The sequence below is a fragment of the Mytilus trossulus genome, chromosome 5 (genome assembly GCF_036588685.1).
Source record: "Mytilus trossulus isolate FHL-02 chromosome 5, PNRI_Mtr1.1.1.hap1, whole genome shotgun sequence".
Lineage (NCBI taxonomy): Eukaryota > Metazoa > Mollusca > Bivalvia > Mytilida > Mytilidae > Mytilus > Mytilus trossulus.
Window position 1 is genome coordinate 7,058,991 of NC_086377.1, and position 60,948 is coordinate 7,119,938.

General features: G+C 34.3%; 1 protein-coding gene across 1 annotated transcript; it reads left to right on the forward strand.

Moving 5' to 3' along the window:
- The first annotated feature begins 29,152 nt into the window (after positions 1-29,152).
- LOC134717540 (fibroblast growth factor receptor 2-like) lies at positions 29,153-55,933 on the forward strand. The gene is made up of 7 exons (XM_063580030.1): positions 29,153-29,291; positions 29,386-29,496; positions 35,384-35,580; positions 38,255-38,374; positions 43,503-43,573; positions 49,724-49,973; positions 51,801-55,933. The coding sequence occupies exons 1-7, from the start codon at positions 29,153-29,155 to the stop codon at positions 51,852-51,854; spliced, it is 942 nt and encodes a 313-aa protein (XP_063436100.1). The 3' UTR covers positions 51,855-55,933.
- The last annotated feature ends 5,015 nt before the right edge of the window (positions 55,934-60,948 follow it).

A 60,948-nucleotide genomic window follows, 5' to 3' on the forward strand; every position in this document is an offset into this window, starting at 1 on the left:
CAACTGACTGTGATAGATTGACTCTGACATCATGTCTATAGGTGACAGTATCATTATTGTTACAGGATAAATCATCTGACTGTGATGGATTGACTCTGACACTATGTCTATTGACCACAGTACCACTAGTGGTACAGGATAAATCATCTGACTGTGATAGATTTACTCTGACGCCATTTCTATTTGTCATGGTATCATTATTGTTACAGGATAAATCATCTGACTGTGATAGATTGACTCTGACACCATGTCTATAGGTCACAGTATCATTATTGTTACGGATAAATAATCTGACTGTGATAGATTGACTCTGACACCATGTCTATAGGTCACAGTATCATTATTATTACGGGATAAATCAACTGACAGATATAGATTGACTTTGTTACCACGTCTTTAGGCCACAGTGACACTATGTCTACAGGTCACAGTATCATTAATGCTATAGGATTAACCATCTGACTGTGATAGATTGTCTCTGACATCATGTCTATAGGTGACAGTATCATTATTGTTACAAGATAAATCATCTGACTGTGATAGATTAATTCTGACACCATGTTTATAAGTCACAGTATCATTATTATTACAGGATATATCATCTGACTGTGATAGATTGACTCTGACACTATGTCTATTGGCCACAGTACCACTAGTGGTACAGGATAAATCATCTGACTGTGATAGATTTACTCTGAATCCATTTCTTTTGGTCAAGGTATCATAATGGTTACAGGAAAAATCATCTGATTGTGATAGATTGACTCTGACACCATGTCTATAGTTCACAGTATCATTATTGGTACGAGATAAATCATCTGACTGTGATAGATTGACTCTGACATCATGTCTATAATTCACAGTATCATTATTGTTACAGGATAAATCATATGACTGTGATATATTGACTCTGACATCATGTCTATAGGTGACAGTATCATTATTGTTACAGGATAAATCATCTGACTGTGATGGATTGACTCTGATACTATGTCTATTGGCCACAGTACAACTAGTGGTACAGGATAAATCATTTGACTGTGATAGATTTACTCTGACGCCATTTCTATTGGTCAAGGTATCATTATTGTTACATGATAAATCATCTGACTGTGATAGATTGACTCTGACACCATGTCTATAGGTCACAGTATCATTATTGTTACGCGATAAATAATCTGACTGTGATAGATTCACTCTGACACCATGTCTATAGGTCACAGTATCATTATTGTTACGGGATAAATCACCTGACAGTGATAGATTGACTCTGACACCACGTCTATAGGCCACAGTACCATTTTTGTTACAGGATAAATCATCTGACTGTGATAGATGGACTCTGATACTATGTCTATACGTCAAAGTATCTTATTGTTACAGGATAAATCATCTTGCTGTGATAGATTGATTCTGACACTATGTCTATAGCTCACAGTATCATTCTTGTTATAGGATAAACCATCTGACTGTGATAGATTGTCTCTGACATCATGTCTATAGGTGACAGTATCATTATTGTTACAAGATAAATCATCTGACTGTGATAGATTAACTCTGACACCATGTTTATAAGTCACAGTATCATTATTATTACAGGATATATCATCTGACTGTGATAGATTGACTCTGACACTATGTCTATTGGCCACAGTACCACTAGTGGTACAGGATAAATCATCTGACTGTGATAGATTTACTCTGACGCCATTTCTTTTGGTCAAGGTATCATAATGGTTACAGGAAAAATCATCTGACTGTGATAGATTGACTCTGACACCATGTCTATAGGTCACAGTATCATTATTGTTACGGGATAAATCATCTGACTGTGATAGATTGACTCTGAAATCATGTCTATAGGTGACAGTATCATTATTGTTACAGGATAAATCATCTGACTGTGATAGATTGACTCTGACACTATGTCTATTGGCCACAGTACAACTAGTGGTACAGGATAAATCATCTGACTGTGATAGATTTACTCTGACGCCATTTCTATTGGTCAAGGTATCATTATTGTTACAGGATAAATCATCTAACTGTGATAGATTGACTCTAACACCATGTCTATTGGTCACAGTATCATTATTGTTACGCGATAAATAATCTGACTGTGATAGATTCACTCTGAAACCATGTCTATAGGTCACAATATCATTATTATTACGGGATAAATCAACTGACAGTGATAGATTGACTCAGACACCACGTCTATAGGCCACAGTACCATTTTTGTTACAGGATAAATCATCTGACTGTGATAGATGGACTCTGATACTATGTCTATACGTCAAAGTATCTTATTGTTACAGGATAAATCATCTGGCTGTGATAGATTGATTCTGACACTATGTCTATAGCTCACAGTATTGTGATATGTTTACTCTGACGCCATTTCTTTTGGTCAAGATATCATTATTGTTACAGGATAATTCTTTGGACTGTGATAGATTGTCTCTGACACCATGTCTATAGGTCACAGTATCATTATTGTTACGGGATAAATCATCTGACTGTGATAGATTGACTCTTACACGATGTCTATAGGTCACAGTATCATTATTATTACGGGATAAATCATCTGACTGTGATAAATTGATTATGACACTATGTCTATAGGCCACAGTACCAGTATTGCTAGAGAATAAATCACCTGACTGTGATAGATTGACTCTGACACCACGTCTATATGCCACAGTGCCATTTTTGTAACAGGACAAATCATCTGACTGTGATAGATTGACTATGACACCATGTCTATAGGCCACAGTACCGTTTTTGTTACAGGATAAATCATCTGACTGTGATAGATTGACTCTAACACTATGTCTATAGGTCAAAGTATCATTATTGTTACAGGATAAATCATCTGACTGTGATAGATTGATTCTGACACTATGTCTATAGGTCACAGTATCATTATTGTTACAGGATAAATCATCTGACTTGTGATAGATTGACTCTGACACCATGTCTATAGGTCATAGTATCATTATTGTTACGGGATAAATAATCTGACTGTGATAGATTGACTGTGACACCATGTCTATAGGTCACAGTATCGTTATTATTACGGGATAAATCATCTGACTGTGATAGATTGACTCTGACACCATTTCTATTGGTCACAGTATCATTATTGTTATAGGATAAATCATCTGACTGTGATAGATTAACTCTGACATCATGTCCATAGGTGACAGTATCATTATTGTTACAAGATAAATCATCTGACTGTGATAGATTGACTCTGACACCATGTTTATAGGTCACAGTATCATTATTGTTACAGGATATATCATTTGACTGTGATAGATTGACTCTGACACTATGTCTATAGGCCACAGTATCATTATTGTTACAGGATAAATCATCTGACTGTGATAGATTGTCTCTGACATTATGTCTATAGGTGACAGTATCATTATTGTTACAGGATAAATCATATGACTGTGATAGATTGACTCTGACACTATGTCTATTGGCCACAGTACCACTAGTGGTACAGGATAAATCATCTGACTGAGATAGATTTACTCTGACGCCATTTCTATTGGTCAAGGTATCATTATTGTTACAGGATAAATCATCTGTCTGTGACAGATTGACTCTGACACCACGTCCATAGGTCAGAGTATCATTATTGTTACGGGATAAATAAACTGACTGTGATAGATTGACTCTGACACCATGTCTATAGGTCAGAGTATCATTATTATTACGGGATAAATCATCTGACAGTGATAGATTGACTCTGACACCATGTTTATAGGTCACAGTATCATTATTGTTACGGGATAAATCATCTGACTGTCATAGATTGACCCTTACACCATGTCTATAGGCCACAGTATCATTATTATTACGGGATAAATCATCTGACTGTGATAAATTGACACTGACACTATGTCTATAGGCCACAGTAGCATTATTGCTACAGGATAAATCACCTGATTGTGATAGATTGACTCTGACACCACGTCTGTAGGCAACAGTGCCATTTTTGTTACAGGATAAATCATCTGACTGTGATAGATTGACTCTGACACCATGTCTATAGTTCACAGTATCATTATTGTTACGGGATAAATCATCTGACTGTGATAGATTTACTCTGACATCATGTTTATAGGTGACGGTTTCATTATTGTTACAGGATAAATCATCTGACTGTCATGGGATGACTCTGACACTATGTCTATTGGCCACAGTACCACTTGTGGTACAGGATAAATCATCTGACTGTGATAGATTTACTCTGACGCCATTTTCTATTGGTCAAGGTATCATTATTGTTACAGGATAAATCATCTGACTGTGATAGATTGACTCTGACACCATGTCTATAGGTCACAGTATCATTATTGTTACGCGATAAATAATCTGACTGTGATAGATTCACTCTGACACAATGTCTATAGGTCACAGTATCATTATTATTACGGGATAAATCATCTGACTGTGATAGATTGACTATGGCACGATGTCTATAGGCCACAGTACCAGTTTTGTTACAGGATAAATCATCTGACTGTGATAGATGGACTCTGACACTATGTCTATACGTCAAAGTATCTTATTGTTACAGGATAAATCATCTGACTGTTATAGATTGACTCTGACACTGTGTCTATAGGTCACATTATCCTTATTGTTACAGGATAAATCATCTGGCTGTGATAGATTGATTCTGACACTATGTCTATAGCTCACAGTATTGTGATATGTTTACTCTGACGCCATTTCTTTTGGTCAAGGTATCATTATTGTTACAGGATAATTCATCGGACTGTGATAGATTGACTCTGACACCATGTCTATAGGTCACAGTATCATTATTGTTACGGGATAAATCATCTGACTGTGATAGATTGACTCTTACACCATGTCTATAGGTCACAGTATCATTATTATTACGGGATTAATCATCTGTCTGTGATAAATTGACTCTGACACTATATCTATAGGCCACAGTACCATTATTGCTACAGAATAAATCACCTGACTGTGATAGATTGACTCTGACACCACGTGTATAGGCCACAGTGCCATTTTTGTTACAGGATAAATTTTCTGATGGTGATAGATTGACTATGACACCATGTCTATAGGCCACAGTACCATTTTTGTTACAGGATAAATCCTCTGACTGTGATAGATTGACTCTGACACTATGTCTATAGGTCAAAGTATCATTATTGTTACAGGATAAATCATCTGACTGTGATAGATTGATTCTGACACTATGTCTATAGGTCACAGTATCATTATTTTTACAGGATAAATCATCTGACTGTGATAGATTGACTCTAACACCATGTGTATAGGTCACAGTATCATTATTGTTACGGGATAAATAATCTGACTGTGATATATTGACTCTGACACCATGTCTATAGGTCACAGTATCGTTATTATTACGGGATAAATCATCTGACTGTGATAGATTGACTCTGACACCATTTCTATTGGTCACAGTATCATTATTGTTATAGGATAAATCATCTGACTGTGATAGATTGTCTCTGACATCATGTGTATAGGTGACAGTATCATTATTGTTACGGGATAAATCATCTGACTGTGATAGATTGACTCTTACACCATGTCTATAGGTGGCAGTATCATTATTATTACGGGATAAATCATTTCACTGTGATAAATTTACTCTGACAATATGTCTATAGGCCACAGTACCATTATTGCTACAGAATAAATCACTTGACTGTGATATATCGACTCCGACACCACGTCTATAGGCCACAGTGCCATTTTTGTTACAGGATAAATCATCTGACTGTGATAGATTAACTCTGACATCATGTCTATAGTCACAGTATCATTATTGTTACAGGAGATATCATCTGACTGTAATAGATTGACTCTGACACTATGTCTATTGACAATAGTACCACTAGTGGTACAGGATAAATCATCTGACTGTGATATATTTACTCTGACGCCATTTCTTTTGGTCAAGGTATCATTATTGTTACAGGAAAAATCATCTGACTGTGATAGATTGACTCTGACACCATGTCTATAGGTCACAGTATCATTATTGTTACGGGATAAATCATCTGACTGTGATAGATTGACTCTTACACCATGTCTATAGGTCACAGTATCATTATTATTACGGGATAAATCATCTGACTGTGATAAATTGACTCTGACATCATGTCTATAATTCACAGTTTCATTATTGTTACAGGATAAATCATATGACTGTGATAGATTGACTCTGACATCATGTCTATAGGTCACAGTATCATTATTGTTACAGGATAAATCATCGGACTGTGATAGATTGACTCAGACAACATGTCTATAGGTCACAGTATCATTATTTTTCCGGGATAAATCATCTGACTGTGATAGATTGACTCTTACACCATGTCTATAGGTCACAGTATCATCATTGTTACAGGATAAATCATCTGACTCTGATAAATTGACTCTGACGACATGTCTATAGGTCACAGTATCATTATTGTTACGGGATAAATAATCTGACTGTGATAGATTGACTCTGAATCCATTTCTATTGGTGAAGGTATCATTATTGTTACAGGATAAATCATCTGACTGTGATAGATTGACTCTGACACCATGTCTATAGGTCATAGTATCATTATTGTTACGGGATAAATATTCTGACTGTGATAGATTGACTCTGACACCATGTCTATAGGTCATAGTATCATTATTGTTACGGGATAAATATTCTGACTGTGATAGATTGACTCTGACACCATGTCTATAGGTCAAAGTATCATTATTATTACGGGATAAATCATCTGACTGTGATAGATTGACTCTTACACCATGTCTATAGGTGACAGTATCATTATTATTACGGGATAAATCATCTGACTGTGATAGATTGACTCTGACACCAAGTCTATAGGCCACAGTACCATTTTTGTTACAGGATCAATCATATGACTGTGATAGATTGACTCTGACACCATTTCTATTGGTCAAGGTATCATTATTGTTACAGGATAAATCATCGGACTGTGATAGATTGATTCTGACACTATGTCTATAGGTCACAGTATCATTATTGTTACAGGATAAATCATCTGACTGTGATAGATTGACTCTGACACCATGTCTATAGGTCACAGTATCATTATTATTACGGGATAAATCATCTGACTGTGATAAATTGACTCTGACACCAAGTCTATAGGCCACAGTACCATTTTTGTTACAGGATAAATCATCTGACTGTGATAGATGGACTCTGATACTATGTCTATACGTCAAAGTATCTTATTGTTACAGGATAAATCATCTTGCTGTGATAGATTGATTCTGACACTATGTCTATAGCTCACAGTATCATTCTTGTTATAGGATAAACCATCTGACTGTGATAGATTGTCTCTGACATCATGTCCATAGGTGACAGTATCATTATTGTTACAAGATAAATCATCTGACTGTGATAGATTAACTCTGACACCATGTTTATAAGTCACAGTATCATTATTATTACAGGATATATCATCTGACTGTGATAGATTGACTCTGACACTATGTCTATTGGCCACAGTACCACTAGTGGTACAGGATAAATCATCTGACTGTGATAGATTTACTCTGACGCCATTTCTTTTGGTCAAGGTATCATAATGGTTACAGGAAAAATCATCTGACTGTGATAGATTGACTCTGACACCATGTCTATAGGTCACAGTATCATTATTGTTACGGGATAAATCATCTGATTGTGATAGATTGACTCTGACATCATGTCTATAGGTGACAGTATCATTATTGTTACAGGATAAATCATCTGACTGTGATAGATTGACTCTGACACTATGTCTATTGGCCACAGTACAACTAGTGGTACAGGATAAATCATCTGACTGTGATAGATTTACTCTGACGCCATTTCTATTGGTCAAGGTATCATTATTGTTACAGGATAAATCATCTAACTGTGATAGATTGACTCTAACACCATGTCTATTGGTCACAGTATCATTATTGTTACGCGATAAATAATCTGACTGTGATAGATTCACTCTGAAACCATGTCTATAGGTCACAATATCATTATTATTACGGGATAAATCAACTGACAGTGATAGATTGACTCAGACACCACGTCTATAGGCCACAGTACCATTTTTGTTACAGGATAAATCATCTGACTGTGATAGATGGACTCTGATACTATGTCTATACGTCAAAGTATCTTATTGTTACAGGATAAATCATCTGGCTGTGATAGATTGATTCTGACACTATGTCTATAGCTCACAGTATTGTGATATGTTTACTCTGACGCCATTTCTTTTGGTCAAGATATCATTATTGTTACAGGATAATTCTTTGGACTGTGATAGATTGTCTCTGACACCATGTCTATAGGTCACAGTATCATTATTGTTACGGGATAAATCATCTGACTGTGATAGATTGACTCTTACACGATGTCTATAGGTCACAGTATCATTATTATTACGGGATAAATCATCTGACTGTGATAAATTGATTCTGACACTATGTCTATAGGCCACAGTACCAGTATTGCTAGAGAATAAATCACCTGACTGTGATAGATTGACTCTGACACCACGTCTATATGCCACAGTGCCATTTTTGTAACAGGACAAATCATCTGACTGTGATAGATTGACTATGACACCATGTCTATAGGCCACAGTACCGTTTTTGTTACAGGATAAATCATCTGACTGTGATAGATTGACTCTAACACTATGTCTATAGGTCAAAGTATCATTATTGTTACAGGATAAATCATCTGACTGTGATAGATTGATTCTGACACTATGTCTATAGAACACAGTATCATTATTGTTACAGGATAAATCATCTGACTTGTGATAGATTGACTCTGACACCATGTCTATAGGTCATAGTATCATTATTGTTACGGGATAAATAATCTGACTGTGATAGATTGACTGTGACACCATGTCTATAGGTCACAGTATCGTTATTATTACGGGATAAATCATCTGACTGTGATAGATTGACTCTGACACCATTTCTATTGGTCACAGTATCATTATTGTTATAGGATAAATCATCTGACTGTGATAGATTAACTCTGACATCATGTCCATAGGTGACAGTATCATTATTGTTACAAGATAAATCATCTGACTGTGATAGATTGACTCTGACACCATGTTTATAGGTCACAGTATCATTATTGTTACAGGATATATCATTTGACTGTGATAGATTGACTCTGACACTATGTCTATAGGCCACAGTATCATTATTGTTACAGGATAAATCATCTGACTGTGATAGATTGTCTCTGACATTATGTCTATAGGTGACAGTATCATTATTGTTACAGGATAAATCATATGACTGTGATAGATTGACTCTGACACTATGTCTATTGGCCACAGTACCACTAGTGGTACAGGATAAATCATCTGACTGAGATAGATTTACTCTGACGCCATTTCTATTGGTCAAGGTATCATTATTGTTACAGGATAAATCATCTGTCTGTGACAGATTGACTCTGACACCACGTCCATAGGTCAGAGTATCATTATTGTTACGGGATAAATAAACTGACTGTGATAGATTGACTCTGACACCATGTCTATAGGTCAGAGTATCATTATTATTACGGGATAAATCATCTGACAGTGATAGATTGACTCTGACACCATGTTTATAGGTCACAGTATCATTATTGTTACGGGATAAATCATCTGACTGTCATAGATTGACTCTTACACCATGTCTATAGGCCACAGTATCATTATTATTACGGGATAAATCATCTGACTGTGATAAATTGACACTGACACTATGTCTATAGGCCACAGTAGCATTATTGCTACAGGATAAATCACCTGATTGTGATAGATTGACTCTGACACCACGTCTGTAGGCAACAGTGCCATTTTTGTTACAGGATAAATCATCTGACTGTGATAGATTGACTATGACACCATGTTTATAGGCCACAGTATCCTGATTGTTACAGGATAAATCATCTGACTGTGATAGATTGACTCTGACACTATGTCTATGGGCCACAGTACCACTAGTGGTACAGGATAAATCATCTGACTGTGATAGATTGACTCTGACACCATGTCTATAGTTCACAGTATCATTATTGTTACGGGATAAATCATCTGACTGTGATAGATTGACTCTGACATCATGTTTATAGGTGACGGTTTCATTATTGTTACAGGATAAATCATCTGACTGTCATGGGATGACTCAGACACTATGTCTATTGGCCACAGTACCACTTGTGGTACAGGATAAATCATCTGACTGTGATAGATTTACTCTGACGCCATTTTCTATTGGTCAAGGTATCATTATTGTTACAGGATAAATCATCTGACTGTGATAGATTGACTCTGACACCATGTCTATAGGTCACAGTATCATTATTGTTACGCGATAAATAATCTGACTGTGATAGATTCACTCTGACACAATGTCTATAGGTCACAGTATCATTATTATTACGGGATAAATCATCTGACTGTGATAGATTGACTATGGCACGATGTCTATAGGCCACAGTACCAGTTTTGTTACAGGATAAATCATCTGACTGTGATAGATGGACTCTGACACTATGTCTATACGTCAAAGTATCTTATTGTTACAGGATAAATCATCTGACTGTTATAGATTGACTCTGACACTGTGTCTATAGGTCACATTATCCTTATTGTTACAGGATAAATCATCTGGCTGTGATAGATTGATTCTGACACTATGTCTATAGCTCACAGTATTGTGATATGTTTACTCTGACGCCATTTCTTTTGGTCAAGGTATCATTATTGTTACAGGATAATTCATCGGACTGTGATAGATTGACTCTGACACCATGTCTATAGGTCACAGTATCATTATTGTTACGGGATAAATCATCTGACTGTGATAGATTGACTCTTACACCATGTCTATAGGTCACAGTATCATTATTATTACGGGATTAATCATCTGTCTGTGATAAATTGACTCTGACACTATATCTATAGGCCACAGTACCATTATTGCTACAGAATAAATCACCTGACTGTGATAGATTGACTCTGACACCACGTGTATAGGCCACAGTGCCATTTTTGTTACAGGATAAATTTTCTGATGGTGATAGATTGACTATGACACCATGTCTATAGGCCACAGTACCATTTTTGTTACAGGATAAATCCTCTGACTGTGATAGATTGACTCTGACACTATGTCTATAGGTCAAAGTATCATTATTGTTACAGGATAAATCATCTGACTGTGATAGATTGATTCTGACACTATGTCTATAGGTCACAGTATCATTATTTTTACAGGATAAATCATCTGACTGTGATAGATTGACTCTAACACCATGTCTATAGGTCACAGTATCATTATTGTTACGGGATAAATAATCTGACTGTGATATATTGACTCTGACACCATGTCTATAGGTCACAGTATCGTTATTATTACGGGATAAATCATCTGACTGTGATAGATTGACTCTGACACCATTTCTATTGGTCACAGTATCATTATTGTTATAGGATAAATCATCTGACTGTGATAGATTGTCTCTGACATCATGTGTATAGGTGACAGTATCATTATTGTTACGGGATAAATCATCTGACTGTGATAGATTGACTCTTACACCATGTCTATAGGTGGCAGTATCATTATTATTACGGGATAAATCATTTCACTGTGATAAATTTACTCTGACACTATGTCTATAGGCCACAGTACCATTATTGCTACAGAATAAATCACTTGACTGTGATATATCGACTCCGACACCACGTATATAGGCCACAGTGCCATTTTTGTTACAGGATAAATCATCTGACTGTGATAGATTAACTCTGACATCATGTCTATAGTCACAGTATCATTATTGTTACAGGAGATATCATCTGACTGTAATAGATTGACTCTGACACTATGTCTATTGACAATAGTACCACTAGTGGTACAGGATAAATCATCTGACTGTGATATATTTACTCTGACGCCATTTCTTTTGGTCAATGTATCATTATTGTTACAGGAAAAATCATCTGACTGTGATAGATTGACTCTGACACCATGTCTATAGGTCACAGTATCATTATTGTTACGGGATAAATCATCTGACTGTGATAGATTGACTCTTACACCATGTCTATAGGTCACAGTATCATTATTATTACGGGATAAATCATCTGACTGTGATAAATTGACTCTGACATCATGTCTATAATTCACAGTTTCATTATTGTTACAGGATAAATCATATGACTGTGATAGATTGACTCTGACATCATGTCTATAGGTCACAGTATCATTATTGTTACAGGATAAATCATCGGACTGTGATAGATTGACTCAGACAACATGTCTATAGGTCACAGTATCATTATTTTTCCGGGATAAATCATCTGACTGTGATAGATTGACTCTTACACCATGTCTATAGGTCACAGTATCATCATTGTTACAGGATAAATCATCTGACTCTGATAAATTGACTCTGACGACATGTCTATAGGTCACAGTATCATTATTGTTACGGGATAAATAATCTGACTGTGATAGATTGACTCTGAATCCATTTCTATTGGTGAAGGTATCATTATTGTTACAGGATAAATCATCTGACTGTGATAGATTGACTCTGACACCATGTCTATAGGTCATAGTATCATTATTGTTACGGGATAAATATTCTGACTGTGATAGATTGACTCTGACACCATGTCTATAGGTCATAGTATCATTATTGTTACGGGATAAATATTCTGACTGTGATAGATTGACTCTGACACCATGTCTATAGGTCAAAGTATCATTATTATTACGGGATAAATCATCTGACTGTGATAGATTGACTCTTACACCATGTCTATAGGTGACAGTATCATTATTATTACGGGATAAATCATCTGACTGTGATAGATTGACTCTGACACCAAGTCTAAAGGCCACAGTACCATTTTTGTTACAGGATCAATCATATGACTGTGATAGATTGACTCTGACACCATTTCTATTGGTCAAGGTATCATTATTGTTACAGGATAAATCATCGGACTGTGATAGATTGATTCTGACACTATGTCTATAGGTCACAGTATCATTATTGTTACAGGATAAATCATCTGACTGTGATAGATTGACTCTGACACCATGTCTATAGGTTACAGTATCATTATTATTACGGGATAAATCATCTGACTGTGATAAATTGACTCTGACACCAAGTCTATAGGCCACAGTACCATTTTTGTTACAGGATAAATCATCTGACTGTGAAAGATTTACTCTGACACTATGTCTATAGGTCACAGTATCCTTATTGTTACAGGATAAATCATCTGACTGTGATATATTGACTCTGACAGTATGTCTATAGGTCACAGTATCATTATTGTTACAGGATAAATCATCTGACTGTGATAGATTGACTCTCACACTATGTATATTGGCCAAAGTACCATTATTGGTACAAGATAAATCATCTGACTGTAATAGATTTACTCTGACACCATTTCTATTGGTCAAGGTATCATTATTGTTACAGGATAAATCATCGGACTGTGATAGATAGACTCTGACAATATGTCTATAGGTCAAAGTATCATTATTGTTACAGGATAAATCATCTGACTGTGATAGACTGATTCTTACACTATGTCTATAACTCACAGTATCATCATTGTTACAGGATAAATCATCTGACTGTGATAGATTGATTCTGACACTATGTCTATAGGTCACAGTATCATCATTGTTACAGGATAAATCATCTGACTATGATAAATTGACTCTGACACCATGTCTATAGGTCAAAGTATCATTATTGTTACGGGATAAATAATCTGACTGTGATAGATTGACTCTGACACCATTTCTATTGGTCACAGTATCATTATTGTTATAGGATAAATCATCTGACTGTGATAGATTAACTCTGACATCATGTCCATAGGTGACAGTATCATTATTGTTACAAGATAAATCATCTGACTGTGATAGATTGACTCTTACACGATGTCTATAGGTCACAGTATCATTATTATTACGGGATAAATCATCTGACTGTGATAAATTGATTCTGACACTATGTCTATAGGCCACAGTACCAGTATTGCTAGAGAATAAATCACCTGACTGTGATAGATTGACTCTGACACCACGTCTATATGCCACAGTGCCATTTTTGTAACAGGACAAATCATCTGACTGTGATAGATTGACTCTGACATCATGTCTATAGGTCACAGTATCATTATTGTTACAGGATAAATCATCGGACTGTGATAGATTGACTCAGACAACATGTCTATAGGTCACAGTATCATTATTTTTCCGGGATAAATCATCTGACTGTGATAGATTGACTCTTACACCATGTCTATAGGTCACAGTATCATCATTGTTACAGGATAAATCATCTGACTCTGATAAATTGACTCTGACGACATGTCTATAGGTCACAGTATCATTATTGTTACGGGATAAATAATCTGACTGTGATAGATTGACTCTGAATCCATTTCTATTGGTGAAGGTATCATTATTGTTACAGGATAAATCATCTGACTGTGATAGATTGACTCTGACACCATGTCTATAGGTCATAGTATCATTATTGTTACGGGATAAATATTCTGACTGTGATAGATTGACTCTGACACCATGTCTATAGGTCATAGTATCATTATTGTTACGGGATAAATATTCTGACTGTGATAGATTGACTCTGACACCATGTCTATAGGTCAAAGTATCATTATTATTACGGGATAAATCATCTGACTGTGATAGATTGACTCTTACACCATGTCTATAGGTGACAGTATCATTATTATTACGGGATAAATCATCTGACTGTGATAGATTGACTCTGACACCAAGTCTATAGGCCACAGTACCATTTTTGTTACAGGATCAATCATATGACTGTGATAGATTGACTCTGACACCATTTCTATTGGTCAAGGTATCATTATTGTTACAGGATAAATCATCGGACTGTGATAGATTGATTCTGACACTATGTCTATAGGTCACAGTATCATTATTGTTACAGGATAAATCATCTGACTGTGATAGATTGACTCTGACACCATGTCTATAGGTTACAGTATCATTATTATTACGGGATAAATCATCTGACTGTGATAAATTGACTCTGACACCAAGTCTATAGGCCACAGTACCATTTTTGTTACAGGATAAATCATCTGACTGTGAAAGATTTACTCTGACACTATGTCTATAGGTCACAGTATCCTTATTGTTACAGGATAAATCATCTGACTGTGATATATTGACTCTGACAGTATGTCTATAGGTCACAGTATCATTATTGTTACAGGATAAATCATCTGACTGTGATAGATTGACTCTCACACTATGTATATTGGCCAAAGTACCATTATTGGTACAAGATAAATCATCTGACTGTAATAGATTTACTCTGACACCATTTCTATTGGTCAAGGTATCATTATTGTTACAGGATAAATCATCGGACTGTGATAGATAGACTCTGACAATATGTCTATAGGTCAAAGTATCATTATTGTTACAGGATAAATCATCTGACTGTGATAGACTGATTCTTACACTATGTCTATAACTCACAGTATCATCATTGTTACAGGATAAATCATCTGACTGTGATAGATTGATTCTGACACTATGTCTATAGGTCACAGTATCATCATTGTTACAGGATAAATCATCTGACTATGATAAATTGACTCTGACACCATGTCTATAGGTCAAAGTATCATTATTGTTACGGGATAAATAATCTGACTGTGATAGATTGACTCTGACACCATTTCTATTGGTCACAGTATCATTATTGTTATAGGATAAATCATCTGACTGTGATAGATTAACTCTGACATCATGTCCATAGGTGACAGTATCATTATTGTTACAAGATAAATCATCTGACTGTGATAGATTGACTCTTACACGATGTCTATAGGTCACAGTATCATTATTATTACGGGATAAATCATCTGACTGTGATAAATTGATTCTGACACTATGTCTATAGGCCACAGTACCAGTATTGCTAGAGAATAAATCACCTGACTGTGATAGATTGACTCTGACACCACGTCTATATGCCACAGTGCCATTTTTGTAACAGGACAAATCATCTGACTGTGATAGATTGACTATGACACCATGTCTATAGGCCACAGTACCGTTTTTGTTACAGGATAAATCATCTGACTGTGATAGATTGACTCTAACACTATGTCTATAGGTCAAAGTATCATTATTGTTACAGGATAAATCATCTGACTGTGATAGATTGATTCTGACACTATGTCTATAGGTCACAGTATCATTATTGTTACAGGATAAATCATCTGACTTGTGATAGATTGACTCTGACACCATGTCTATAGGTCATAGTATCATTATTGTTACGGGATAAATAATCTGACTGTGATAGATTGACTGTGACACCATGTCTATAGGTCACAGTATCGTTATTATTACGGGATAAATCATCTGACTGTGATAGATTGACTCTGACACCATTTCTATTGGTCACAGTATCATTATTGTTATAGGATAAATCATCTGACTGTGATAGATTAACTCTGACATCATGTCCATAGGTGACAGTATCATTATTGTTACAAGATAAATCATCTGACTGTGATAGATTGACTCTGACACCATGTTTATAGGTCACAGTATCATTATTGTTACAGGATATATCATTTGACTGTGATAGATTGACTCTGACACTATGTCTATAGGCCACAGTATCATTATTGTTACAGGATAAATCATCTGACTGTGATAGATTGTCTCTGACATTATGTCTATAGGTGACAGTATCATTATTGTTACAGGATAAATCATATGACTGTGATAGATTGACTCTGACACTATGTCTATTGGCCACAGTACCACTAGTGGTACAGGATAAATCATCTGACTGAGATAGATTTACTCTGACGCCATTTCTATTGGTCAAGGTATCATTATTGTTACAGGATAAATCATCTGTCTGTGACAGATTGACTCTTACACCACGTCCATAGGTCAGAATATCATTATTGTTACGGGATAAATAAACTGACTGTGATAGATTGACTCTGACACCATGTCTATAGGTCAGAGTATCATTATTATTACGGGATAAATCATCTGACAGTGATAGATTGACTCTGACACCATGTTTATAGGTCACAGTATCATTATTGTTACGGGATAAATCATCTGACTGTCATAGATTGACTCTTACACCATGTCTATAGGCCACAGTATCATTATTATTACGGGATAAATCATCTGACTGTGATAAATTGACACTGACACTATGTCTATAGGCCACAGTAGCATTATTGCTACAGGATAAATCACCTGATTGTGATAGATTGACTCTGACACCACGTCTGTAGGCAACAGTGCCATTTTTGTTACAGGATAAATCATCTGACTGTGATAGATTGACTATGACACCATGTTTATAGGCCACAGTATCCTGATTGTTACAGGATAAATCATCTGACTGTGATAGATTGACTCTGACACTATGTCTATTGGCCACAGTACCACTAGTGGTACAGGATAAATCATCTGACTGTGATAGATTGACTCTGACACCATGTCTATAGTTCACAGTATCATTATTGTTACGGGATAAATCATCTGACTGTGATAGATTGACTCTGACATCATGTTTATAGGTGACGGTTTCATTATTGTTACAGGATAAATCATCTGACTGTCATGGGATGACTCTGACACTATGTCTATTGGCCACAGTACCACTTGTGGTACAGGATAAATCATCTGACTGTGATAGATTTACTCTGACGCCATTTTCTATTGGTCAAGGTATCATTATTGTTACAGGATAAATCATCTGACTGTGATAGATTGACTCTGACACCATGTCTATAGGTCACAGTATCATTATTGTTACGCGATAAATAATCTGACTGTGATAGATTCACTCTGACACAATGTCTATAGGTCACAGTATCATTATTATTACGGGATAAATCATCTGACTGTGATAGATTGACTATGGCACGATGTCTATAGGCCACAGTACCAGTTTTGTTACAGGATAAATCATCTGACTGTGATAGATGGACTCTGACACTATGTCTATACGTCAAAGTATATTATTGTTACAGGATAAATCATCTGACTGTTATAGATTGACTCTGACACTGTGTCTATAGGTCACATTATCCTTATTGTTACAGGATAAATCATCTGGCTGTGATAGATTGATTCTGACACTATGTCTATAGCTCACAGTATTGTGATATGTTTACTCTGACGCCATTTCTTTTGGTCAAGGTATCATTATTGTTACAGGATAATTCATCGGACTGTGATAGATTGACTCTGACACCATGTCTATAGGTCACAGTATCATTATTGTTACGGGATAAATCATCTGACTGTGATAGATTGACTCTTACACCATGTCTATAGGTCACAGTATCATTATTATTACGGGATTAATCATCTGTCTGTGATAAATTGACTCTGACACTATATCTATAGGCCACAGTACCATTATTGCTACAGAATAAATCACCTGACTGTGATAGATTGACTCTGACACCATGTCTATAGGCCACAGTACCATTTTTGTTACAGGATAAATCCTCTGACTGTGATAGATTGACTCTGACACTATGTCTATAGGCCACAGTACCATTTTTGTTACAGGATAAATCCTCTGACTGTGATAGATTGACTCTGACACTATGTCTATAGGTCAAAGTATCATTATTGTTACAGGATAAATCATCTGACTGTGATAGATTGATTCTGACACTATGTCTATAGGTCACAGTATCATTATTTTTACAGGATAAATCATCTGACTGTGATAGATTGACTCTAACACCATGTCTATAGGTCACAGTATCATTACTGTTACGGGATAAATAATCTGACTGTGATATATTGACTCTGACACCATGTCTATAGGTCACAGTATCGTGTTTATTACGGGATAAATCATCTGACTGTGATAGATTGACTCTGACACCATTTCTATTGGTCACAGTATCATTATTGTTATAGGATAAATTATCTGACTGTGATAGATTGTCTCTGACATCATGTGTATAGGTGACAGTATCATTATTGTTACGGGATAAATCATCTGACTGTGATAGATTGACTCTTACACCATGTCTATAGGTGGCAGTATCATTATTATTACGGGATAAATCATTTCACTGTGATAAATTTACTCTGACACTATGTCTATAGGCCACAGTACCATTATTGCTACAGAATAAATCACTTGACTGTGATATATCGACTCCGACACCACGTCTATAGGCCACAGTGCCATTTTTGTTACAGGATAAATCATCTGACTGTGATAGATTAACTCTGACATCATGTCTATAGTCACAGTATCATTATTGTTACAGGAGATATCATCTGACTGTAATAGATTGACTCTGACACTATGTCTATTGACAATAGTACCACTAGTGGTACAGGATAAATCATCTGACTGTGATATATTTACTCTGACGCCATTTCTTTTGGTCAAGGTATCATTATTGTTACAGGAAAAATCATCTGACTGTGATAGATTGACTCTGACACCATGTCTATAGGTCACAGTATCATTATTGTTACGGGATAAATCATCTGACTGTGATAGATTGACTCTTACACCATGTCTATAGGTCACAGTATCATTATTATTACGGGATAAATCATCTGACTGTGATAAATTGACTCTGACATCATGTCTATAATTCACAGTTTCATTATTGTTACAGGATAAATCATATGACTGTGATAGATTGACTCTGACATCATGTCTATAGGTCACAGTATCATTATTGTTACAGGATAAATCATCGGACTGTGATAGATTGACTCAGACAACATGTCTATAGGTCACAGTATCATTATTTTTCCGGGATAAATCATCTGACTGTGATAGATTGACTCTTACACCATGTCTATAGGTCACAGTATCATCATTGTTACAGGATAAATCATCTGACTCTGATAAATTGACTCTGACGACATGTCTATAGGTCACAGTATCATTATTGTTACGGGATAAATAATCTGACTGTGATAGATTGACTCTGAATCCATTTCTATTGGTGAAGGTATCATTATTGTTACAGGATAAATCATCTGACTGTGATAGATTGACTCTGACACCATGTCTATAGGTCATAGTATCATTATTGTTACGGGATAAATATTCTGACTGTGATAGATTGACTCTGACATCATGTCTATAGGTCATAGTATCATTATTTTTACGGGATAAATATTCTGACTGTGATAGATTGACTCTGACACCATGTCTATAGGTCAAAGTATCATTATTATTACGGGATAAATCATCTGACTGTGATAGATTGACTCTTACACCATGTCTATAGGTGACAGTATCATTATTATTACGGGATAAATCATCTGACTGTGATAGATTGACTCTGACACCAAGTCTATAGGCCACAGTACCATTTTTGTTACAGGATCAATCATATGACTGTGATAGATTGACTCTGACACCATTTCTATTGGTCAAGGTATCATTATTGTTACAGGATAAATCATCGGACTGTGATAGATTGATTCTGACACTATGTCTATAGGTCACAGTATCATTATTGTTACAGGATAAATCATCTGACTGTGATAGATTGACTCTGACACCATGTCTATAGGTCACAGTATCATTATTATTACGGGATAAATCATCTGACTGTGATAAATTGACTCTGACACCAAGTCTATAGGCCACAGTACCATTTTTGTTACAGGATAAATCATCTGACTGTGATAGATTTACTCTGACACTATGTCTATAGGTCACAGTATCCTTATTGTTACAGGATAAATCATCTGACTGTGATATATTGACTCTGACAGTATGTCTATAGGTCACAGTATCATTATTGTTACAGGATAAATCATCTGACTGTGATAGATTGTCTCTGACATCATGTGTATAGGTGACAGTATCATTATTGTTACGGGATAAATCATCTGACTGTGATAGATTGACTCTTACACCATGTCTATAGGTGGCAGTATCATTATTATTACGGGATAAATCATTTCACTGTGATAAATTTACTCTGACACTATGTCTATAGGCCACAGTACCATTATTGCTACAGAATAAATCACATATTTCAATAAATCGTTGTCAAAGCCTATCCCAGCACCCCAACTCCATAGATCATAAGGTGTTTCGAACATCTATTTAGACCAATTAGAATTAACTAATTGATCATGGCCATGTCCATCGTCAGGAGCCCAAGCCATTGCATAGTGACACTTATTATAAAAATACTGTAATTTTTATTAGGGGCTCGACACCTCATGATCTGTCTGACTCATATTTTTCTATACTCTTTATCTACTTAACCTTGTTTATCAATTTAACGAACAAAGTATAGAATCTTTTTTCATAGTCTGCAACATATTAATTATTCCGCGTTGCTGATGTTACTATGTCTTTCAAGTTTTTATGCCTACGGAAGGCAAACAGAGGTCTTTTATCAAATAACAGTTTTGCCTCTTCGTCATCCTTTAATTTATCCCAGTGTTTTAAGATATTGTTCTTTATGTGTGATTTCTGTCTTGAAAACACTGTGGAGAATACCAAGGGAGGCGACTGTAATACAGATTTGGGCTTTACCATTAATGTGTCTATTCTTTGTTTTGCAGTCACTTCCTGCATAACAGTTTTAATTTCATTTTTTGGATATCCCCTTTTAATAAGGCGCTCAGAAAATAACGCATATTGTGTTTGCAAATCTACTGGATCGTTCGTACATCTCTTAAAGCGAAGCATTTCTCCTTTAATTATGCCTCTGAAAGTAGAGGATGGGTGGCATGAGGATCTCTCTAAATACTGATAATTTTCAGTCTTTTTTCGGAATGTCGTGAGGTCTAAGATTCCTGTTTCTCTAAATCTTATACCTTTGAATACCAGCACATCTAAAAACTGCATTTTAGTTTGTGATTTCTCGTGTGTAAATTTTAGAAGTGCATGTTGTCTGTTAGCATGTTCAAAGAATTGTGATATTTCATCATCTGTACCTTCATTGTAAATAAAAAAGCCATCGTCCCTAAACCTGTAGAGACTTGATATTTTCTGTTTATGTTGAAAAGTCCTTAAAATACTATTTAAGACTTCATAAACTCTCAGATCCGTAATTTCCGGTGATAAACTATTTCCCATTGGAACTCCAGTTGAAGTTTTATAAAATTTACCATTGAACATAAATTCATTATTTTCAAGAACTATCTTAAGAAGTTCCAATATATACCGCAACGGAGCCAAAAGTATCGTATGTTTACATTTAATTATCGTAGGCCAAGCATGCTTGACTGCGTCAATCATTTCTACATGGGACATATTGTTGTACATTTCTTTTATGTCAAAACTGACTAAGTAGGCGTCAGGTTTTACCTGCAATTTCTCAATAATATTTATAAATTCTAATGAGTCCCTTAAATGTGTTTCTTGTTTTAATACTGCTGAAAGCATGAAGAATGTGTTCGATTTTGTTTTTTGCGTATCATTCAGTTGCATTTAAAGCAGTTCGAAGAAATGTGGAACACCCATCGAATCCGTCAGCAAGGATTCGCGGAACAATATTATGGGATTCCTAATGTCATGTATTTCCAGCCTATCATTTACGGAAAATTGGACCAATCGTTTGCACTGCCCTGTGGTGACACTGTATTAGATGATATTGCAGATCAATACACTGAACAAACGCTTCACCGTGGAGTTTCACATGAGTTTAGGCAATTGGTATCCTTGGTTACAGGACTGACCATTGAAGACTTTGATGTAGTACAAACGCCTGATGAGGCTAAAACCTTATATCGTCATCTCATATCTTTGATGTTGCACACCATTTTTGCTTAGCTTCTATTAAAAAAACGATCTCGTCTTTGATTTTTAGCCTATTTATTGACATCCTCGGAAAACCCATCTTCGCTAGCCAAGAGTTACGATCCACTTCCCTTCTCTAGGGAATTGGATCGTAACCTTTGGCTAGCGAAGATGCGGAAAACCACGAGTGCCTCCGTTGCACACTCCTTCATCACCCTAGGTCCAATCTCTATCCAGAGTTATCGATCCATACTCTCCGTATAGGGGGGAGTATGGACCGGCAACTCTGGATAGAGATTGCCCTGGGTCAATTGAAATAGTTTTCTTCATTTTTGGAACATTTGTATCGTTGACGCTGATTGGTTGTATTGCACTGTTATAATGCGTTATAATCTATAATCAATCAGAATGATGGAGAAAATTAAACGATCGCGACATATTTAATACAAGGATTCTGACTGCCGTTCGGGTCGACAATCAGAGAAGGAAGTTATTTCTATAAAAGAAAAAAAGAAAAAAATACACTTCATTACGTTTATCTTAAAAGGTTATAAGTGTTCGATTCTTGCAATTCCATTGAAAACAAGCTTACAACTTCCTACTTTTCTAAATTCCGTCCCAACAAGAGCCTCACCATTTATTCATACCTGTCAATCACTACCAGAAAATTTGACCAATTATTGATCATAATTGATTTCCCCAGTGTCTATCAGCAGTTCATGTTGATCAGTTGTGTTAACGTTGCATGCCATTTCCCGTAACATTAATATCTCATGCAGTCGATGTATTTTCAAAATGTTACATCGTAAGGGTCACGGCTGGTAATCTACACACGCAGAACATTTGGTTCTGCAATGAAAACCGTGAGAGGATTTTCCGGTTGTGCTTGAGTGGAGCAATTGTCACCGCTTCGAAAGGTATATACATTTCTAAATCGCAATTTAGACTGATCAAATATTGAAAATCGGAGAATGCTATGCTGTGGTGAATACTTGAACAAAAAGATACATGTATCATTTACTGTTGTACGTGGAGTTGAACTCCTACAAAATCAGTTGCCGCACGAGAATTTGCCTAAAAAAGTGACATTTAAATTTTAAAATGGTTTTAATTACAGACCCTCAAGTTCAAATTTACTTTTTATTCGGTCAATGGGAATGAATGTCGTTTTGGGCGGCGTGGACGCTGTCCGGTGTTGATAGACATCTTAATAAATCAAAAAACCTCATATTTTCATTTTGTCATGCGTGAGGGGATTGGTTCTGATTGAGGACATCGTGAATGCGTGAGGGGACTTGAAATCATATCTTTGTATACAACTGAGACTACTATATATATGTGTTATAGTAGTCTCAGTATACAACTATCAGTCGTTGAAAGTTGCCTTAATATGGTTAGATTGTTTATGAAAAAAACAAATTTGTGTGCATAAATAACCAGATGCTCCGCAGGGCGTAGCTTTATACGACCGCAGAGGTTGAACCCTGAACGGTTGGGGCAAGTATGGACACAACATTCAGGCTGGATTCCGCTCTAAATTTGGATTGTGATTAAATAGTTGACACAGCATAGGTTTCTGACACAGAATGAATGTATTCAAATGAACTTAAAATTTTTGTTTTCTCTTAGAGCAATTCACTATGCTGTTGAATATTAATCCTCTCAAAAAAATGTTTGAAGAAATTTTCTTTTTATTTATGAAATTTCAAATGAGAAAAATTGAACCCAATTTTTAAATCACATCCCCCTTTCCCTTATTCCAAAACTAATTTCAATTAAAATATTTTAATGGAGTTTGCAACAATTACTACTCATTTAAATACATCATAAAATATTAAGATGTAAAAAAACTGCTTGTTATCAATGAATGGTAAAGATTATTTAAATTTATCAGTTGGTAGTAAAAAGTGAATATACATTGTATATTGTATATAACAAAGATTTAAGTTGATTCTGGACAAAGAAAGATAACTCCAATTAAAAAAAAATCTTGCAGATATTTCTTGCTTACTATACTGGACAAAGAAAGATAACTCTTAATTAAAAAAAAATTAGCTATTTCACAATATTGTGAAATTAGATATTTCTTGCCATTGCACAATACTGTGCAAATGAAAAGACTTGCTATTGCACAATACTTAATATAATAATTTTAGATCCTGATTTGGACCAACTTGAAAACTGGGCCCATAATCAAAAATCTAAGTACATGTTTAGATTCAGCATATCAAAGAGGCCCAAGAATTTAATTTTTGTTAAAATCAAACTTAGTTTAATTTTGGACCCTTTGCACTTTAATTTAGACCAATTTTAAAACTGGACCAAAAATTAAGAATCTACATACACAGTTAGATTTGGCATATCAAAGAACCCCAATTATTCAATTTTTGATGAAATCAAACAATGTTTAATTTTGGACCTCGATTTGGGCCAACTTGAAAACTGGGCCAATAATCAAAAATCTAAGTACATTTTTAGATTCAGCATATCAAAGAACCCCAATTATTCAATTTTGATGAAATCAAACAAAGTTTAATTTTTGGACCCTTTGGGCCCCTTTTTAACTGTTGGGACCAAAACTCCCAAAATCAATACCAACCTTCCTTTTTATAGTCATAAACCTTGTGTTAAAATTTCATAGATTTCTACTTACTTATACTAACGCTATGGTGCGAAAACCTAGAAAAATGCTTATTTGGGTCCCTTTTTGGCCCCTAATTCCTAAACTGTTGGGACCGAAACTCCCAAAATCAATACCAACCTTCCTTTTGTGGTCATAAACATTGTGTTTAAATTTCATTGATTTCTATTTACTTTAACTAAAGTTATTGTGTGAAAACCAAGAATAATGCTTATTTGGGCCCTTTTTTGGCCCCTAATTCCTAAACTGTTGATACCAAAACTCCCAAAATCAATCCCAACCTTTCTTTTGTGGTCATAAACCTTGTGTCAAAATTTCATAGATTTCTATTAACTTAAACTAAAGTTATAGTGCGAAAACCAAGAAAATGCTTATTTGGGCCCTTTTTGGCCCCTAATTCCTAAAATGTTGGGACCAAAACTCCCAAAATCAATACCAGCCTTCCTTTTATGGTCATAAACCTTGTGTTAAAATTTCATAGATTTCTATTCACTTTTACTAAAGTTAGAGTGCGAAAACTAAAAGTATTCGGACGACGACGACGACGACGACGACGACGACGACGACGACGACGCCAACGTGATAGCAATATACGACGAAAATTTTTTCAAAATTTGCGGTCGTATAAAAATTATGAGATAGGATTTTGAAATAACAAGAAATGACCATGTTTTCTTTTTATGAATAAAAGTCTAACCAATAAATTTCAAATATGTGTCCAAATTCGTGGATTTGGGCAAATAATCGGTATAGTTTACTACCACAATTTGATATTAATTAATATTGTAATTTTCATTGTTATTGATAAATGTTATATCAGTAAATCTAATCCTGAATCTGTCTATCCTATTTTTTGGGATATTGGTTAAGAAATTCATATATTACGTCACTTTGTGCGTTTATGGTTTTGGCTAACTTGGCTGTAAATTTTTATGGGCTGGTTTAGGTAATTTTATGTATCCGTTTTTATTGTGTAGTTAGTCATCACTTCGATTTTATCATGTATATCTATTTTATAGTCATTTTATAAAACATCACTGTTTGCAAAATTATGAATTATTCGAAATAACAAGGATGTTCTTATTCCAGACAGAAACCCTAACCGCATTAGACACAACTTATTGGATGGATCTGTTTGTTTCCATTTTGAAGTGGGGAACAATAAGAAATTTGTTCAGAATAGATAGGTCTATGACTGGCCTCATTCCTCCAGTCTTCTTTGGAACCAGAAAAAGACGGGAATAAAATCCCGGAGACAGAGTTAAGATCGACACCTCCTCTATTGCAGCTTTTTGTAACATAGTGTCCACTTCTACTGATAGAAGTTGACACTTGACTGGGTCTTGTGTATGAGACAAACTTATTGGAACTGCAGATAGAGGAGGTGGGTTCTTGAACTGAAGTGTTAATCCCCCTCGAATTATTGACAGCACATAACAGTCTGAGGTAATTTTCTTCCACTGATTTAGGAAAAAACTTAACCTCCCCCCTACTGGTATTGATTTTTGAGGAACTTGTTGTAAATTTTCCCCTGGGGAAGCTGTCAATAACGTACGAGGGGGCAAGAACCTAGGTACTAGACCCAGGTTTCTTGGAACCCTTAAAACCACCAGAAGGCTTACCTGAGCTTTTTCCTGAGTTATTGGGTTTGTTCTGCGGTTTGCCGTAGTTATTCTTCCTTTTCTTAGCAGAAGAAGGAGGACCACCTGAAGCAGAAGTACTATTAGAACTAGATGTAGTATTAACCGACCTCTTGCCATTAGTAACTTGTACACTAACTTTGACTGGAGGAGGGTTTTTGCTGAGTTCCTCTTGAACCCGCTGTAAGGGTAAACCAAACATCTTGTCAGAGAGTGGAGATTTCAGTAAAGAATCTTTCAAAGGCTCAGCTATAGAAATGTTTTCAAGAAACTCTGCTCTTTTAGATAGGGTGCAATTAGCAATAGAACCCATTAAAAGCAACTGAGATGAACCTAAAGCTTTATCCAGTTGAAGTAAGAAGGATCGTACTTCTGCTGGAACAACCGAATCTTCGCTGTTAAGCAAATGTCCGGTTGCAGCTAGAAAATGTTCGGCTGTGCCAAGAACTTGAGAAGCACTACGAAGGAGATTCTCAGTCTTTGACCAAACAGGTTGAGTGAGACGAAGACCATCTACTGGCTTTTTTCCCAATAAAGATGACATAGATTTGTCACAACTGGGAACAAGTCTACCCAGTGAAGAATCAAAGATATCAAAATCCTTGTACTTAACCTGATCAGTAAAGGATGACATTCCAAATCCTGAGATATTGTTATTAGAAACCTTTTCACTAGCAGAATTAGCGATACCTTCATTAATAAATTGTAAAGCAAAAGCCATATGGCCAGATTCAGGAAAAGAATTGTGAGAAGTCACAGTATCCTGAGAAATACCACAGGAAGCCTCAAAGGTTGAAGAAGGTTTCTTCGGCTTGGAAGGAGAGAGAAAAGGGATATGTGCTTCATCCCTCATCAAGGTATACACCTTATCCCTAAGATCCTTCAAGGAAGGAGGATCCTCAGTCTCCTTGGTGGGAGGTTGTTGAGCTGACTTAGAAGAAGGCTCAGAGGCCGTCTTCGATACCTTGGGAGAAGAAGAACTTTCAACATCCTCATCAGTGAGGAAAGCCCTTTCATGACTCCCAGGGGAAACAGAAAGCTCGTCATCCTCCCTCTCATCACATTCTACAGACTTAGCTGGAGAAGGTTGATGAGAAGAAACTCTATTTTCCAGTAGAGTCATACGACTGGATAGAGTATGGAATTCTGCCTTGAAAGACTCACCAAAGTCTAAAAGTAACTTCTGTAAACCATCCAAAGGTGATGCATGATCAGAAACCTGAGTACCATGTGAAGAACTAGAAGCTTGAGAGTCAGGTACGGTGGTAGGAGCTACTGCAGAAGTCAACGATACTGCTACGGGTAGAGCAGGAGCTAAAGGTGGTGCAGTAGCTACCCCAGAAGGGGGACCATAGAAATTGTCCCTATAAGGCCAAAAACCAGGTTGGTTTGGCATAAACCCACCATAAGGGTAAGACTGTGGCCAAGGTGGCTGAGACCATGAGGGTAAAGGTTGTGTGCCCGTGTTGGGAAGCATATACCCACAATAGGATAATGGGGGTCTAGAACCTGGCAAGTTCAAGCCCATAGCTGTACCTGGGACAGAACTAATAGTACCCGCTGAATTAACAGACCTAGATAAAGTATGAGTCACCGAAGTTGACGTAGGTACCCCCCCAAAATGCATGGCCGAACCTTGTGAAAGGGTCGGATAGGTAGCATTACCAGACACCGTTGTCGAAACTCCGGTCAATGTACTGGTAGTTTGGGGGGGACTTAAAGGTAGTGACCCATCTAAGAGATAGTCCGAACCAGGAATACTTACATACGGACTATTCAAATTAAAGTCCATAATAAATTTTACTTTAGTCAAAAAAACACAAATAATTTGTTTAGAAATTTAAACAAAACAAGGGAATATATTTCCAATAAAATACACAATATATATGAAAAGCAATTAAGCTATTCAAAAAACTAAACACTTCTCTGTTGAATCTGTTTGATGTGCACGTGTGACCGATGTCGCAGATGGAAATTGAATGGAAGAATATGGGCAAACAGGGGTATATGTCCGGACCAGTGAGAATACGTTTATTTTTAGTTGGGATTTTCCATCTGACCTATGACGCAATTGGGGTTACACTCAGAATTTATGATGGTAACGTATTTATAGCTATAAAACCACAGTATTCTTTGAATGTGACCAATGGTTTTATCCATTAATAATTGTCAATATTGTTTAAATATTTTAGAGGATGCAACCGATAGAGAATTGACAGATTTAATGCAAGAAATGGAAGTGATGAAATTAATAGGATGCCATGAAAATATCATTAATTTCCTGGGATGTTGTACACAAAATGGTAAGTGGTGTACTTTAAGGGTTAAAAACGATCTTGGTCCAATGGGCAGCACTTGTTGTCTGTCGTCCATATATTCAATGTCTGTTAACTTTTTAAAAAATCTTCTCCTCAAATTACACAGGACCCATGCTCTGAGAAAACCATCAACTGCCCCCTGTCGGATTTGCTCCAAATGGTTTAGTTTCAGAGATATATACAAAAATCTGCATTTTACCCCTATGTACCATTTTTATTCATGTGGGCCATGAGGGTTGGAAGGTGGGGTCATCTGATACATTTTTTAAAGAAAAAACATATTAATTATTATGGTCAAGTATGGTTAAATGTGTCTCAGTAGTTTCATAGAAAGAAGATTACCCACACATATCAGATTTGCTCTAGGTGTAATACCACCATTGATTTTTCCCTATTAAAATTGAAAAAGGAAATGGGGAATGTGTCAAAGCGACAACAACTCGACCATAGTCTTTGTTAAATTTGCACTTTTAGAAAAAATGTCAGAATTTATCTTTGTTACAAATAAAGATATACTTGGCATGAGTAAAGTTTTATCCTGTCCAGTACTATAGAAAAAATTTAACATAACATTTGATTGCATACAAGAAAATAACCATCACTGGAACTTAACCAATCAAATTTCTCCACTTATTCCACCCCCTTAACACAGAATTGTCAATATTTTGATTTAGAGCTGGTAGAAATTTCTAATTAATTTTGATATTATTTGTCTCACTGGTTGTCACTGTGTCTAAACCACACCGGCAGAATTTGATCGGACTCGATGGTATCTAACGTCCGGCACAATGACGGAACATCAATAGACAGAAGAAAGATAGGTTTCTCCTTATTTTCTTATTTTTTTAATGATATCGAAAAATATATATACATATACAACTATTTTCTATTGTGAGATGCAATATTTTCTACAACCGTTCTATATTAACGGAGAAATAAGTCAAAATGCATGTCAAAATGACGAATTGAATGAACCTTGCCTCGAAATTGTTTAATTTCTCTTTAAATTGTTCACATTGTACGGAAAGAAAGGTACGGGAAGATAGATACTGACACAGAGATTGCAAAACTAGTCATTATGAGCATCTCAATACTTGTATTTATGTGTATGGAACGAAAGAAATGGGTCATGTCAAATAAAAATACACCGGTTTCGTCATTGTTGTTTACTACACAACACCCGGTTTCGTCTATATATATCACCCGGTTTTTCATATTTTTTCAAAATCAACAATTTATGAAAAGCAACGTTAACACGGATCTGAACATTGTCTTTCGAAAGAATTTAATATAATACCCATAAAGTAAACTTGGCGTGTTTACATTTATTTACATAGGTAATTATAGTACTACACATTTTCCTAATGAAAGTCATATCCGGTATTTCACTGATCTTCAAACTAATTTTAAATGGAATATAAATACTCAATAGCAAACACTGATATCTAATTATTTTTTTAACATTAACATTATGATATTATTTTTATATAGGTTTTAAGATACATCGCAGTATGTGACCCCCATTTTTTTTTACAAAGAAAACATAATTAACGCTTAAAAACAAAATTTAAAACATCACCTTAAAACATCAGCAGAAGTTAAGATTTATATTACTAAGAAGTGTGTAAAGTTTGATGCTATAATGATTAACCATTTTGAGATATGGCGCGACATGTTAAAAAAACACACTCCTGTTTTACCTACAAAGTTCTGTAACTCAAAAAGATTTAATTTGATTTTCACTAAAAGGTTTATAAATCGTTTGACCATTTCAAGAAATAACTTTGTTAAGTTTCATGAAAACTAGATAAGCTGTTCTCAAGTTACGGTGCGACATGTTTACGCTGGACAGAAAGATGGACGGATAGCTAGACGGATGGACGGACGGACGGACCGAATGACTGATAGATGAAGGAACGGACGGATGGAAGGACGGATGGACAGACGGATGTATACAATAATACGTCCTGTCAAAATTGGAATGGGCGTGTAAGAACGCAAAAAAATGAAAAAAAAATCGTAATTAAAGGTCAATAAGTTTTATTAGGATATCGCCCAAGTCGATTTATTTGTATATTTGTCTGCCTTATCATTTTCCTATATAACTTTTATATATATTAGAGAAAAATGTATAGAAATCGATAAAAAGAACTTGATATTCGGCATTTATTATAATAAACATAATCCAACTCACATAATCCGATTTCCCGGGTGTCCCTGTTTTCTCATTTCTTACAATATTTTAATTCGTTATACACTTTATAAGATAAGTGGCGAATTTAGATGACGTATAGGTTGCACGCCCCGACCCCACCTTCGGTTGCCAAAACTATATTGATTCCTGTATTTAACGATTTTGTAAAGAAAAAAAAATCAAAATATTGTTCGACTCGCTACGCTCGGCGGTATGTACAAGTTGTTTGAAATACGCCCACTTTGAAATAAACTGAATCCGTCTGTCCGTATATATTGTCAAAATATATTGACCAACGTCAGTGTACGATCATCATAACACAATGGCGACAGTACAGACTCGTTTTTATTTTTAATAATGTTAACAAAATAATTATTATTGAATTTTATCGATGACCTAAAACTATTTTTATACTAATTTGTACATAGCAGTATAGTTACAATTAGTGATAAATAAATTTTATTTTAATGCATGGTAGTTGTAATCCTACATTCTATGTCGATTATGCATGCATATACATTTGTCTTATCGTCAACGTTTATCCTTAAGAAGATTTATTTTTAACGATGGTAGAAAAGATTACACACATGGAATGATTAGATTACTTATAAAGGTGTCCATTCTTTTGTGCGAGAAAATCACATATCAGTTGTGTGTTTCGATTTTTAAGACCGTAAACTTTAATTTCAAGTTTAAACATGTTCAACATATTTTCCGATAACTCATATAGAAAACGTATATTTAAAGAGCTTTAATCTCAATATGCTGTTAAAAAAGTTCGGAATGCAAAGTAAAATTAAAATATTTGAGTTCTATAAGAGTAGGAATTTGCTTATTATTTATTTGAATCTGAGACTCATATAAATAATAAGCCGCTGTCCGGTGAACGAACTTGTTTTCAAACGACCCACAAAACTCCTTTTGAACAATGAAATTAAATAATCAATTATAATGTTATGCGATTATGATTTTTTTTATTTGACCAAACCGGGTTATGCATTTTGAAATCTATGACGAAACCGGGTTGTATACATTGACGAAACCGGCCAGTTCCATTTTGACATGACCCATTTCTTTCGTTCCATACACAGAGTTACAATTATTGAGATGCTCATAATAACTAAATTTGCAATCTCCGTGTCAATATCTATCTTCCCATACCTTTCTTTCCGTACAATGTGAACAATTTAAAGAGAAATTAAACAATTTCGAGGCAAGGTTCACTCAATTCGTCATTTTGACATGCATTTTGACTTATTTCTCCGTTAATATAGAACGGTTGTAGAAAATATTGCATCTCACAATAGAAAATAGTTGTATATGTATATATATTCTTCGATATCATTAAAAAAATAAGAAAATCAGGAGAAACCTATCTTTCTTCTGTCTATTGATGTTCCGTCATTGTGCCGGACGTTAGATACCATCGAGTCCGATCAAATTCTGCCGGTGTGGTTTAGACACAGTGGTTGTACACTTCACTGTAAAAATCTTTTTGAGAATGAGCAGGTGCAATTTTTTTCAATTTGAATTCTAAAAGAAATGCACTACGAAATAACTGTGTGGGCCTAAGAAATAGATTCCGGAAATCTAGATTCTGTACTTTAGCAACTTTCCTGAATGATTTGCTGGCTTCAATTTGTCAAACTCAATCAAAGTAAAGGATTTACATCTTTAGTTTACAGAAATTCTTTTAAAATGTCATTTTGGCATTCTACGGCTATAATAAGCATTTTAAAGCAGTTTACATTTTATTTCTAAGTGACATGCTGACTTTCTATCTGACAGCTTTATTATACCTGATATTTGTGTTTCTGTGCTTAATCAAATTTAATAAACCATTTGTGAACTCTGAATATAGAGAAATGTAGATTATCACATAAAAAAGTGCAGCATATCTTGTATTCATGGCTCTGGTTAAATGGCCTAATTGATGTATGTGAAATGTGAAGAGCTTTGTACATCAAATCTGTAGTCTATCACAAATATTTCACTAAATCTGTAAAAAAAGCACTATATTCAGTACACCTAGGCTACCATATTTTTATGCCCCACCTACGATAGTAGAGGGGCATGATGTTTTCTGGTCTGTGCGTCCGTCTGTCCTTCCATCTGTCCGTCCGTCTGTCCTTCCGTCTGTCCGTCCGTTCGTTCCTTCCTTCCTTCGTACCTTCAGGTTTAAGTTTTTGGTCAAGGTAGTTTAAAAAAGAAGATGTGGTATGATTGCCAATGTGAGAACTAGACAAAAGACCAAAATGACACAAACATTAACAATTATAGGTCACCGTACGGCCTTCAACATGCAATGAGCAAAGCCCATACCGCATATAGTCAGCTATAAAAGGCCCCGATAAGACAATGTAAAACAATTCAAAGGAGAAAACTAACGGCCTTATTTATTTTAAAAAATGAACGAAAAACAAATATGTAACACATAAACAAACGACAACCACTGAATTACAGGCTCCTGACTTGGGACAGGCACAAGCATAAATAATGTGGCGGGGTTAAATATCCACCTGCATTGCAGAACACTGTTCGAGACTAGAATCGTTAGTTACTTTAATTATCCTTTACTTGATCGCATGCATTTTTTATCTACTTGCATGAAACTTTTATCAACACAATCTTATTCTCCTGCCTACGAATCCCTGTTTTATTTTGTATTCTATTGTATTTGATGTAACGTTGTATTAGAAAACGTCACAATACTCAAACGTCAAGCCAAACCATCGCACTTCAGCGAAAGGACCATCATACTTCAGCGCAGACCATCCCACTTCAGTGTGGCCATCAAATTTCAGCTTGACCATCCCACTTCAGCGTCCCCATCACACCTTCAAGTACTACATATATATTACAATGGAAAAGTTGGTCCTTCATATAGCAGCTAACAGTAATAGAAACTTTGTATTTTTGCAACATCAGAAGAACAGAAATTAGTAGATTGATTAATATGGGTTTTTTTTTAAAGTCACATGAAACGAGTGACTGGTGAAAAATAAAGTTTATCCAATTCTTGAACCAATGCATGTATATATCATAAACTTAGTCCTCTGTGCACATTTTTTATGGAAATATATCATATAATTGTCAATTTTTTTTCTTTCTGTCTGTTATGATTTAACAAATATGGAAGCTCATTAAATGTCATGTTTTGACTCCGAATTTTACCTTGTCACCTTATAGTAAACAATCAACAAAAAAGCATGGATATGTTTTACATGTACAATCAAATAATAGTTTATTTCAGTGACAGAATCATGCATATTGCCATCACAGGATTTTTACACAATGGTTCACCCTAAGGTCACTTTGCATGCGGAAAATACGTTGGCAAATTGCTTCCTGGAAGCAATCAATTAAAAAATGTAAATTTTTTCTAAATGTGGACAAATTAAAGAATTTTCTTCAGAAAAAAATATATGTACCTAGGTTTAATAATGAAAACTATCCATTTTGTTATAAAAAAACATTTGCATGTTTTTTTTTAAATTTGAGGTTTCATGACTTTAAAGTTATTTATACAAGGATATCAAATATGTAATCTGATGATAATAAAGACATGATAAAAAGTAGACATATATGTGTACATGTGTATTCACAATTGTCAATCTTAGGTTAACCATGTTTTCTTGAAAACTATGAAGAAATTGTCAGAAAATTGTATAATTTCAGGGCCATTATATGTATTGGTTGAACTTGCTCCACATGGTAACATGCGAGACTACTTGAGATCAAGAAGACCACATAATTCTGCAGGATACAAAAAGCAAGATTTAGAAAAAGGCTCATTCAAACCATTAACAGAAAAAGACTTGATATCATATGCCTACCAGATAGCCAGAGGAATGGAATACCTGGCATATAGAAAGGTTAGATTTAGATTTAAACTTTTTTGTGAATAATTTTAGTTTATAGACCTTTAATGCTAATTTATTCTTTGATTAAAAAGATAAGAGTTTTTATTATGTTATTAGAACATAAAGAGAATCTTCATAGCTTCATGATATTGTGCTTTTTGTCTAGCCTTCGACTTTAGTTGAAAAAGTGAGACATAGCAATCCTACATTCCGTCCACGTCAGCGGCAGCTGTGTCCTCAAATATTCACTCTGTGGTTTAAAGTTTTTAAAATTTTAATAACTTTCTTAAACTATACTGAACTTCTACCAAACTTGGACAGAAGATTGTTTATGATCATAAATGAAGAAGTGAATTTTGTACAAAAAAAAGTCCATTTATTCCGTATTTTACATACAAATGGACTTAAATTTTCTGCGGTGAAATATTACAATCACTCTGTGGTTTAACTTTTTAAAATTTTTACAACTTTCTTAAACTATACTGGGTTTGTACCAAACTTGAACAGAAGCTCGTTTATGGTCAAAAGATAGTATCCAGAAGTCAATTTTGTAAAAATAAAGTTCCATTTTTTCCATATTTTACGTATAAATGGACTTAAATTTTCTGCAGTGAAACATTATATTCACTCTGTAGTTAAAGTTTTTAGAATTTCAATAACTTTCTTAAAATATCCTGGGTTTGTACCAAACTTTGACATTAGCTTGTTTATGATCATAAAACAGTAGCCAGAAGTAAATTTTGTAAAAAAATAAATCCATGTTTTTCTGTATTTTACTTTTAAATGGACTTATTACCCGGCCACGTCCACTTGTATTTTTTGTCCATCTGATGAGTTAAGCCTTTTTCAACTGATTTTTATAGTTCGTTCTTATGTTGTACTGTTATACCACTGTCCCAGATTAGGGGGAGGGTTGGGATCCCGCTAACATGTTTAACCCCGCCACATTATTTATGTATGTGCCTGTCCAAAGTCAGGAGCCTGTAATGCAGTGGTTGTCGTTTGTTTATGTGTTACATATTTGTTTTTCGTTCATTTTTTTTCATAAATAAGGCCGTTAGTTTTCTCGTTTGAATTGTTTTACATTGTCTTATCGGGGCCTATTATAGCTGACTATGCGGTATGGGCTTTGCTCATTGTTGAAGGCCGTACGATGACCTATAGTTGTTAATGTTTGTGTCATTTTGGTCTTTTGTGGATAGTTGTCTCATTGGCAATCATACCACATCTTCTTTTTTATATTAGATCTTCCGCTAGGAAACAACACATTCACTCTGTGGTTTAAGTTTTTGAAATTTTAATGACTTTCTTATACTATTTCTAATTTGCACAAAATAGATATAGGAAGATGTGGTGTGAGTGCCAATGCGACAACTCTCCATCAAAATAACAATTTATAAAAGTAAACCATATGCATTATAGGTCAATGTACAGCTTTCAACCAGGAGCCTTGGCTCACACCGAACAAACAGCTATAAAGGGCTCCAAAATTACTTGTGTAAAACCATTCAATCAGGAAAACCAACGGTCTAATATATATAAAAAAAACAAGAAACGAGATACATGTATAAATCACATAAACAAACGACAACATCAGATTCCTGACTTAGAACAGGTGCAAACATTTGTAGTATGATTAAATGTGTTAATGATACCAAACCTTCTCCCTTTTTCTGAAACAATAGCATAACATCAAAACATAGAAAACCACACGATAAAATATCAATTGGAAGGCTTATAACTCAATCAAAAAACATAAATTAGCACACTATGAACGAATAAATTTGAACTGCGATACCTGAATGCAAATGTACAGTTAATAAAATATTAGGGACAAACATTCAAGGCCAAAAAGCAAACAAATAAGTCCAAACAAAGCCATGGCAAGACACCACCATGAAATATTTAACCCTTCGAAAATAATCACTTTTTTGAAGAAAAAAAGAAGTGAAAATTAGTAGATATTCCAAATAATCAAAGCTGGTTTAAAAAATCAAATCAAGACAAGATCCATATAAAATAACAAAAAAACATTATGAAAAGTATCAACAAGTTATATTAACAAGAAAATACATTTGAGAGTACTGACAGCTAGTTAAAAGCCAAAAACAATTAATAATAGAAAAAATCATGCATCAGAGACTGTATTTAAGCTTGTTTATGATCAAAAGCTAATATCTTAAAGGAAATTTTGTTTAAATGGTCAGTTGAACCCTTAAGGAGTTATTGCCCTTTATAGTCAAATTTTTTTTTAACAATTTTCATTAAACTTTGGTAAATTTTGTTTAATTTTACAAAATATTTTCCTCTCTAACAAATGGGCCAAGTTTATATAGAAAATTGTAAGTAGCAAGAATGTTCAGTAAAGTAAGATCTACAAACACATCACCATCACCAAAACACAATTTTGTCATGAATCCATCTGTGTCCTTTGTTTAATATGAATATAGACCAAGGTGAGTGACACAGGCTCTTAAGAGCCTCTAGTCTGAATTTTTTTTGTTAGCTTCATATTTGGTAAAAAGCTAAACTGAAAAATGCATATTTTGTCAGCTTGTAGTGGTAAAAAATAATTTCTTTGTGATTGCTCATATAGAGAATAGATAAGTAACACTAGAGCACTCCTTGTATGGACAAAGAGGTCAAGTTTAAGTATGATTTAATAGTTTTTGTTTTTCTATTACAGTGTATTCACAGAGATTTAGCTGCAAGAAATGTGTTAGTTGCTGAAGATGTCCTAAAAATTGCAGATTTTGGTTTGACCAGAAATCTTACCAATGTGGATTATTACAGAAAGACTGGAGATGTAAGACATTTAAAGCTCACCTGGCCCTATGGGTCAAGATAGCTTTTCTCAATACTTTGTGTCAGTTGTCTGTCGTTGTCATTGTCCATTACTTTTTACAAAAATCTTTTTCTCTAAAAACTAATAAACCAAATGTTACCAGACTTGGACTTAATCACTATTGGTATTAGTTCAGAAAATTGTGTCTTAAATTTAAGACCCTGACTATCAAAAATGTCTGTCATGGCTAAAAATATAACAAAGGGGTAAAATGTAGTTTTTGGCTGATATCTCTGGAACTAAAACATCTACAGTAAATCTGAAATGAGTTGAAATGTTCATCAGGCTTTGTTCTATCTGCCCTGAAATTTTTGAACAAAAACTAAAGGTGTAATACGACCATTGATTTCCCCCAATCAGTCTGTTTAATTTGCACTTTTCATAAAAAATTTGACATGACATTTCATTGCATATAAGAAAATAACCATCACTTGAAGTTAACCAATCAAATACCCCCTTATTTAATATGTGTTATACGCTTTAGTAACCTCAAGTTTCCAAAAAATTCTACTGAAACCCAAAATAAAAAGTAATGGTTTTTTGAAATACCAAAGATAAATGTTAACCTCCCATACATGTTTAATGTACTGTAATAAAATATAGGATTAATTACCTGCAACTGTCAAATTCAAGGGAACATACTTTATGCCCCAGTTTTCCAGTCTGGGCATCTGTCTGTCTGTTCTTCCATCTGTTCTGCTCCAGGTTTAAGATTTTGAAGTCCAATCAACTTGAAACTTAAAACACACTTTCCCTATGGTATGATCTTTCTAATTTTAATGCCAAATTAGATTTTTACCCAATTTCATGGTCCATTGAACATAAAAATGATAGTGCAAGTGGGGCATCTGTGTACTCTGGACATATTTTTTGTTAGAAAATACATTGAAATTAAACTATGACACATGATTCGGTATTAGCCAATCAACTAATTACTATATAATGTAAGGTATAAAAATAAGATTTCAGTTCAGTTAAGAATTCAACACAAAGTATTATAAATTCATATTGTTAACATTATGTTATAGATAATGCTTATTTTAAGGTTTTTCTTGTCCTAGAACACCCTGAGGGGTGTCAGGATTGATCAAATGAAAGACCGACCGTAGGGAGGTCTTTCTCTGAGCAATCCTGACAACCCGAGAGGTGTTCTACGACAAGAAAAACCTTAAAATATGCATTATCTGACTTATATACCGTCAAAAAAAAATTAGTTTTTACAAAGATTTGCAAAATTTAGTATCCTATTTTACCGACAACACTTAAGTGGGATATTCCTTTCTAATGCGTTCAGGTTTTAATACACCCTACGACTCAGTTAGAATGTGAAATAAAACTCACAAATTAATCTAGATATAAACCTTTTAAAAAATATTATCCATACACAATAAGAATATTACTGCATACCTGTCAACCTGTGACGATGAAAATGCAGGTCATGACCTGCAGTGAAGAATCAAATCTCAGGTCATAACGCGTACGAACTTTTTCGAGCTGAATTTCAGTATTTATGGTACATTTTCTTATAATGTATATCAAAGATACCAAAACATCAATGCATGTTCACTTTGTTAAGTCATTTTAAATCTTATTAAATATTATTTCATTGCACATTTAAAGATTGTTATAAATTTGTGTAACTCAGTCTTATGTGCTTTACTTTTTGAGAAAAAACACTACAATCATCAAACACTAGAATTTAATGTAATTCTTAAATGTTAGAACCATAACTCCTGAACGGTAAAAGTCAAAATCGCCATTATTGAACTTGACCTTCATTTAGTTGTCAGTAACAACATATTAAAATTTTAAAAGCTTTGGTTGAACGGTTCATGAGTTAATGCACGGACAACATTTGATTGCCGCCCACCCGCCCGCCAGACTGCCCGCCCGCCCGCCGTACATCCCCAAATCAATAACCGACATTTTTGTCACAAAAATCCGGTTAAAAATTGTTAAAAAATAACCACTTTTCCGCGATAGAAATGACATTTCAAATAGAAAAAAAAACCATACCCCTCCCCCTTTTCCATAAACTAAGTGGTACAATAAGTTACTTACAATGTGTCTTGTATTTGTCATACACCGTTATCGGATGGTAACAATACATTTGTGTCTTACTTCATGCAGTTACAGTAACATACCTGTCAACTGACCCGTATTCTGCGGGTGTGACCCGAGATTTTCACAATTCTGAGGGATCACCCGGAACACCCGCCAGGTCATTGAAATAACCCGGGAATTCCGAAAATGACCCGATTTCACCCGTATTTCTTAGCCTTGAGATTGATTTCATAAGTAATATTCCTTTGAAATACCGGCAAATTCGTAATTCTTCCATGAACAGAAAGTTCATCTAGCTATGTAAACTGTCAAATTAAGTGACCCATTAAGTGCATGTACGCATGAACTGTTCTACCAAAGCTTCCCAAATTTTAATATGTTGTTACTGATGACAAAATGGAGGTCAAGTGTAATAATGACGATTTTGACTTTTACCGTTCAGGAGTTATGGTTCTTGAAAGATTGAAAAATGGAGTTTCCAGTCGTGTCTGTGCATTTACACATGAACTGTTTTACCAAAGCTTCCCAAATTTTAATATGTTGTTACTGATGACAAAATAGAGGTCAAGTTCAATAAAGACGATTTTGACTTTTACCTTTCAGGAGTTATGGTTCTTGAAAGATTGAAAAATGGTGTTTCCAGTCGTGTCCGTGCATTTTCTCATGAACCATTCAACCAAAGCTTTTGAAATTTTTATATGTTGTTACTGATGGCAAAATAGAGGTCAAGTTCAATAATGACAATTTTGACTTTTACCGTTCAGGAGTTATGGTTCTTGAAAGATTGTAAAATGGCGTTTCCATTCACGTTGTTGCATTTACTCATGAACCATTCAATCTAAGCTTTTCAAATTTTAATGTGTTGATACTGATGACAAAATGGAGGTCAAATTTGATATTGACGATTTTCACTTTCACCATTCATCAGTAATGGTTCTTGTGATATTGCCAGGACACAAATAAATATTAATAAATCCGGTTTGCTGTCGTTGTGACAGCCTCTTGTTGGTTATTATCTTGAATATTATTATAGATACAGATAAACTGTTAATAGCAAAAATGTTAAGCAAAGTAAGATCTATAAATAAGTCAATTTGACCAAAATTGTTAATTGACCCCTTAAGGAGTTATTGCCCTTTAAAGACTTTTTATCACAATTTGTTCATCATGTTGACTTACTTTAAAAAAATCTTCTCCTTTGAAACTGCTGTATCAATTTCAGCCAAACTTAGGCTAAATGAGTTTCAGAGTATCTAGTATAAATTTTATATTTTATTTCCTTGTATGTCAAGAAACATAGCTCCTATGGCTAGAATAGAACATGGGAGAAAATGATTTTTAACCGGATTTTTGTGACAAAAATGTCGGTTATTGATTTGGGGATGTACGGAGGGCGGCCGGGCGGTCGGGCGGGAGGGCGGCAATCAAATGTTGTCTGTGCATTAACTCATGAACCGTTCAACCAAAGCTGTTAACATTTTAATATGTTATTACTGACAACTATACGAAGGTCAAGTTCAATAATGGCGATTTTGACTTTTACCGTTCAGGAGTTATGGTTTTTGAAAGGCGGCAATCAAATGTTGTCCGTGCATTAACTCATGAACCATTCAACCAAAGCTTTTAAAATTTTAATATGTTATTACTGACAACTATATGGAGGTCAAGTTAAATAATGGCGATTTTGACTTTTACCGTTCAGGAGTTATGGTTCCTGAAAGATTGAAAAATGGAGTTTTCATTCGTGTCCGTGCATTTACTCATGAACTGTTCTACCAAAGCTTCCCAAATTTTAATATGTTGTTACTGATGACAGAATGGAGGTCAAGTTCAATAATGACAATTTTGACTTTTACCGTTCAGGAGTTATGGTTCTTGAAAGATTGAAAAATGGAGTTTCCCGTCGTGTCCGTGCATTTATGCATGAACTGTTCTACCAAAGCTTCCGAAATTTGAATATGCTGTTACTGATAACAAAATGGAGGTCAAGTTAAATAATGACGATTTTGACTTTTACTGTTCAGGAGTTATGGTTCTTGAAAGATTGAAAAATGGTGTTTCCCGTCGTGTCTGTGCATTTTCTCATGAACCATTCAGCCAAAGCTTTTGAAATTTTAATATGTTGTTACTGATGACAAAATAGAGGTCAAGTTCCATAATGACGATTTTGACTTTTACTGTTCAGGGGTTATGGTTCTTGAAAGATTGTAAAATGGCGTTTCCATTCACGTTGTTGCATTTACTCATGAACCATTCAATCTAAGCTTTTCAAATATTATTATTTCAAAATGTTGATGCTGATGACAAAATGGAGGTCAAATTTGATATTGATGATTTTCACTTTCACCATTCATCAGTAATGGTTCTTGTGATATTGCCAGGACACAAATAAATGTAAATAAATCCGGTTTGCTGTCGTTGTGACAGCCTCTTGGTTTTTTTTGCTTTTGAAGAAAATAGGACAATTCAAAGAACATTTAAATAAATTGAAAAGCCAAAATAATCATTGATGAGAGATTTAACCAAAAAAATTAAGGTGAGCGATTCAGGCTCTTGAGAGCCTCTTGTTATTTATGAAAGTCTGTATTAAAATTCATCTCATGTATATGATAATGTTTCTTTATTGTAGCGATAAATTAACAAAGCTTCACGTTATTTGTTTCTAAAATTAAAATGCGGGCAATGAAGGTTTCTTTTTCATCTATCATCGATTGAACTTTAAAATATAAATTTCCAAATCAGCAACAAAAAACTATCAGACGAATAAAATTTTGAAGTAAATTATAGATTGCATTTTTATAAAGGAAAATAATGACCTCACACAGGTTATTATTTTATGCCTTTGAGCATATTTCATTGAAACATGGTATCGTCAGGGTTGATTCTGAAAAAGAATGACCTGTCGTTCTGAAAGAAAATAACTCCATATAGGTATATAAAACCTAAACATGCATATATACTTTGGCCATTGGATTTTAAGCAGCCATCATGCAATAAGTATTAATGGATAATGTTTTTATTGCAGGGTCGACTACCTGTGAAATGGATGGCTCCAGAGGCATTATTTGACAGAAAATATACTTCCAAGAGTGATGTGTAAGTTAATTATTCAAGTTGTTGTTTTCACTTCTAACAAAAATACATGTTAAATGTTATCTTCAGAAAGATATAAAGTCAGGGGCGGATCCAGCCAATTTAAAAATGGGGGTTCCCAACCCAGGACAAAGGGGGTGTTCCAACTATTTGTCCCCATTCAAATGCATTGATCTGCCAAAAAAAAGGGGGGGTTTCAACCCCCGAAACCCCCCTCTGGATCCTCCAATGTAAAGTTGATTGTTTTAAAAACATTAACAAAGAACAAAAAATTTGTTTTTTGGTGTTTAAATGCCACATTATAAGTACTGCTTTTGGAAAATTTAGTTGCTGCTATTTTTTAGCTCACCAGCTTTTGGCCCCATGTGAGCTTATGCCATCACTTGGTGTCTGTGGTCTTCTGTCTAGATTCATATTTCAAAAATCTTATCCTCTGAAACTACTAGGCCAAATATCTTCAACCTTTAAATAAATGTTTCTTAAGGTATCTAGTTTATAAAAGGTGTCAAATGCCTATTCTGGCATATTTCTCAAAAACTAAAGCTTTTACTTAGCAAATCTGACATGGCGTAAAATTGTTCAATTCGTCAAGATTTATCAACCCTGAAATTTTCAGACAATTTTTAATAACCCATTATTGGGCTGCTGCCACGCAATTTTTGCAGTTTTCATACAACCGCAAAAATTGTGAATTTTTTGGTTGTACATGTATATAGGTATCATGTTGGCCTCGGCGTCAATGTCGTCGTTGTTGGTGTCCGAAGACATTTGGTTTTCGCACTCAAACTTAAGTAAAAGGAAATAGAAATCTATGAAATATATACACAAGGTTTTTGACCACAAAAGGAAGGTCGAGATTGATTTTGAGAGTTTTAGTCCCTACAGTTTAGGAATTAGAGGCCAAAAACAGGTCCAAAATAAGCATTTTTCTTGTTTGTTGCTCAATAACCTTAGTATAATTAAATGGAAATCTATGAAATTTTAACACAAGGTTTATGACCACAAAAGGAAGATTTGAATTGATTTTGGGAGTTTTGGTCCTTATCAATTCGGGGCCAAAAGGGTCCAAAATTAAACTTTGTTTGATTTCATCAAAAAATTAATTATTTGGGGTTCTCTGATATGCTAAATCTAACCGTATATTCAGATTCTTTATTTTTGGTCCTGTTTTCAAATGGGTCTACATTAAGGTCCAAAGGGTCCAATGCTTTTCAAGTGTGAAAAACATCAACAAAATTTATACATAATCGGGAATGTCCTTCTTAAAATACTCTTCGTCTCACACCGTAACTATATATAATACTTTAGCTATTTGACCAATGATGTATAAAAAAATTGAACAAATATAATGTCATCTTTCCTTATTTTTTAATGTAATTATAAGTCTGTTTCAACTGGAAAGAATACCCCTAAAGCGGACAAGCAGTTTATTCTTTAAATTGCTGTCATTGAATATCAAGAGAGAAAATAAATTCTGAAATTGATTTGAAACTTTGATACTCTATAGTTTTCCTGGGAAATATTCACATCCCTCAAGGATTATTAGTGTACTTCTAGTTGCGTACATATTACATACATGTCGGAACAATTGTGATGATGATGAATTTCTTCCTTTTTTCAAGAACAATCTAGTTGATATATAAATGTCCATAACTTCGATGAGCCAAATAAAGTTATTTATTCCATAATGGTATTATTTTAGTAGGTTTATAATCCTGGTACCTTTGATAACTATCTCTATATGAATTGGATTTTGAATAAAAAAGCATATTCACCTGAGAAAGTGTTATTCACCGCGCTAAACGTCACGCGCTTTTACATGCAACGTTATGGTAAAATGTTTCATGTACAATTTGATTTTTGTCGAGCCTGCAACTTTTGTTGCAGAAAGCTCGACATAGGGATAGTGATCCGGCGGCGGCTACGGCGGCGGCGGGGTATTAGCTAACTTCTTAAAAGCTTTATATTTTAGAAGATGGAAGACCTGGATGCTTCATACTTTGTATATAGATGCCTCATGTTACGAAGTTTCCGTCAGTCACATGTCCAATGTCCTTGACCTCATTTTCATGGTTCAGTGACCACTTGAAAAAAAAGTTCAGATTTTTTGTAATGTTGAATTCTCTCTTATTATAAGTAATAGGATAACTATATTTGATATGTGCGTACCTTGAAAGGTCCTCATGTCTGTCAGACAGTTTTCACTTGACCTCGACCTCATTTCATGGATCAGTGAACAAGGTTAAGTTTTGGTGGTCAAGTCCATATCTCAGATACTACAAGCAATAGGGCTAGTATATTCGATGTATGGAAGGACTGTAAGGTGTACATGTCCAACTGGCAGGTGTCATCTGACCTTGACCTCATTTTTATGGTTCAGTGGTTATAGTTAAATTTTTGTGTTTTGGTCTGTTTTTCTCATACTATATGCAATAGGTCTACTATATTTGTTGTATGGAATGATTGTAAGGTGTACCTATCTAGCGGGCAGATGTCATGTGACCTTGACCTCATTTTCATGGTTCAGTGGTCAAAGTTAAGTTTTTGAATTTTGGTCTTTTTATCTAATACTATATGCCATAGGTCATCTATATTTGGTGTATGGAAATATTTTATGATCTTTATGTCAGTCACGCATGTTTTATTTGACCGTGACCTCATTTTCACGGTTCATTGCACAGTGTTAAGTTTTTGTGTTTTGGTCTATTTTTCTTAAACTATAAGTAATAAGTCAACTATATATGTTGTATAGAAGCATTGTTAGCTGTACATGTCTGCCTGGCATGGTTCATCTGACCTTGACCTCATTTTCAAGGTTCCTTGGTCTTTGTTTAGTTATCTTGGTTAATGTTAAGTTTATGTGACAGTTGTATTAAAGCTTAGCTTTATACTTAGGACTATCAACATAATATCAATGATTAGTATAGAAGGCGAGACATTTCAGCGTGTGCACTCTTGTGGTATATGTTTGGCATTAAATACAGTTTCTTTTCTCGGAATATGGAATAAAACAATTACTGTCTTTTGTTTCGGTAAATATGGGGTTTAATTGACTTTTGAAAAACTGATATTCACTTCGACCGTCGGCCTCAGTGAATATCAGTTTTCCAAAAGTCAATAAAACCGCATATTTACCTCATCAAAAGACAGTAATTGTATAATATCGACCTGTATTTAAATCTCTTCTTCTTTTTCTTCTTTTTGTATACAATAGTCTATCGACATTTGATGATTACATACTGTTGGCATACGTGGACTAGTCATTTTACAAAACTTTTACCCCAATTTACGCAAAATGTATGTTTCTTTCTTATGCTTTATGTAAACATGTATATATTTTAATTTGCGCTATAGTTCCTTAACTTATTATCCAGGCATATATACGAATGGTCGACAAGTGCGTACATTTTTTTAAATCAATATTTCTGGCATGTTCCAATCTGTCCTTCACCATTGACAACAAGTATATATTACATTTTACCAAATTTACCCTTGGAAAAAATATGTATATAGATTTTTACTTCATCAAATCTGTTGGTTTTTTTTGGTATTATTTATATTTTTATAAATAATTTTCTTTTCACCAGAAATGTTATTCATAAACAAGCGTATGAGTTTAGTAATGACTATATATTATATCACTTTCGGACACGCAAGATAGAGATGTATATTATACACCTAATAGTTCAAAATTGAAAGATATAAGTTATCGGCCGTGTACACTGATCAATACCCTAAGAAGTGAAACGATGCATGCATTTGCAAGCTCGACAGGAAATCGCTGGAATACCTGGACGTGTCACCTCACCCCTTACAATACCTTTAGCCATGCGGGTGATCAGTGGAGCGAAGATCCTAATTTATTTGAATCAAGTTTATTACATAAAAGAATTATGAACTAATTAGATTTTCAAAAACAATTTAAGTTTCACGGAACACTTATTTATGATTTGAAATTTGACTTTTTTACTTTAACTAATTCCAATATTATCAGTCTAAAAAAACCAGATCATGGTTATTTTAAAAAAAATAAGAACATTTTCCGTATCAAGTTAGTAACTAGTCGGATTAAACAACTGTACGATTGATAACTCGAATAATTCTGCGCCCTCTAGCGTCCTTATAGCCTATCGTTAATGTAGCAATCAGAGATTAGACGGAGATCAGCGGAATATAACGACTGACATTATTTAGGTTATACGATTGACAAGATATCGACACGCAATTACGACTACATTTGGTTACTGTAGTTTTGGTCCTTAGACATATCATGGGTTCAAATCGGCAAAGGTGACAAAATGGCCGAACGGAGAGAATTGATACTCTAAATTTAAAATCGATGGTGATCTCTTATCTAGCAGAATAAAACTTTAATATCTATGAATTTGAGCATTTTTATACAGAATGGACATAATATCAATTTTTGATTTTTTTGCGAAGTTTCCCTTTAAGGTCCAAAGGGTCAAAAATTAAACTTTGTTTGATTTCAACAAAAATTGAATGTATGGGGTTCTTCAATATGCTGAATCTAACCATGTATTTAGATTTTTATACGACCGCAAAAATTTTAATTTTTCGTCGTATATTGCTATCACGTTTGCGTCGTCGTCCGAATACTTTTAGTTTTCGCACTCTAACTTTAGTAAAAGTTAATAGAAATCTATGAAATTTTAAAGCAAGGTTTATAACCTCAAAAGGAAGGTTGGGATTGATTTTGGGGGAATTAGGGGCCAAAAAGGGCCCAAATAAGCATTTTCTTGGTTTTCGCACTATAACTTTAGTTTAAGTAAATAGAAATCTATGAAATTTTGACACAAGGGTTATGACCACAAAAGAAAGGTTGGGATTGATTTTGGGGATTTTAGTTCAAACAGTTTAGGAATTAGGGGCCAAAAAAGGGCCAAAATAAGCATTATTTTTGGTTTTCGCACAATAACTTTAGTATAAGTAAATAGAAATCAATGAAATTTAAACACAAGGTTTATGACCACAAAAGAAAGGTTGGGATTGATTTTGGGAGTTGAGGTCTGAACAGTTTAGGAATTAGGGGCCAAAAAGGGGCCCAAGTAAGCATTATTCTTGGTTTTCGCACCATAACTTTAGTAAAAGTCGCTTTATTTTTATTTCATTATAAACTAGAGATCATTCTGATTTCAGTGATATCTAGTTTTATACAAGTATCTTTATTAATCCTTCCACCACTAAGGGTCACTCATGCATAGTCCCTAAAATATTATGTCATAGAAAAAAAACTGTTGATTGCACCCTTGTGTAGGTGCACTCAACTCCAATCTTAATTAACTAGGGAAAAGTGCCATTATTGGATATTAATAAAAACATAAAAAAGAGAACTGTTTTGAACAGAGGATTTTATTTTATAGCCTAAAATACTGAAAGATTTGAACAAACAGTGAAATGATTCCAGATTCTAAAGAATTTGTGTTAGCATTTATAAGAAACATGATGTAGATGTTCTGGAAATTAAGTCTTACGAAAACAAAGGTCAAAAGACTGATACTATAGTTTAATTCAACTTGTTTCATATTGTACTGTACAATGCACGCCATGTGACAAAATCCTCGCGTGTAAACTGTTAAAAAAGCGTGTATTACACGCGAATATCATGTCACTTGACATGTATGCCTGTACATCATCTTAAGGTGGTACCTAACACTACAGGGAGATAACTCTGTAAAATCAGCAGAACGTTTTAATGACGTTGTGTTCATAAGGGAGTATTAAGCTTCTCAATGATCAAAATAAGTGTTTGTCAAACTGCTATATAACCAGTGTAATTTTTCTGATAAAACAGTTGGTTCAAACTTTTTGAAATTTTTATATTTTTGTCAAAGGGTCAAAGTAAATACTTTGTCAACATTTTAAGAAAATTAAAGGAGCCAAATTAATTTTAGTTAAAGTGTTGGGTACCACCTTAACGAATTTATATCACAGGTTCTACAGCAGTAATATTTCCCCCAAAAAAAGGCCTTACAGATACTTTATGATGACTGATTTTTATAGGACCTTGCTTCAAGTAAAAAAAAATTGCAAATATGGTTGAAATAAAAGCATATTTTGATTCACTAAGTAATTTAAATTTATTCATAAATATATTAATCCTTGTTCTTTACAATTTTAATCTTTTTTTCATAGTTGGTCCTATGGAGTATTGTTGTGGGAGATATTTACACTCGGAGGGAATCCTTATCCATCTGTACCTGTGGAAAGATTATTTGAACTTTTAAAAGAAGGTCATAGAATGGGCAGACCTCCATATGCTTCAGAAATAATTAATAAAACGATGCAGTCCTGTTGGCATGAGAATCCATCAGGGCGACCATCTTTCAATAACCTTGTTATTGATTTTAATCAAATGTTGACCTCTATGGACAACAGAGGTGAAGTAAGTATTTATTCTATAATTATGGAATTATCAGAAAAAATAAATAGTCAAAATGGTTTTTTTTATAAATTCATTTAAAGTTTGATATTTACTTTATAAATCTTGTTCCCAAATATATGTCTATATTATACAAATGTCAGTGTAATTTTGTATGTATTTTCTGTTAGGCCAGGGTTTTTCAATTTTGCTGGTTTACATATTTTTCACATTAAAAAGTCAAGTTGGTCGGTAGGAAAAAAAAGTAAAAAATATCTTTCAAGACCACAAATATGTAAAAAAAAATATGTTTCACATTTCTAGCAATATGAGTGGTATGCTATTTTGTCATCATTTCTTAAATTCGTTATCCTTGAAATATAATTACTCAACAGTTATAAACAAAAAATGCATGGTATTCTCATCCAAGTTTTGTCCACAGACAAAGACAACATTATATTGTCATTTCACAAACAGATCCTCATAGTTGTCTTCCTGGAATTCATCAGTTGTCATGCATTCCTGTTTGAATATCAATAATGTGGTCATTTTAATAAATTTCCTGTTACAAAACTTTGAATTTTTCGAAAAACTAAGGATTTTCTTATCCCAGGCATAGATTACCTTAGCCGTATTTGGCACAACTTTTTGGAATTTTGGATCCTCAATGCTATTCAACTTTGTACTTGTTTGGCTTTATAAATATTTTGATATGAGCATCACTGATGAGTCTTATGTAGACGAAACGCGCGTCTGGCGTACTAAATTATAATCCTGGTACCTTTGATAACTATTTGATATCCAAAAGGAAGATTTTTATTTTTTTATTACTTATGAAACAAGAAAATTCCAAATTATTTTAACTTTAACTTGACGACTTCCATGTTTTGACAGGTTCATTTAATCTTTGAGATGATACATCTTATGGAATTATGACAAAAAAGTGAAACAAACTTATTGTTATGGGTTTTGAACACAGGTTTCTCTCATCAAAATTATTTGGCTATTTTTAGCTCACCTAGCCTGAACTTTTACAAAAATCTTCTCCTCTGAAACTACTGGGCCAAACTTAACCAAACTTGGCCACAATCATCATTGGGGTAAAGTGTTTAAAAGATATAACCAAAATGGCCTCCATAGCTAAAAATAGAACATAAGGGTAAAATGTAGATTTGGCTTAAATCTCTGAAACCAAAGCATTTACATCAAATCTGACATGGAGTAATATTGTTAATCAGGACAAGATCTGTCTGCCCTGACATTTTCAAATGAATCAGACAACCTGCTTCTAAATTAGTAGTTTTAAGTAATGAACTCAAAATCGTTCAATTTTTTTTATGTCATGTTTTGAAATCCCGGATATGCGCAGAAATGTACAATGTACTTTCTTTTTCCGGTCTCGTTTGTATGAAACTTTGAGTAAAATATATATTTATCAGTCTAGTATAAAATAGGAAGGAATGCGCAATACCAATTTCATTTTTAATAATTCCTTGATATGAAAAAACGTTACCTGATGATAGCGTTTCTTTGTTTACATTGCATATGACGTCATAATTAAAATAACGTCACAACTAAAATCCTTAACAACAGAACCAAAATCGGAAACGTTACGGTATTTCCGTTTCTTTTTTTTTAACAAATGTTTAAGTTACAAAAAAATAATTCATACAGACTTCGTCCCCATTTACAGGTAATGCCTGCCTCATATTAGTTTTAAGTAAACTTTGCCATTTTTAGCTCACCTGGTTTGAAGGGCCAAGTGAGCTTTTCTCATCACTTTGCATCCTGCATCGTTAACTTTTAACTAAAGTTGTAATACTTCTTCAAATATATTTTTTTTTATTTCAGGAATATCCAAATCTAGATGAATGTAACAGTATACATCCCATCATATCATCATGATCATAGTCTCTCTCATGTACGAGGCATTCACTGACAACTGTGTTTTATACTAATAGGCAGTGATTGTTTCATTATCTCAATCATCTAGATCATCTTCCACATATTGAATTAAACTTGACTTAATTGTTCAAATAAAACAACCATGCATCTTATTCAATCTCATGTTTTTACAACAAGTGCTATATAGTGATCAAAAAAAAAGTTTTTGTTGCTCTAATGTGCAACCTCATTGACACCAAAGACAAAGAAATAATACTAGTATTAGAAATCCAGTGTCTGTGATTTTTTTTGTGATTTGTGTTGACAAGGATAAATATGTTTAATCATGTAAAGTACAGGAACTTATTTCAAATGGAAATGTCCAAAGTTTTTGATGGGAATTTATATCAATTGTGACGAAAATGCGTTCAAATGACGACAAACGAACTTCAAATTGTGATCTTTTGAGAAATAATGAAATTCAAATGCGAACTGTCCGGGAGTATTAAACAAATTATTTAGATCAAATGACGAAACTATACGTCTGGTTGTTGAAATGCCAACTGACTAATTTTACAGCAAAAATGTTGTTTTATAGTTATGATCTGTAAAATTTTCATCATTTTTCCACATTTTCTATATTAAATTTTACAACAAAATTAAGCTAACAATACACAGGATTGTCAATATAGTTTTTTCTGTTTTATCATTCTGAAAGTAGAAATTATGCAGGCACAATACTGTTTTTTATTGGCTCATGCTTTGCAACATTATACACTATTTTATATATGATTTTGGTTATACTGTTGAATTACTTGAGTATACATTTCAATGAATACAAATTTTGATTATTTAGAAGAATGAAAATAAGTAGAACTTGGACCTGTGTATGCAAAAAAATGAACGCTCTAATTGAAAAAGATAATTAAGTTTAAAATACAATTTAAGACATATAACACTTGGAAAAAATGATGTGCAAATATAAAATAGAAGATGTGGTATGATTGCCAATGAGACAACTATCCACAAAAGACCAAAATGACACAAACATTAACAATTATAGGTCACCGCATGGCCTTCAACAATGAGCAAAGCCCATACCGCATAGTCAGCTATAAAAGGCCCTGATAAGAAAATGTAAAACAATTCAAACGAGAAAACTAACGGCCTTATTAGGAATGATGAATCAAACAAAACAAAAACAGCCTGTGTCAAATGGGTACAAATCATGCAATGGAACAAAGTATTAATGTAATCATGATACAAATTATGGACCACTTGGTGTATATAACGTGACGGTACCCAAATTGCACCTATTTTGACAGTTTTTTCACCTACGTTTTTTTATGATAAAGACAAAAATTTCCATTCTGTGTTTATTTTGTAGCCGTATCCTTCTTTATTATAGAAGTACACCAATTTCATTTTTAATCCATATGGAATCATAGAAAAATTGGTCTAAACTGACCTCCAAACCATCAATGATTCTGAAATGAGGAGTACCCAAACTGCATCCATGCTTAAATTCGCACTGTCAAAATTCTAATAACAGAGCTTTTTTTTAATTTCTTCAAATATTTTGAACAATTGGATATTTGTCAATGTTTACTCTTTATTTTTTTTTAAATGGATACTTGTAACATATTGTATTTGATCATTTTAAAAAGATGACGTTTTGATGACGTCGCATGGTGACGTTTCAGTACATTTTGCTTTTTTAGTAAACACTTCACCTGTTGATAAATACTGTGAACGTTTTGTGCATATCTAAATAGTTTTACCTATGTTGAAAGATGTGCATAGTATCAAATCATAAAAATACAAATAGTTTACGGTCTCTAGGAAATCTTGGTAGATTATTTTTACTATTTTGGCTTAATAGGTGCAATTTGGGTACTCGGTGCAATTTGGTTACTGTTACGTCATATATATATGACCAGTATGTATTATTATGTTGATGCAGTATATTTACAATTAGTAAATTTTATGATTCTGAAGTACAGTGTTTATTTTTAGACTTGACAATCAAATAATGTAAATGTTTTCTATTTGTGTTCATTGTTAAATTTTGGCCAGGTGATGCCATCTGTTACTTACATTTTATTTCACTTGTTAAAACCTTATGTATCAATGTTGATCCTCTTTCATGGTTTTTGTTGAGCCTGCGACTTTTGTCGTTGGTTGCAGTGTCCACAAATATTCACTTTGGGGTTAAAGATTTTAAAATTTCAATAACTTTTCTTTAACTATCCTGTATTTCTACCAAATTTGTTTAAACTTTGCAATTTTGAATTTTATGCAGTCATGTTAAAACTGGGTTACTTCAAAGAAAAAGAGGGAAACATGCTCTTATGCATATAAGTTGATGTATTTGTGCCTGTACTACAGTCTTTACCATGCCCAACTTTCTGGTTCACTTTGGTTTAGTATAATTTTGATTATTTTTGTCAAATAAGCTTTGACTGTGTAAATTTTCATTTAAATTCATACATGTGTACATATTAAAGAATCATAGCAGATGCAGTTTAGCAAGAGGAAATGAGAAGTTTAAGGTAAATGAAATGTGTTTAAGACAACCTTATGCTAAGCTTTTATCCACACACGGTACCAATAATAGCCAATTGCCTAAGGTTGCTAAATTGACCCGAATCCCCAGGTGGTAAAAGGTGGGACTATTTTATTGAGTTCCAAAGTTATGGTAGGGTGAAACAACCTCCTTTATTCTGCAATGCATAAAAAAAAATCCCCTCGGGAAAGGTTTTGTCCACACTTAGTACAAATGATGGGACCAAGGCGGGTAAGGTTTTATAAGGTTTAAAGTTTGGGTAGTGTTACCACCTCCCACCTTTAATTTATCAAAAATTCCCTATGGCACAGCTTTGTCAACAATAAGTACAAATGATAGGGAATTACCTAAGGTTGTTTGGACCCAACGACCAAGATGGGTAAAGTGTTTTAACTTTTTTATACGACCGCAAAAATTTTAATTTTTTGGTCGTATATTGGTATCACGTTGGCGTTGTCGTCGTCGTCCAAATACTTTTGGTTTTCGCACTATAACTTTAGTTTAAGTAAATAGAAATCTATTCTATGCAATTTAAACAGCAAGACCATAAAAGGAAGGTTTGGATTGATTTTGTAAGTTTTGGTCCCAACAGTTTAGGAATTAGGGGCCAAAAAGGGCCCAAATAAGCATTTTCTTAGTTTTCGCACTATAACTTTAGTTTAAGTAAATAGAAATCTATGAAATTTTGACACAAAGTTTATGACCACAAAAGGCAGGTTGGGATTGATTTTGGGAGTTGATTGAGGTGCCAATTTGGGGTAGGGTGACCCTACCACTTCCCCTCTTTAATTTATAAAAAAAATCCCTGCGGCAAAGGTTTTGTCCTCATAAGGTACTTGTACAACTGGTAGGTTATTGCCTGGACCTATAAACCCAGGTGAGTTAAGCTATGGAAATATTTTGATTGAGGTCCCAAGTTAAAAGAATACATGTCAGTTTTCAAATCCCATGTACAGAATAAGGATAAATCATGGATATCTAAAAAAGAGGGACGAAAGATACCAGAGGGACAGTCAAAATGCCAACTAGGTTCAGGTTTTGCTTTTCTTATTTTAAATGCTTCATGGGAATATAATATACAGCATTTTTATATTTAGAGAGCTTATATTCTTCTGCATTTTTTAATCTCCTCTATAAATAAAACTAACCTTTGAAGTACATTATCATAACATTAAAATAAATTGCAAAAAATACCAAGTGGTCCAAAACAAGATATTTATAAATATCTTCGAAGTTGGGATTGAGAACTTTGTTTTCCTAAAACATATCTTTTTTGCAGTTAAGCAAGGTACTTAAATTGAAGAAAATACAGTTCTAAAATTAACATTGTTGACCTCAAGTAAAAATTGAATGTATAGTAAAAAAAACCAATAGAGCTGAAAAACGCTCAGTGGTCAATTGTGTGATTGAACAGTATTGAACATTTATTGAACATGTAAACATTTTGAGATGAACAGTTTTCGAATGATTTAATGTATTGTTATTCTTATCTGTTATTGATTATAGTATCTAATAAAAAAAAATATAAATCTTTTGCAATTTTCTTTATACATATGCATGTGCTTTATGGTTTCAAAAGGTAACGTTAGAAATGCGTTCATTATATATGTTCCGGACCATATGAGTATTTGGACCATACGGGTATGGTCATGACCATATGAGTATAATACTCGTTTGGTTATTAACGGGCCGGACCATATGAGTATTTGGACCATATAGGTATATTTTTTTTTTCAAATTACATTATAAAAGAGGGACGAAAGACACCAAAGGGACAGTCAAACTCATTAATCTAAAACAAACTGACAACGCCATGACTAAAAATGTAAAAGACAAACAGAAAAACAATAGTAATTATGACACAACATAGAAAACTAAAGAATAAACAACACGAACCCCAACAAAAACTAGGGGTGATCTCAGGTGCTCCGAAGAGTATATAATGTTTCAATAATACAAAAACTTTATCTAAAAACATAACAATTTTTTAATTTTATAATCCAAAAACTTCGTAAAAATTGAATATTGATGCCATAGTTAGTTTTCATCGCTAGTTACATTCTTGCATGTAGGCTTGGTTGACATTCACTTCCACACGGTATCATAGCTTTGTGTCTCTGGTGGTAACTGTTGGTTCTTAGAGGTGAAATTACCCTAATAGAATATATGTACCCGTTTCAGCGCTCGACTGATACCCTGTTACTTATTCTTTCCTTATTCGCTTTTAATGCGCAGGGTATACGTTGCACCTTGAAATAAATCGTTTTTTAATTGTGTTCATTTCTCTGGTGGTAATAATGTGTTCTTATAGATGAAATATCCTTATTAGCGCGTATGTTCCCGTTCCAGCGCTCGGACAATACCCTGTTACTTATTTGTTCTTATTCGCTTTTAATGCGCAGGGTATACGTTGCACTTTAAAATAAATCGTTTTCTAATTGTGTTCATGTCTCTGGTGGTAACAATGTGTTCTTAGAGATGAAATTATCCTATTAGCGCGCATTCATCTGTTCCAGCGCTCGGTTAATACCCTGTTACCTATTTGATACCTATTCACTTATAATACGTTTGTTGTACGTTGCACCTTTTAGAAAAGGATTTTCAATTAAGTTCATATCTCTGGTGGTAATAATGTGTTCTAATCGATTTATTCCAAGGTGCAGCGTATACCACGCGTATTAAAATCGAATAAGGAACGAATAAGTAACAGGGTATCAGTCGAGCGCTGAAACGGGTACATATGTTCTATTAGGGTTATTTCACTTCTAAGAACCGACAGTTACCACCAGAGACACAAAAATATTTCTTTTTTAAAGTGTAACGCATAACACACGTTTTAAAAGCGAATAAGGAACGAATAAGTAACAGGGTATCACTGAGTCGAGCGCTGAAACGGGAAGATATGTTCTATTAGGGTTATTTCACCTCTAAGAACCGAAATGGGTACATATGCGCTAATAGTTTTTTTTTCAACTCAGAGAACACATAATTACCACCAGAGACATGAACACAAATTAAAAAACGATTTATTTCAAGGTGCAACGTAAACCACGCGTATTAAAAGCGATTAAGGAACGAATAAGTTAACCGAGCGGGTCATTTCATCTTTAAGAACACATTTCATCTCTAAGAACACATTGTTATAACCAGAGACATGGACACAATTGAAAATCCTTTTCTAAAAGGTGCAACGTACAACAAACGTATTATAAGTGAATAGGTAACAGGGTATTAACCGAGAGCTGGAACTGGTACATGCACGCTAATAGGGTCATTTCATCTCTAAGAACACATTGTTACCACCAGAGACATGGACACAATTGAAAATCCTTTTCTAAAAGGTGCAATGTACAACAAACGTATTATAAGTGATAGGTAACGAATAGGTAACAGGGTATTAACCTAGAGCTGGAACGGGTACATGCACGCTAATAGGGTCATTTCATCCCTAAGAATACATTGTTACCACCAGAGAAATGAACACAATTAAAAAACGATTTATTTCAAGGTGCAACGTATACCCTGCACATTAAAAGCGAATAAGGAACGAATAAGTAACAGGGTATTATCCGAGCGCTGGAACGAGTACATACTCGCTAATAGGGTTATTTCATCTATAAGAACACAGTATTACAACCAGAGATATGAACTTAATTGAAAATCCTTTTCTAAAAGGTGTAACGTACAACAAACGTATTATAAGTGAATAGGTAACGAATAGGTAACAGGGTATTAACCGAGCGCTGGATAGGGAACATGCACGCTAATAGGGTCATTTCATCTCTAAAAACACATTGTTACCACTAGAGACATGGACACAATTGAAAATCCTTTTTAAAAGGTGCAACGTACAACAAACGTATTAAAAGTGAATAGGTAACAGGGTATTAACCGAGCGCTGGAACGGGTACATCCGCGCTAATAGGGTAATTTCATCTCTAAGAACACATTGTTACCACCAGAGACATGGACACAATTGAAAATCTTTTCTAAAAGGTGCAATGTATAACAAACGTATTATAAGTGAATAGGTAACGAATAGGTAACAGGGTATTAACCGAGCGCTGGAACGGGTACATATGCGCTTATAGAGTCATATCACCTCTAAGAACCCAAATATACCACCAGAGACAACAAAACAATGGAAAATCATGTTTTAAAAGGTGCAACGTATATGATACACGTATTATAAGCGAATTATAAGCGAGTAATGGAACGAATTAAACAAGGTTATAGCATGCTCCGAAACGATGTACACCCTGCTAACATGTTTAACCCCACCACATTATGTTTGTGCCTGTCCCTAGACAAGAGCCTGAAATTAAGTAGTTATCGTTTGTTTTTGTGTTACATATTTGTTTTCCGTTTATTTTTTTGTGTATGAAATACGGCCGTTAGTTTTGTTGTTTGAATTGTTTGAGATTGTCATGTCTGGGCCTTTTATAGGTTTGGGCTATGCTCATTGTTGAAGGCCGTACAGTGACCTATAGTTGATAATATCTGTGTCATTTTGGTCTATTGTGGGGGTGTTGTCTCATTGGCAATTATACCACATCTTCTTTTTTTTATATACAAGCGCTAACACGGTGATTTCATCCCTTCGAACCAAGATCCATCTTCAAACATACGGACATAAAGCAGTTAAAAGGTAGAACGTATAAAAATCAAATAAGGAACAAATGAGTATCGAACATAAAGTAAAAGGATCGGTTGAGCACAAACACATATAAATAGGTCACAAAAAGATCATTTTACCTCAACAAATTTAGAACTATTACCAGATATAAGAGTATAAACAATTAAAAAGGGGGAAGGCTATCAAAAATCGAATAAGTAACGAATAAGGAATAGGGAATAAGTAACGAATAGGTAACGATAGGGAATAGGGAATAAGTAACGAATATAGGTAACGAATAGGGAATAGGGAATAGGTAACAAATAGGGAATAGAGAATAGGTAACGAATAGGGAATAGAGAATAAGTAACGAATAGGTAACGATAGGGAATAGGGAACAAGTAACGAATAGGTAACGAATAGGGAATAGGGAATAGGTATCGAATAGGGAATAGGGAATAGGTAACGAATAGGGAATAGGAAATAAGCTGTAAGTTTCAGTTAGATATCATTTCTCATTTTGAAATGAAACAAATGACATACAAAAATGATCCTTTGTCATCATTTTATTTTTACTATAAGATTTTGTCAAATAAGCAGTGTAAAAAAATTCTAACTTCATTGCAGAGGCTTGTATAGGGTATATTGGGATACTGAATATTTGCCATTTTAATTTTAGGGATATGGGATATTTGTCCTAAAAGTAAATGGGATATGGGATATTGATGCATTTATAAGGATATTGAACTTTTAAAAAACATGAAAAAAAAAATATGTGGAATTTAAAAGTTAAGTACAGAAATATTTACATCTCACTTGATAGTCCTTGATAAAATTGCCCAAAAAAAGTTTTATATTAAAGGTCATTTTAGTGCTTTGTTGATTTTAATTGAGTTTATGGTCGTTTTATTTAAAAGTCATCCAAACCCAAGCGAAAAGTATTGATTTATATGCTCATGTGTAATGATAACTTTAAAAGTATTTGTTTTGCTTTCCATACTTCGTTCCTTATTGTTAATTTTCCTTTTTAGCTTACCTTTCCAAAAGGAAATGTGAGCTTTTGCCATCACTTGGCGTCCGTCGTCGTCCGTCCGTCGTAAACTATTTCAAAGATCTTCTCCTCTGAAACTACTGAACCAATTCAAACCAAACTTCATCTGATTGATTCCTAGGATATCTAAAATAAAGTTTGTGTTTTAATTCTCATTTCATAAAAAAACATGGCCGTCATGGCTAAAAATAGAACATAGGGGTAAAAGGCAGTTTTTAGCTTATAACCCAAAAACCAAAGCATTTAGAGCAAATCTGACAGAGTAAAATTGTTTATCAGGTCAAGATCTATCTGCCCTGAAATTTTCAGATGAATCAGACAACCGATTGTTAGGTTGCTGCCTCTGAATTGGTTATTTTAAGGAAATTTTGCTGTTTTTGGTTATTATCATGAATATTATTATAGATAGAGATAAACTGTAAACAGCAAAAATGTTCAGCAAAGTAAGATGTACAAATAAGTCAACATGACCGAAATGGTCAGTTGACCCCTTTAGGAGTTATGGCCCTTTATAGTCAATTTTTAACCATTTTCTGTAAATCTTAGTTATCTTTTACAAAAATCTTCTCCTCTGAAACTACTGGGCCAAATTTAACCAAACATGGCCAAAATCATTATTAGGGTATCTAGTTTTAAAATTGTGTCCGGTGACCCGGCTAACCAACCAAGATGGCCGCCATGGCTAAAAGTAGAACATAGGGGTAAAATGCAGTTTTTAGCTTATAACTCAAAAACCAAAGCATTTAGAGCAAATCTGACACGAGGTAAAATTGTTTATCAGGTAAAAATCTATCTGCCCTGAAATTGTCAGATGAATCGGACAACCCGTTGTTGGGTTGCCGTCCCTGAATTGGTAATTTTAAGGAAATTTTGCTGTTTTTGG

Bases quoted from the DNA above. Each gene is read 5' to 3' on its own strand.
- LOC134717540 (XM_063580030.1), top strand. From the start codon at position 29,153: ATGTCGCAGATGGAAATTGAATGGAAGAATATGGGCAAACAGGGGTAT. The intron at 29,497-35,383 runs GTAAGTGGTGTA...GTATAATTTCAG, and splicing joins GGGATGTTGTACACAAAATG to GGCCATTATATGTATTGGTT. The intron at 35,581-38,254 runs GTTAGATTTAGA...TTTCTATTACAG, and splicing joins AATACCTGGCATATAGAAAG to TGTATTCACAGAGATTTAGC.